General features: G+C 52.4%; 2 protein-coding genes and 1 long non-coding RNA gene across 3 annotated transcripts; 1 reads left to right on the forward strand and 2 right to left on the reverse strand.

Moving 5' to 3' along the window:
* Nucleotides 1-2,229: 2,229 nt before the first annotated feature.
* Nucleotides 2,230-24,830, reverse strand: POLDIP3 (DNA polymerase delta interacting protein 3). The gene is made up of 9 exons (XM_082634498.1): nucleotides 24,678-24,830; nucleotides 14,026-14,416; nucleotides 13,174-13,260; nucleotides 11,706-11,801; nucleotides 9,768-9,947; nucleotides 9,187-9,264; nucleotides 6,696-6,825; nucleotides 5,575-5,641; nucleotides 2,230-4,565 (listed from the first exon to the last, which is right to left on the reverse strand). Exons 1-9 carry the CDS (start codon nucleotides 24,734-24,736, stop codon nucleotides 4,388-4,390), a joined length of 1,266 nt encoding a protein of 421 aa, XP_082490624.1. The 5' UTR covers nucleotides 24,737-24,830; the 3' UTR covers nucleotides 2,230-4,387.
* A 5,156-nt stretch (nucleotides 24,831-29,986) lies between these two features.
* On the reverse strand, nucleotides 29,987-55,403 carry CYB5R3 (cytochrome b5 reductase 3). Its single transcript, XM_082634505.1, has 9 exons — nucleotides 55,293-55,403; nucleotides 45,986-46,117; nucleotides 42,516-42,588; nucleotides 42,051-42,157; nucleotides 39,747-39,876; nucleotides 39,186-39,269; nucleotides 38,879-38,964; nucleotides 35,156-35,255; nucleotides 29,987-31,113 (listed from the first exon to the last, which is right to left on the reverse strand). The coding sequence occupies exons 1-9, from the start codon at nucleotides 55,311-55,313 to the stop codon at nucleotides 30,941-30,943; spliced, it is 906 nt and encodes a 301-aa protein (XP_082490631.1). The 5' UTR covers nucleotides 55,314-55,403; the 3' UTR covers nucleotides 29,987-30,940.
* LOC309811601 lies at nucleotides 33,043-36,852 on the forward strand. Its single transcript, XR_014295217.1, has 2 exons — nucleotides 33,043-35,110; nucleotides 36,712-36,852. It is a non-coding gene; the product is annotated as an uncharacterized lncRNA (long non-coding RNA).
* Nucleotides 55,404-70,122: the final 14,719 nt, after the last annotated feature.

Raw genomic sequence — 70,122 nt, forward strand, 5'->3', positions numbered from 1 at the left:
TGATAAAACCCACAGCCCCAGCAGTGAGAGAGCTAAGTCCTAACCACTGGACCTCCAGGGTATTCCCTGTATTTTTAAAAAATACATTTAAAATTTTTATTTATTTTTGGCTGTGTTGGGTCTTCGTTGCTGCACACGGGGTTTCTCTAGTTGCCGCGAGCAGGGGCTACTCTTCGTTGCGGTGTGCAGGCTTCTCATTGTGGTGGCTTCTCTTGCTGCGGAGCAGACTTTAGGTGCGCAGGCTTCAGTAGTTGTGGCACGTGGGCTCAATAGGGGTGGCTCACGGGCTCTAGGGTGCAGGCTCAGTAGTTGTGATGCACGGGCTTAGTTGCTCCGTGGCATGTGGGATCTTCCCAGACCAGGGCTCGTACCCGTGTCCCCTACATTGGCAGGTGGATTCTTAACCACTGCACCACCAGGGAAGCCCTGTAGTTTTCGACTTTAAACGGTTCTTTACATTTTCTATTTCTTTGATAACTTATTGCAGTGTTAATTGCTCGACACATTTATGATGGCTGCTTTTAAATCCTTGTCAATAATTCTAACATCTCTGTCATCGTGGTGTTGATGTCCATTGTCTTTTCTCCTTCAGGGTGTGATTTTCCTGATCTTTGGTATGAGTGACTTTTGAGTGAAACATGGACATTTTGGGTATTAAGACGACTCTGGATCTTATTTAAATCTTGTTACAGCACACCTCCTCTGACGGGCATGAAAAGGCACTGCTTCATTTCTGCCAGGTGTGGGTGGCAGTGAGCTCCATCATCCCACCACAACTGCTAAAACCCTGGTTGGGAGGGGCCGGGGTGCCCCATTTCTCCTCACGTGGCCTCCACGGACACCAACTTAAAAGTCCCAGCTCCCTATCTGGCCTTCTCTTGACCCCACCCCTGCAGAGATTTGGGGGTGCCCCCAGTACAGCCTAGCAAGGATTGGAAGTCTAGGACCCAACTTGGCATTTACTGGTGAAGGTGGGGCTGCAGTCCCTCCTGTGGTGTTTCACTAGAGTTTTCTTTCCGTCTTGTTAAGCTAACCCCTTTCCAGTCCTCACTTGGGTTTTTTGGTTGTTGGTCTGCTTCTCCAGCACCCAGCTTGGCTTAAAAGAAGCAAAAAGAAAACCCAGGGAACTCAATGCCAGTCATTCACTGGGTCCCAAGGTCCCCGGCCAGTCTTTCTTCTCTCCACCTTCCAGTCTTATGTTTGTTTTATATAAAATATCCAGGGTTGTATTTAGTGGAAAGGATAGGGATAAGTACTTCCATCCCATCTTCCCATATAGGAATGTAAAATGGTGCAGCCACTGTGGAAATCAGAATGGTGATTCTTCAAAATATTAAAAATAGAACTGCCACATGATCCAGCATTCCACTTCTGGGTATATATCCGAAGAATTGAAAGCAGGGTCTTGAAGGTTTTGAAGAGATATTTGTACACCCATGTCCATAGTATTATTCACAACAGCTAAAACATGGAAGCAACCCAAGTGTCCAACAGATGAATGGATAAGCAAAATGTGGTATATACATACAGTGGAATATTACTCAACCTTAAAAAGGAAATTCTGACACGTGCTACAACATGGATGAACCTTAAGGACGTTATGCTAAGTGAAATTAGCCAGTCACAAGGCAACAAATACTGTATGACTCCACTTACATGAGTAGTCAAAATCATTAAGACAGAAAATAGAATAGTAGTTGGCAGGGGCAGGGGAGGATCTCAGGAGAGGAATGAGGAGCTGGTGCTTAAGGGAGAGTTTCAGCTCCTACAAGATGAAAAAGCTCTGGAGGTGGATGGTGGTGTTGGCTGTACAGCAACGTGAATGTATTTAATACACTTAAAAATAGTTAAGATGATAAATTTTGTGTGTATAATTTTTTTCTAATGCACAGTTGATCTAAGAAGTAAATTTCACCCATAAGTGTAACTTCAAGGCAAAGGCTCCCCTGTTCCCTATGAACAGACCTAACTCTATGTTGGAGCTGACCGTGCTTAATACACAGTGAGGCATTTTAGGCCCAGAAGGTACTGAGTTCCTCTGCCAGGTGCTTCCAAGACACTGATGCTCACATTCTCTCAGCTGTGGAGACTGCAGTTCAGCAAGTCCTGGGAACAACTGTCACAAGGTCACAGCTGGTGAGCCGTAAAGCAGAGGCAAATCCTCGTTTCCTTGTGCCAAATTCCATGAGGCCTCTTAGCATAATCTTTTAAGAAATGACAGCTCAAAAGTAGGAATAACAAATGTTTATTCAGAAATGGGTAACACATAGTCTCCTCCATCCCTTAATGCCTCTTCCTCTCCTTTTGAACAAAAGAGACACAGATGGGGAATGCAGGGGAGTGGGAGGCGAAGGACACAAGGATTGGCCTACCACCTTCTCGTTTCCCACGATGACATCCTGTAGAACAGGGGGGCAAACAGGCTCTGCCCTGCAATGTACCGTATGGCCAGCCAGAGGACAGGGCCCAGATGGCCAGGCGGCTGCAGGTGGGCTCACTGAAACCCTGTGATAAGCAGAGCAGCCTGGCATGGTACTGGAGGGGAGACAGGAGGATAAAGCCATGCAGTCGGGATACGTACCGTCCCTACCGAAAGCAGAGTCCACGCAGTGATCTGTCTCCAGTACCTGTGAAACCAGGTCCTAGTGTCTTATGGACATTCTCTGGGGCCAAGGAGGGGAAAGTGTAGGAGGCATGTCTTCCAACTGCTAAAGAGAACTAAGTTTGCACCCATTCAAAGGGGGAGAAGGGAACGAAAGCAGCCTTCTTTAAAGTACTGGAAAGTGGAGCACCATCAGGCAGATTCCTTGGACTTCCCAGGCCTGGGCAACCTCAGACCTGGAGGACTGAGCTCGGTTCAAACCCTGGGTCCCCCCTGCTTGACAGATTTAACTCTGTGGAAACATGAGTTTCCAGCTTTTTCTTCACTGGACTGGCCCCAAGTAGGTTATGAGAGATGCTTAGTGTCTCAGGTCCCCTTTATACTTTCTAGGCTTGTGCCTTTCATACCACCTGCTACTGACTTGTAGCCCTGCCAGAATCCCGCTCCTCAAAACACGCCAGCTCTGCTAGGCTGGCTTCCCTTTACAGTCCCAACAGACAGGCAGGAAACTGAGAATGAATGTCCCTGGAGCAATGCTGTGCTGGTATATTCTGGGGCTGCCCCAGGTTCTACAGTTTTGCCCCAAATGCCTGGAACCACACTGAGGGAACAACTCCCGGCTTGCCTGGAAAGGCTGCTTTGCTCTCTCAACTCCCTCCCCACCACCCACTGCTCCCCTTCCCCGACTGCCAAGGCGGGAAAATACCATCCAGTCAGGGATGGATGGGTCCCTCACAATAGTGAAGCAGTGCCCCCTGGTGGCTGCTGGATATATGCCGCCTCTCAGCATCCCTAACTATTGTCCTGTTCGTGTACCTGAGGCCAGAAGAAAAAAGTCAACAACTCCTATTCAAATAACCCCCCAGACCCACAGAGTCACAGAACGGGAGGCAGACCCTTTGAAACACCCAACTAGCAGAGAGCTGGCATTTGCACCAAAACCAGGGTGTGACAATGCTGTACTGGGTGAGAAATGGGAGGCTAACGATGCAAGCCCCTCCCAGCAGTGACACCCAGAAGGCCAAGAGAGCTGGGGTGGGGCACTCAGCACAACTCAAGGGAAGAGGGGAGTGTGAACTCAAGAATTTACTCTAGGTTGACCGAGACAGTGCGGGTCCCCCAAACCAAGAGCCAGCGGTGCACTCTTCCTAGTGGAGCAAGTCTCACCCTGCCCTTGCCACAGGGTCCTCTCCAGACCACACTGGTCTGGAGCCAACGGCGGTGAGAGGACAAGGGGCCTGTGACCTGATCCCCACCTAGGCCACCTCCACTGACCAGGAGAGTGAGCGGCAGAGGTCTTGAGCTGACCTGGTTCCTATTAGGATGGCAGGGGCTTCAATTCCCCACTTTGAAAAGCTTAAAAAAGAGAAACGGGAGTCAAACCCTCACCCCTGAAGAAAGAGCAGTGTCCTTCAAACAGCCCCTGCCCTGCATTCCATTGGGCCTCAGGAAGGCCACCCAGAGAATTCACGGCACCATTTCCAGATTAAAAAAAAAACAATTTAGGGCTGAGTTTAGGGGGAGACACTCTGAGCAACACAAGCTTACCTTGGTGACGAGGTGGAGAGAGAAGAAACGTACTACAGGAAATGTTAACATAGAGAAGAGCACAGGGTAGAACACAACACAGAAAGGCGGGTACCATCCAGTGAGGAAGCTCTCTACCCCCGGCGACCCTTCCCATGCTCAGGGGCCTCCAGTCCAATGGCCCATAGGTCACAATCTTTGTTTTGGGAACAGAGCCACCCTCCTCTGCCCCCACTTCTGGCTGTCTCGCTCCCCCGCTCAAAGTTTGATTTTGAATTCTGTGGGCTGTGTGGTCACAGAGGCCCCTGAGGACTTGAAAAGTGCCTTCAGGATGGTGTCAGGGTCCACTTCGGCAGGAGGGTTGGATGAGGCGGCAGAATTCACCCTGCGAGGCAGCTCACTCTCCTTTTTCACTGAGGGGCTGTCGCTCAGCCGTCTGTAGAGAGCAAAGTCAAAGTCCTTGTGGGTTTCCCTTAGGTAGAGAGCGGTCCCACCGTTAGCTGAGGACCTCTCAAAAGCTGGGCACCAAACATAATGCTTTCCGTACCCTTTTACTCCATTTCTTATAGCAAACCTATCATTTTTTAAATTTGCTGATGAGAAAAGTGAGATGCAGTCTGCTATGATCTGGGGTTTTAAGTTTAGGAAACACTGCATGTCCCTCAGGGATGGTCAAACACACATCGGCATATTACACATTCTGAGAAGTCTTGTAGATTTAACTGGGTTTAGCCCAGTGGTTCCCAAACTCACTAGGTCATAAAACGCCCATTTTTCAGAATACAACTTAATCCTGGAACACAGTTTAAGAAACTTATGTAAGTCACACAACGCAATATCCAGGGTTCAAAGTGCCGTCGTTCGGTATTTCAGAGTCTATTTCAGGCCTGCCCCACACTACCCCTCCCACCTCAGCAAGGCTAACATTCTCCCTGGGTCTGTGTATCCTTGTCTACAATAGGACTTCCTTCTGAATGTCAGTCTAGACATTTTCTGCATCTCAGGCTTCAAAAAGTTCTCAGTCCTGGAGCAGGCAATGTATGCCTGGATATGTAACAAAACAAGGGGTAGCATCCAGCACTGTCCCCCAGAGTCAATCATGAGGAGGCAGGGTTTTCCGCTCACCTGGACAATGCACACACAGTTGTGCAAAGAGGGACACAACTGGCCTGCTCGTCACTTTCTTCTCAGGTGTTTCTAAATTATAAGGCTGGGAACGAGGTCTTAATGTTAGCCCCTGTGGGGTCAATCCCCTGCAGAAATGATGTGACAAGCCACTTTGTACAAATTTAAGCTTCCTAATTGGCTGCCTGCTATCAGAGCAGAGGAAATGGAACGGAGCTGTGATACAGGCACTTTACCCCTCAGAACAGAGAGATGATCATGCAGAGTAAGCAAGTGGAAAAGCTCCACTTGGTCCCCAGCACCCCACCTTTGGAACTTACAGCAGGATGGGCTGGTCTGAGGTGATAACATTCCCATTCATGTGGAGGTTGCATTTCATTGGCTGCCCTGAAAAACCAAAAAAGAAAAGGCTCTGCCACGGGACTGCAGCTCCTCACACAAAGGACAGGGACTGCCATGTTCATTACCAGGAGTCAAAGCACACACCACTGGCAGCTCTGGCTGCACAGCTAGGGATGGGGCTGTCAGGTTTCGGCAAAGCCCAGAGACTAAGGAAACCCCAGGGTTATGAGGTCCATGAAACCTTGCCAATGATGGCACCAAGAAGCCAAGTGGCAACAGAGCTAGCTCCATGCAGGAGGAGATCAGAATCAAAGTAAGGGAAAAAGTGGACTCAGCATGAAGCCAGCCAAACTTGTTTGTGAAGCAAGTAGTAAGGGAAAATGCTTACGGTATAAAATTAAGTGAAAAAAAGGTTCAAAGTGTAGGTTCAGATTTCTACTTTGTCCATGAAGGATTAACCTTACAAGTACTGGATTCCCACTTTATATAGCATGTGATAAGTGTAAAATAAGGGACAAAAAAAGGGGAGGAGGGAATACAGCCCTATAGGGGTGACATTTCTAAATCTCACTGCAACCGCGTTAATACTGATCCGAAATAGATTCTGATAACCCACAATGTATACCGTAAACCCTTGAGCAACCATTAAGAAAGTGACTCAAAAAATATAGTGGAAAAAAATCACTAAAAGAACTAAAATGCTGCACTAGATTTTCATATAATGCAAAAGAAAGCCACATAAAATGTGAATGGATTAAATAATCCAATAAAAAAGCAGAGGCTGAGATAACCAACAAGGATCTACTGTATAGCACTATACTCAATATTTTGTAATGACCTATATGGGAAAACAATCTGAAAAAGAATGTGTGTGTGTGTGTATGTATCTATCTCTGGATCACTGTGCTGTACATCTGAAACTAACATTGTAAATGAACTATACTTCAATTAAAAACATAACATCTCTGCTTGCTCTTAGTACACAGGTGGCCCTGGAGGGTCTAATGCACCAGGAGGTCCACCCACCCATCTCAGATGAAGGCCTGCTGTGAGCAGTGAGGAGCAGCAAGGTGACGTGGCTGCTTTCTCCCTGACTTACCATCCAGACACCGGTTGTTATACTTCTTATATGCAGTGATGGCATCGTCCTTCTTCACAAAGACCACCTCTGCTACCCCAGGATGGACCAGCCGAGCTCGCTTCAGGGCTCCACAAACACAAAAAAGCTCCTGTGAAGAACAAGAGGGGTTAGTTAGGGTTGGGGGAGAATTTTGGGCAGTCACCCTCCCAGCCTGCCATTCACACACTCCAGACAGGGCTCTGGGTTGACTGGTGGCCACGCTCTGACTGAACACGCCCAGCAGCTAAGATCTCAGGGAGGCTCCATTTGAGGTGGTCCTGGGACATCCACAGGCCTCAACCTGGGGCCAGATGAGGGGAAAAGCTGTTCTGGCAGTGAGAACTGAGCCTGCGCTTACAAGCCTTGGAGTACCTGTGACTCCAAGTCACCCCCAAAGTCCTCCTGCCTCGGTGCCCACTTCCTTAACAAGGATAATAGTTATGGAATACAGAATTTCTGTCAAGAGTGTCTGTAATGAGAATGGACAGACATATAGGCTCATCAAAGACAGTGGCTAATATATCACCTGGGAATCAGTTAGAAACACAAATTCTGGAGTTCTATGCAGGGCGACCAATCATCCTGGTTTGGCTAGATTGAGGGGTTTCAACTGAGATCATTTTCAAGGCAGTGCTTTGTACACCTATGTCATCATCATCATTTATTCCAACTCCAATCCCTCCTCATTTCACAGACTGAGGCCAGAGAGGGAACCCAATATGGATACAGACTGCAAAGGCCGACTAGCACCCAAGCCATTTCTTCACCTGCAACTGCCTTCACAAGGTGGTTATGGGGACAAAAAGAAGATTTACGAAAAGGTCGCTGAATTGATTTGTTTCTAATGATAAAAGGGAAAATGCTACATATCAAAACCAAGATATGGAACTGAATACTAAGTGTGATTCTAACTCTATTAGTTTTTCTTTTAACATTACCTATTTGGGTAGAAAAGAGGTGAGGATGACTATTATTGGCAGCTCACTATGATTATTGGCAGTTTACTATGAGTAGTAATCATTACAGGTAATTCGTTTTTCATTCCTCTGTAATTTCAAAGATCCTGCATACAAAATGCCTGCCACACAGTAAGTATATAAATAATAATAGCTATAATTAACTCAATAAATAAAAGCTATTATCACTTTTATAATCAGGAAAAAATTGCTTTCTAATTTGTCAAGTCTTAATACAAAGTAGGCAACGATTTCCATTCTCATGTGCACTGTTCACAAAGTGATCACCCAGCACTCATGTTTCACAATTAAAACCATTAACAAACGTGGCAGCCAGTGTGGGCTGTTATAGAACCTGGGACTCAGCTGAAGGGAGAGGGTGGAGTCCAGCTGCATTCATTCTGTGATCTAACAGTTGAGTAAAAAGGGCACCTGGATTCTTTAACAGTCTTATTGGTGCCTGAATGAAAATGAGGTTGAAAAGTCCTGGCTAACTCTGGGCCACCCTTCACTAGGTACCTGAATTGGGTTTTGCCCATGACTGCCAAGGGTGGGACAGGATGGACCAGAAGGGCAATCCAGAGGGGCCAACCACCAGGTAACACCACTCCATCTCATTCCTTTTACTTTGGAGCTATCATGAAAACCCCTGAAGGAGGAAGAAATTCCAAAGACTCAGGAAAATATGAACCACTGGATCTTGCACAGTGGGACTAAATGATCCCATTCTAGCACAATTCTGTGGCCCTGAGATTTAGGTTGGGCACCTGGCTCTGTTTTCTTCGTCTTAGTTTTTTTTTGGGGGGGGGCCACACTGCATGGCTTACAGGATCTTAGTTCCCCGACCAGGGATTGAACCCAGGCCCCAGCAGTGAAAGTGCCAAGTCCTAACCACTGAACCGCCAGGGAATTCCCCTGGCTCTGGTTTAGAAGCTGTGAGGAAAAGGGTTCACATACCTGGCCTGACTGCCCTCCTTTGGAAGGTCTGCTTCCAAGGCTGGCCCTTGGCTGCCATCTGGGAACTTGGATTCTGGGAGGGCTCCCGTCACCCTAACCGATAGGAGTGGCGCACAGAGCCTAGACTGTTTGTGCTGACAACGTGGTTTATGCTAAACACTTGCTTTCCTTCTGAGTCTGGAACTTTGGTGTTAGGCAGAGGATGCCTACATGACTCGTCCCTGATAAAATCCCTGGGCACTGAGTCTCTAATGAGCTTCCCTGGTTTCACACATGTCATTACAACCAACTGCTGGGGGAATAAAGTGTATCCTGTGTGACTCCAATGGGAGAGGACTCCAGAAGTTTGAGTCTGCTTTCCTCCAGCCTTTGCCCCACGAACATTTTCCCTCTGTTGATTCTGCTTTGTATCCTGTAATGAATCTTAAGCCCTGATACAACTCTGTGCTAAGTCCTGTGAGTCCTCTTAGAGGATCAGCTAACCGGGGGGTGCTCTTGGGGACCCCTGAAACAGAAGTGGCTTGAGATCTGAAATTCTGGCGGGCCACAGTACTTACAACAATGTCCTCCTCGGTGACTCGAGGGTGCAGATTATTCACGGTCATCTTGGTGCCTTCCAAAGGGCTGAGGACAGGCTGCCACAGACAAAAGAACGTTACCGGAAGTCAGTGAACAGCAGAGCTCACTTCAGGCAAACGACCAGGAAGGCCCAGAGGAAACCCCCATGGAGAGCCTGTCACAACTGGGCCCCTCTAATCATGCCCCCATCACCCTATGCTAGGGAATGGAACCTCTCATCATTTCCCAAATACGCCAGGCCCTTTCAGGCCCGAGCCTCTGCCTGGAATGCCATTCATGTTTCAAGACCCGTCCGGCTCAGAGGGCACTTTCTCTTTAAAGCCTTCCCGTATCTGTCCAGTTGAATTAGATGCTCTTTCCTCAGTGCTCCTGGCAGCCCTCTGTTGTATCACCAGGCACAGTGCTGTCTGCAGCTCTGTTTTCCCTATTTGCCTTTGAGCTCTCTGAGGGCAGGGGCCCAATGAGGACCCAACAGGATGCACGCAGCACACCGCCCCCACCCAGCACAGTCTAACCCTCAACTAGTGCGGTCACTTCCTCTCCTTCACCTTCACCTCACCTCAGCAGGCGGCAGCTCTTTGGGGGGATCCTCCTTGTTCACTAACGTCCGGGACATGCTGGTCAAGGCTTTTGTTCGAACAGAGGAGGGGAGAGCAGGAGCTGTGTATGCATCATTCTGAACCACTTTGGTGAGAGGAAGGGCCTTGGACATGGAAAGCTTGGAACTGCTCACCCCAGCCTAAACAAAGAGGAGGAGAGGAATCTGAAAAGCTAGGGACCCAGACACCTCAGGGGGCTGACAACCCCCAGTATCTCAAGGCCTCCCACCTCCCAGTTCCATTATCGATCTAAAGCCAGAAAGGTGCCAGCTGCCAGGGAAGGGGCAGGAGGAGAGAAAAACGGCCTGCACGTGTGTTCACAGAAGCCACTTTCCAGTGTGGGAAGCCCTTTCCAAGAAGCTTCCACGCAGTCCTGAACAGGAGCCACAGGCTCACCCATACCATTTAGACTTTATAAAAACCCTGCAATTTTGGAGTTAGAGGCCAAAAGCTTGGGGTCAAGTTCACTCCTAGATACGCTTCTATCACGATGGGCTGGCTGGGAATAGGAACTCACTCTTAAGAAGGCCTGGACTCCCAGCTTTTTGGTCCCTGTTCTGCACAGAGGAACCATGGGTAGCCCCGCCCCCTCAGCTCCCAGACTGTCAGGGACGTGCTGGCAGAGTCAGCATGTGCAAACCAGCAGAAACAGCTCCCTCGCTCCCTCCCGTTACCCCTAACTGCACATGTGATCCCTTGGAAATATAAACCAGTGAACTCCCTGGTTTTAATGTGTCTGAGGAAAAAAAATGCATGAGGCAGAAGTGGCAGGTGGTCTTGTCAATTTAGGAAAAAGGAGGAATGCAGCAGCCAGACAGGCAGATGATGGGACAGGGTCAATTCACCAGCTTCTCCCAATCCAGGTGAATCTAGATTCATGCTGCATCCCACATTTCTCAAGCTGTTTTCTGAGTCTCAAGAGCCGGTGAGTGTAGTGGTTAAACACATCGCCTGGGAGCCAGACTGCTCGGGCTTAAGTCCTCGATCCACCACTTACAAGCTGAGCAGATTTCGTTCACCTCTCTGTGCCTGATTCCTCATCCGTGAAATAAGGGTAACAACAGTACCCATCTCACAGGGTGGGGAGGAAATGAAGTCTTAAATAAGTTAATATAAACACAGGGGTTTTTCCAATTAGGGTTAGCCACTAACTGAGTTAGGAAAGGCCCAGCCCCTTTGTAACAAACTGGCATCATTCAGCTTCACACATCACATTAAGAGCTTCAATGGTAACCAGGAAATTAGTCCACATATTCAGTGCAGTGACCAAAACTGAGTCTCTGGGTCTCTGAAGACCAAACAAAGGCACTTAGCTTGGGCACCCACTTGCCTCCCTATGTGTAATTTGGCTGCATGCACTGAGCTGAGCATGATGTTCAGAGGTCCCTGATATTCCGAGAAACTACTCTCTTCCCTTCTCTGCATCAGCATCCTAGTTCATCAAGCTTTCCCCGCATGCACGCTGCACCTGGTGGAGCCTTCAGGCAAGGCTCAGTTTATTCTTGCTAACACACTAACCAAGGGAATCCAGACTCAAGAATGGAGGCAGAGCTGCTGACCATGGAAGGAAGGGGACCAGGCAGAATGTCCTGCCACAAAGGAAATAAAATGTGATTCTGTCCTGTGGGATCACTCATATTTCCCCTGCAGTGACTCAGACACAGCAATTGGGAGCTGCAGCTCTGCACTTCACTATCTGTGGGATCTTGAACAAGTCAGTGGACACGCTGCTGGTCTCAGCATTTATAAAAGCCAGGGGTTGAACTAGTTCTGGTTCTGATAATCTCATGACCCAAATGAAGAAATATTTCTGAATTGAAAGGCCCTACTCTCCACCACCTCTCCTGTGAACCTGATCAGACACACCCAGAGTGTAGGAAGAAAGTAAGATGTCATACCACGTGGTGGAGAAAGCTGCCTGAGGCTGCAAATTTCATCTGTTTACTAGGAATGGGAGCTATAACATCATCATCTTCATCCAGGTCATATAAATTCTGAAAATAAAGAAATATAAGCTAACGTGGTATGCAGGCTCTCAACAGACATCTGGAGTAAGGACAACAGGGAGCTGAGGGCTGGAGTAAGTGAGGTGGGGGGAGAAGTGGGTGCAGGGGGGGTGCCTGGGGAAACTGGTCTGGGAGACTGGGGCTCAAGTCCTGGCAGGCTGCCTCCCTGCCCCCAAGGGCCCAATGAAAGTGCTGCAATTCCAGTTACATCAGAAGTACCTTTCTACAAGTGGGTACCTTGTAGATACCTATCAAAGGCCCCTAAAATGTCTGTTTATATCCTTTGGCTTACAAAGTCTGTGCCAGGCAATCTGGCCTATAGAAATAAACCCAAACTCGAGAAAGAGCTTTTTTCCTCCAAGATGTTCATAGAAGGATTTCTAACAGTGAAAATTACAGGAAAATGGTTGAAATAAACTCGAATGTCAATTCAATGGATTAAGCAGTTATTAAAATGTTTACAGTAAATGTGAAACAGAAAAACGCTTGAGTTATAAAGTGAAAACAAACAACATGAAACTGGATAATAACATAATCACAACTATTACTATGCATTAAATAAATAATAATCACACACACACACACACACAACACAGGAAGGAACCAGGGCAGAATTTCAACAGGGGCTGGCTATAGAGAGCCAGAGCGTGAGGACTTTTCCCCCTCCTTAACCTTTCTCTGTTTTGCAAATTTTCTGTATAAGCACATATTACTTTTATTTAAAAAAAAAAAAAAAAAACCTTTCAATTTGCCTCTCTCTCCCTATGCATTGAAGAAATTTCTTTTTAAAACTCATACACTGCAAAAAGTGTCAAATGTAACCAATCCCTCCTCCAACTCTTCAAATTGGAACCTTGGGCCAGGCCTCAGTTAATCCACTTGGAAGGCCACATCAAAACACACAAGTGGGGCTTCCCTGGTGGCGCAGTTGTTGCGAGTCCGCCTGCCGATGCAGGGGACGCGGGTTCGTGCCCCTGTCCGGGAAGATCCCACATGCCGCAGAGCGGCTGGGCCCGTGAGCCATGGCCGCTGAGCCTGCGCGTCCGGAGCCTGTGCTCCGCAATGGGAGAGGCCCGCGTACCGCAAAACAACAACAACAACAACAACAACAACAAAAACAAAAAAACACACAAGTGTGGGGGACTTCCCTGGCGGTCCAGTGGGTAAGACTCCGTGCTCCCAATGCAGGGGGCCTGGGTTTGATCCCTGGTCAGAAAGCTAGATCCTGCATGCATGCCGCAACTAAGAAGCCCACATGCCGCAACTAAGACCCAGCACAGGCAAAATAAATAAATATTAAAAAATTTAAACAAACAAACAAAACCACACACGTGTGTATACACACACACACACAGTCCACCTGTTTGGCCTGGTGGTTATTGACGACGTTGATCTTCATTCCAGCAGGATGGGCATGAGTTGGTGCCATGGCCTTCTGCTGTGGAACCTAGAAATACCCAGTGGTCACAATTCATCCCACAGGGCCTGCATGTGTTCTCTATATGAGTAGAGGATCACTTAACTTAAAATATGGTGGGCACTCAGTTTTGGTCTGTGGTAAAAGGCCCTACAAGACCGCCTTATGCCCAAAGCAGGAAAGCGACAGGAAGACTCATCATCCCAGAGATCACGTGACAACGCATTTGCAGGGCTCAATGAACCTGGCTTAATAAATGTTCACTGCTGCTGCTGTTCCTTTTACCAAAGTTGCTGAGAAGGTGAAATGATATTGTTTCCATTCCCTTTGGGACAGCGGCTGTGCAGGTGGCCAAGACCTTGCGCTAAGAGCCAGATCTGACTGGGCTTCGATCCTGGTCCGCCCTCCCACTGACCGGCTGTGTAACTGTGCACAATTACTCACATCTCTGAGACTTAGATTCTTCTTTTATAAAACTGGGGTAATAATCCATGGTTGCAGTGAGGAATAAATGTTAAGCGCCTGCCACATAGCACAAGCTCAGCCAATGTTTTGTCCTTTCCTCTCACTTCCCTCTATTACTATCTCACTTAGAAAATCACTTAATTTCTCTGGACTACCTCCACCCTTTTCTTTTACAGAAAAGTGAGATGATATCTTGCCTTCCTCATATGGTTACTATACAAACAGCTGGGGGAACTGTCATTTTGCCTAAACACTCCTGGTCCTTGGTCCCTGCCTGAAACTACAGCTGTTACTGGTTTCCAGGAATTTGTGACAGGAGCCACAACCTACCTGGATGGTTTTAGTGAGCTTCAGAGCAGGGGTCACTGTCCCAATGGGTGGGCTCAAGAAGGAAGCAGGGGAATTCCGCTTCAAGCTGATCTTCTCCCGGGCATCAGCCACCTGGTGGGGCTTCTGGGGCACCGTGCTCTGCTGCTTGCGGGAATTCAGCATCTCTCTGGCATCTTGCACTTTCCCTTTGATCCGGAACCGGGCATCTTTCTGCAAAAGCTTTTCCCGGGCATCCTTGACTCCCAGCTTGAGCCGGGCATCTGAGAGGCCAATCTTCTGCCGAGCATCAAATCTCTGCTGGAAGGTGGCTGTGCGTGCTGGCTGACCGAGAAGGCTCTGTTGGATCCCAACACGAGATCGGACACCTCCAACTCCTGGTCTGGCATTGAGCCTGCAAATAAAAACTGCAACATTAAGAGGATCTGGATATCAACAGCAGGCTGTGGAAGTAGAGCCATGGTAATACCGGAAACAAAGGAAGTCCTGGAGAAACCAGAAAGCTGCTCCCTGTCAGAGGAAACAATTAATAGAGACTTCTTTCGTAGTTTTATGACTTTTAACTCTGCATTGTAAGCAAAGTTAGGAAGGAGGGCCTGCTGGTTTCTATCACTAGGTAAGACTGTTTTTGCTCCCCACACCAGGTGTTTTTAGACACTATGATAGACACCTCCAAACAATACCACATAAAATATCTCCCAGATATCAAAACCCCACACACCTGAAGAGCAACTTCAGTTTCCAAAGTGCTTCCACATCCTTGCTCTCAATCAGCACTCTCAGCGCCCTGTGAAGCGGGCAGTATTACGCCCATTTTACAGTAGAAGAAACAGGCTTAGAGAGCTTAAGTGATTAACAAAGGGTGCCCAGCTGGCCTCTGGCAGCCTCCTGCCTCCAGGGCAGACAGATACCCCCACTGGGCTGGGACCAAGAAAGCCAACACATGGGTCTGGCTTGGAGCCAGAGGACTAACAGACTAAGATATAAAGACTTGGTAGAAAGAAAAATAATCACTCTGAACTGTTTCTATTCACAACACTCTGACTCCAAATGTGTAGGTTTTTTTCCTCGCGCCAACTAATTCTCTAAGTCTCTAGACACCAACTGGGTGTCTGACAGCTCAATTCTGACACTAACTACCTAGAGTTGGCACAGACTCCACAGGTTAAAGGCTCAGTCTCACAAGACTGCCCTCAAGTCAGAGGTCAATTCCAAGTCCCCGGCTTCCTGTTCATCTGATTGATGAGCTATAAATAGAGGGTTCACACGACCCCCCCTCAAGTTACATAATTTGCTAGAATAGCTCATAGGACTGAGGAAAACAGTTTACTTATTATTACCAGTTTATTACAAAGGATACAATTCAAGAACAGCCGAACAGAAGAGATGTGTAAGGCAAAGTACAGGGAAAGGGTATGGCAACACCACCCTCCTGGCACATGGATGTGTTCACCAACCCAAAGTTTCTCCAAACTCAATTGTACAGGGGTTTCTATGGAGGTTCCATTACCGTAATTGATCAAATCACTGGCTACTGATGATAAGCTCAATCTCTAGCCCCTCTTTTCTCCCTGGAGGTCCAGGGTGGGGAGTGGGGTGGAGCTGCAAGCTCCAACAGGCTAATCATGCCTAGATCTTTCTGGTGACCAGCCCCTGTCCTGAAGCTCTCTAGGGGCCCACCAAGAGCTGCCTCATTATAACAAAAGATGCTCCTATCACCCTTATCACTCAGGAAATTCCAAGGGTTTTAGAAACTGTGTGCCAGGACAAAGACCAAATATATACTTATCACAGTCTGCAACAATAAAAATGTCAATCCAGAAACTGTTAAAACTGGAAAGGAATGAAACTCCATAAAACAAGTCCCATTCTCTTCTGGGGCTCCTTCGCTGGCTCTTCTAATGGCTTGCAAGGAAACAGAAGACGCTTCTAGTCCAATCCTGGAAGTCCTCTCTGGGATCTGTGGGCTTCTGCCCACCCCACCATAAGGCTTCCAGCCACACAAAGTCCTGTGGCAGGCGCCCTGCCTGGGGACACCAACTCCTACGCCTCCTCTTTGGGAAACCCGCTCTGATTCTCCCAGGACAGCCCTCCTTTGTGTCTATTATCCTTTGTGCTCTTCCTTTCTCTCCCTACCCTGGACTGGGAGGGAAGTGGCGGATGGGGCTCATTCCTGATTCACTGCCCCGTGCTTTGTAAGTGTTGCTGAGCCCTGGCTCAGTATCAGAAACATCTAAGGAGCTTCTTAAAAATATAGATAGCTCTAAAAAAAAGAAAAGAAAACTAACAAACAAAAAAATACAGCTCTCTCAACCCCACCCCAGAGCTACTGAGTCCAAAATCTGGGTGAAGGCCTGGGCATATGCATTTATCACTCGACAGGTGATCCTGGAGAACAGCAGTGTTGAAAATCTCTGACCTGGAGTTAGAAGGTAAAACTACTGAATAAACAAGTTCCTATACCATGTCCCACATCACTGCGCAGGCCTCCCAGGAGGCATCCTTCATAGTGGGCAAGCCACTGGGTTCTCCTACTGCCTCCTTCTTCCTCAGCCAGCTGGAGTGAGACTGTCCACCAGCTCCTCTGCTAACAGCAGGAGTGCAACCAAAGGTGAGTCCTCCTGGCACCAGTAAAAGAAAACCTGGACCTTCATCTTGTTATTCCAAGCATAGTGGAAAAACACCTGCTGCCACTACTATGCCAGAGCCAGACCTAAGGCAGTGATGCATAATGTCATTTTTCTTTGAAAAATGGCAAATTAGGATTTAAGTACTTTCCGGTGGGTTTATACAAAAAACAGTTGGAAGGGACTTCCCTGGTGGTCCAGTGGTTAAGACTCCGCACTTCCAATGCAGGGGGTCCGGGTTTGATCCCTGGTCAGGGAACTAGATCTCACATGCCACAACTAAAAAAAAGATCCCACAGGCCACAACTAAAGAAGGATCTCACACGCATCAACGAAGATCCCGCACACCACAACTAGGACCTGGAGCAACCAAATAAATAAATAAGTAAATAAATAAATAAATATTTAAAAACAACAACAAAAAAAACAGGTGGAAGAGAGAGTGGAAGGAGTCATTTACAGAATCAATCAGATTAGGTTTAAGGTGGGACTGCTTGTCCATCCCTGATCTATTTTCTCATGCAGAGACTCTGGGAGACTGAGGGGACTTCCCTGGTGGCACAGTGGTTAAGAATCTGCCTGCCAATGCAAGGGACACTGATTCGATCCCTAGTCCGGGAAGATCCCACATGCCATGGAGCAACTAAGCCCGTGCGCCACAACTACTGAGCCTGCACTCTAGAGCCCACGAGCCACAACTACTGAAGCCCGCGTGCCACAACTACTGAAGCTGCGAGCGTAGAACCTGTGCTCCGCAACAAGAGAAGCCACCGCAATGAGAAGCACGCACATTGCAATGAAGAGTAGCCCCAGCTCGCCGCAACTAGAGAAAGCCCGCATGCAGTAACGAAGAACCAATGCAGCCAAAAATAAATAAATTTATATATGTTAAAAAAACCCAAAAACCGAAATTGAGTTATTTGTAGTGAGGTGGATGGACCTAGAGTCTGTCATACAGAGTGAAGTAAGTCAGAAAGAGAAAAACAAATACCGTATGCTAACACATATATATGGAATCTAAAAAAAAAAATGGTACTGATGAACCTAGGGGCAGGACAGGAATAAAGACGCAGATGTAGAGAATGGACTTGAGGACACCAGGAGGGGGAAAGGTAAGCTGGGACAAAGTGAGAGAGTGGCATGGACATATATACACTACCAAATGTAAAATAGATAGTTAGTGGGAGGCAGCCGAAAAGCACAGGGAGATCAGCTCGGTGCTTTGTGACCACCTAGAAGGGTGGGATAGGGAGAGTGGGAGGGAGGGAGACACAAGAGAGAGGGGATATGGGGATAAATGTATATGTATAGTTTTGTTGCACAGCAGAAACAGAACATTGTAAAGCAATAACACTCCAATAAAGATGTTAAAAACAAAACAAAGTCTGTGGGGCCGTGGGAGGGCTTAGAGGTAGCCCAGGGTTTCTGGAAAGAGTAGTGTCAAAAGGCAGACCAAATGTGGATAGCGCCCCCTACAGCCCACAGCTTGTAGCTTCTCAGCTCTTGCAGAGGGGGAGCGGGGAGCTAAGGAGGCGTTTAAGTTTTCCCCATTTCCCCACCCTCAAGAGCATTCCTTCACTTCTCCCATATAACTTCCACAGCTGAAGGCTCTCTCCTTGGAGCCCTCAAAGCACTGAACAAAGCTTCTATTAAAGCACTTACCACGCAGCATCACAATGATTTGTTTACAAGCCTGCATCATCCACAGGATTAAGAGCTTCCCAGGGGGTACATCCTACAGCTCCTCCCCTGTGTCAACACTGCCCCAGGGGAATGACAAAGGCTCAAACAGCTATGTCAGGGACCCTACAGGGCTACGAACTTACATTCTCCTTTTAGGCTCACAATCTCTGAGATTACCTGCCATCACTTCCATTTTACAGAGGAGAAACCAAATCAAAGAGCTAGTGGCATGGCTGGGACTGGACCCCAGACTCCAGACTCCTTCCATTATAACAGATTCCAAGCTTCTCTCTTTCCTACTCCAAGCCCCAGGGGAGGTAAGACGGGAGAAGGGGTGGCTGCCCTGGAAGGGCTTCTCCTAGAGAAGACTGCCCCTGCAAGGCCAGTCCTCCACCCAGCCCTCACCAACTGGTCCAGTGCCCTGCTAGGATCCTGGCCACCAATCGCTCTCCCAGCTGAGAGAGGGGCACCCACACAGCCATGGCACAGGGCCACTCTGGCCCTTACTCCAAAAGTGGGACCCACAAGGACCTTGCCGAGCTGCAGGAGCTTCAGGAAAGGCCTCCTGGAAGAGAAAGCAGCTGGTCTCCGACTGAGTGGACATTACAAAGGGAACCAGGCTGCATACACACTGACAGTGGAATACTTCATTGATGACCAGGTCCACCACACAGTGGAGGTCAGACACATCCTAACCCAAACTTATGCCTGGCCTCCTGAATGAAGATTTCCTATCTTCATCTGTCTTCTCCAAATCCCACCTCCTCCCATCACCGGGGTACCCCTACCAAAGGTTCCTGATATTTTTAACTACAGGAGGTGGGATGATCTCATCGTGTGATACACCATGATCTTACAATACCATAAAATTGGGCAAATCTAGACCCAATGGCATAATTATGCTTTCAAAAAGTCAAGTTACCCAATTTCACCAGTCATTCAAGCAATTAAACATTATTGCCAAGAAAAAAAAAAGAAAAAAAGAAAAAGCTACTGAAAGCAACTATTTTGAACAATTAAAGGAACAATGAGTTTCTTTTTTAAATGGATATAGGATTATCAGCTTATCTTTTTTAAAAAAAATTTGTTTTTGACTGCGTTGGGTCCTTGTTGCTGCGTGCGGGCTTTCTCTAGTTGCAGAGCGTGGGCTTCAGTAGTTGTGGCACGTGGGCTCAGTAGTTGTGGCTCACGGGCTCTAGAGTGCAGGCTCAGTAGTTGTGGTGCACGGGCTTAGTTGCTCCACGGCATGTGGGATCTTCCCGGACCAGGGCTCGAACCCGTGTTCCCTGCATTGGCAGGCGGATTCTTAACCACTGCGCCACCAGGGAAGTCCCAACAATGAGATTCTTGAAAACAAAATTCATATCCTTGAACAGAGAATGAAGAAAGGGGCAGATTCAAAAGTTTTCTGGTTCATTCCAATTGGGTCTGAACAGTAAACCTTTGCAGAAGGAGGGGCGGGGGAGATTAGGCTTCTGCAACCTTAATTTATTCATATTCCTCAACAATTTCCCTTCTCTGATAATTTGTAATGGCTGTTTGAAGTGTTGCATTGAGAATTCACTGAAGTCTATGGTTGATAAGCAATGTCTGCCATGGCCACACAAGGGGCAATTGGCTACTAGGGTTTATGAAAGATTTTACAAAGAAGGCACTCTCAACTAACAGTTTTGAGCACTTACTACAGATCCATAAATTTTGACCCACCTCCTTTAACCCTCACAACTCTGAGAATTAGGTTATTACCCACCTTTTACAGATGAGGAAACTGAGATTCAAGGAGAGTAACTATCCCAAATAACAGAGCTATAACGGTGAAAGCTGGATTTGAACTTCACTATACCTAGTTAAAATACCAATAAATCAAGCATGGGTCAAAAATAAAGAACAGGACTCGAGGAGTTAAGGAAGGGTGAATACTGTCCCCAAGCTATGGAAAAAATTAGGACTCCAGTCACATCCAGGGATATAGCGTACCCTCTAGCGACGAGAGGGTGAGCACACACACTGAGGCTGGCGGACAGTGTACTCACCAGAGACCCACACACCATACTGCTTGTCTAGCAAGGAAGACCACCAAGATGTCCCGTGCTGGTATTTTTATCTATTTGAACAGCACAAAAGGTATATTTTGGGGAGGGAGGTGATACAGCTGTGGACGTAAGAGCACGAGAAAGCTACTTTCCCTCAATTCCATGTATTCAGCTCCCTGGTTACACCAGTTCTTTCAACTCCTTTCATAAGCAGCTTTAGGGGGTTTCAGTGTTCAGGCTTTTTATAATCATTGCTCCTCTCCCTGCATGAAAAGACAGCCATTCATCCCAGCAGGCAGCAGTACTGCTTATATGGCAGGCATTAGTCATCAGGAATGTTTCAAATAAACACTCCTGCTAGAAGCAGGTCTCTAAAACATAGAACCAGTTATGTTACCCTCCTGCTCCAAGAACTGCTAGGAGTTCCCTAACAAAGCCCAACCCCTCAGTGGAACCATTAGTCTGGCCCCCACTGCCTGCAGCCTCACCTCCCACGGCAGACTACCTGATGTTCCCGAAACACATTCTGCACTTCTGGCCTCAGTAAATGTTCGGGAGGGGGAGAGAGGGAGGTTGTGAGCAAATCTCTTAACTGCCTGGCCCCATCACACCTGAAACAGTGCAACTGTACACTGCTTCCAGATGCTCCCCAGGCACGCCACCAAGTCCTAGGAAGAGTGGTGTGGGCGAGAGGTGCCCTCTGGAGCCTGCGCCCCTCCCCCAGTCCCCTGCTGGAGCCTGGCATACACATGACCAGGGAGGGTCTGTCTGAGGCTAGGAATGCCTCACTCTCTTGGACCTACCTGTGGAGAGCAGAGTGGCAGCTGGCTCTGGACAGATGTCCAGTCCAAAGGATTTGGGCCCACAAGGGGGACCCTGGACTATTCTAAAGTGGATTTTAATCCATGGGGGTCTCTGGGTTAGAACGTGTGTTGAGGTCATCTTAGGGAGAAAACACAGTTTAGTTCTAACAATTACTGAGGGTCAATTCTGAACTATGTGCTTTAGAGACACAAGGAAAAACAAGACACGATCCCCTTACCCTCCAAGAGAGTCTTGTGCAGATGTTTCATTTTAAATTTTAATTCTTCCCTTCCAAGCTAATGTAACAACTCATTTCCCTCTTCTTTGTTTTAGATCTAATTTCCCTTATCTTATTTCAATAAGAAAACCAGCAGTGAGTACCAGGACCAGAGCCCTGGCCTGAACTCAAAAGTTCCCTAACCTCCTCTCCCCACGGCTCCAAGGACTCTCACATACGCATCTGGCCCAGAGCTGCTCACCTCCAGCACACTCAAGGCCCAACTTCCCCACTAAGGCTGCCGTGTCACCTTCATCTAACTACATGGAGGGAGTGACAGATAGCTATCCTGTGAGGGGTGAACTGAGCAAACCAAAGACGGGGTGACTTGACTAACCAAATCAGTGATACTCTCACATCTAAAGGAAGAAATGGACAAGAGGGGCAGGCCCATGCTGCAGCTGGTGCCCAGTGCTGCCCTGGAAAGACTCATCTATGGGTCTTGTACAACTGGAGCCACTAGAGATGTGCTGTGCGTGGGGAAGGAGAGCACCTCACCATGGCCTGGATCAAGTACCATAAAACCACTCCCCTCTTTCTCTAATTTCATATTAATCAAGGAACCTTTTGATGATTAACTGGGGGCCAGGTAATAACGATGATAATGACACCTTTCTTGACTTACACGATGCGATGAACACAAAACAGAATGGCTGCTCTGAAGAACAAGCACATTCCACGACCTGTGAAGAACAAGCGCATTCCATGACCTGTGAAAAGGGGTTATCCACACTTCCACGGGCTCAGTCCTTTGCTATTTCCACTAAGAAGAGGAAAGAAGTTTTCTGAGACGGTCATAGGTTCTTTCTTCCTAAATTATTAAGCACAAAGTTCTTCCTGGGACATCCATGCTACATTAAACCAAAGTTTCCAGTAAGGTGATTTCCTCTAGAAAGCATGTAAAATAGCCATTTGTTTACTGTAGGAAATGACATTTGTTCACTGAAATTTGTTCAGACCTTTCAGTTCTTGATGGGGACTCCCTCCCCACCCCATCTAGTTTTTCCCTTTGCTGGCTGTGCAAGCAAACTAAAAATGGAGTTTCCAGCAGGTTTAACCCAAACACAGCATGCAGTCCAGTTTCTTCTACATGGTCTCTTGGTCTGCACTTCCCCCAATCCAATCTTCACATAAAAGCAAAGCAATATTCTCACACTGAAGACTGGATGTTACTTCTGTACTTAAAAGCCTTCATTAACGATGATGATAACTAACATCTATTGGGCACTCAGTACCCATCAGATGCTTTTTGATGTACTTTAGATACACTGATTGACTTAGTCCTGACAACACCTAAGGAAGTGAATATTATCCATGTTTTATAGATAAGGAAAGAGAGGCATGAAGTGGATAAGTAACTTTCATAAGATCATATGGAAAGTGGGAGAAGCAGGGATTGAAACTTGGCAGTCTGACTCTAGGACCCCAATGCTTAGCTATTATGTCCCCTGGGGGAAGGGATTTGGGCTTCTACTCCTTTAAAGTCATTTGCTAAACCCTTACTATCTGGTACAAACTTTAAAATATACATTCTTACATTCTCATTTAATTCTCTCAACGACCTACCAGGAACCATTATTACAAATGAGGAAACTGCCCAGCTCAGAAGTCACCTGGCCAGGGAGGCACAGACCCAACAATGGGCCTTGCCAAGGAACGAGGTCTGCCTGGCTGCACAGTCTTTGCTCTTCCCAGGGGTCCACATATCCTCCCTTCCCTGCATGCCCACCCAATGCCCAACACAAGACTCTGCACACATAAACACCAAAGAAGTACAGACCGCCTGCAGTCAGGAACTGAGAGGAGTGACTGCAGGAAGCGCAGGTCCTGGGAAGCTGGCTCATTCAGCAACTGTCGAGCAAACCTGTGAAACCTGGACGGGCTTAGAAGTGGCCCGAGGACCCAGCACCAATTTCCACACCAGCTACTAGAGGGAAGACCTAGGAGAGAACTACTCACACGTAATGGTAGAGAAAATTAATGCTGGGTGCCTGTCATGAACCAGAAGCCAGATGAAGTGCTGGCTGGTGAATTCCGTGGTGGCGGGCGCAGTGGCAGTGGCTATGTGTGCAGAGGTGAGGCTGGGGGGATACCTTTCAGAGAGTAAAGGAATCCATTTTCTAGGCACAGGCACGCAGGCAGTGTTAATAAATTCACGTCTGCTGAGTGAATGACTATCTGAGAAAACTACATCTACCTTTACAGCCCGGATGTTTACAAGGACATCTGAACTAATTTAACGCGTGCTGGAAAACTACTGGCCGAAGTTCCCACTCTTTCATACAGGTGAACTGGAGCGCATAAAGGCTGGAAATGACTAACAACATTTGAGGGTCCACAGGAAGTCCGGAGCACCTAACTGCGAACCATCCCCGCGACTCCTCACCCAGATACAGAACGGTCTTCTCTGCGAACGATCGAGAAACGGCCGGCCTCCAGCCCCGTCCCACCTGTTTTTCTGCCCAAGCCTGAGGCCAACTCAGCCAGCTCATAAAGTGCACTCGGCACCGATCTCAGCTCTCCGTGGCTTCGGGCAAGTCACTCCGCCTCCAGCTCCTCATCTGGAAAACGGGGAAAACATTAAGAGCGGGCCAACAGGACTGCGAAAAGAGCAAAGACCTCCTGGGCAGCAAAGCGCTTAGAGAACCTGAAATGCCGCACAAAGGAAGTCGAGTGTTAGAGGAGAACCAGGCGCAAAACTTGGAAATTAAAGGTCTGGGTGTAGGTCTCGGCTTCGACACTAACAGACCGGCAGAGTCTGAGCAAGTCACTTGCCCGCGCAACTCCAGTCGTCCTAACTCTGAGGCCGCGCTGAGACCGTGGAGCAGCGCCCGGCTCCTCAGACGAGGGGTTGCGCCGGAGAGACCCTCCGGGCCGCGGACAGCGCGTCCCCTCAACAACCGCAGCTCCGCCCCCCGCGGGGCGCCCCTCGGGCCGCTCCCACAAGCCCCGCAGTCGGGCCGCCCCCACAAGCCCCGCAGTCCGGCCCCTCCGCCGTCAGCGGTCCCACCGGCCTCCCCCCGGCCCGCCGGAGCGACGGCGCCTGCAGCCAGTGGGCAGCCGGGCGGCCGGGCCCGCGGCGGCGGCGGCGGCCGGGCCAATGGGGAGCGCGACTGTGGCAGGGGGCGGGCGCAGACGGCCCTCCGCGTCGCGCCCAGACCGTTCCCTTCTCCGCCCCGAGCCCCGCTAAGACTCGGGCCGTGAACCCCGAAAGGAGAAAAGGCCGCTTACCGCCCCTTCGCCGCAGCCCCTCGCTTCCGGATGAGCTCGTCCAGGGAGATGTCCGCCATCTTGCACCGCCGCGCCAGCCGCGAGCAGCTTATCGTCCCTCAGCCCTCGAGCCCGCCCCTTCGGCCGCTACGGAGGAACTAGCGGCTTCCGGCGTTCGGCTGACGAAGTCTCGCGACAGATCAAACCGAGCAAGGACCGGAAGAGGCGGGGCTCTCCCCGTGAGCCTTTGCGACGTCCGCTGCTTATCTGCATACGGCGGGTCGTAGCCCTACCGTTCCCTCTTTCTCAAGACGAGCAAATAAAATGAAAAAGCAACAGAAAAGAATTAAATGAGTAAGACAATCTTCAAAGGAAAGAGGTTCTCGGTTCGACGGTCAATTTTGACACTCACCGTAGGACTAATGAGAATGGGATTCATTACCTAGGAAGTAAACGTTAAAAACGTTTATGCCTTAAACTTATGAGTAAGGAAAATAACGATTCGGGGTGACGCCCGAATCCTCACTGCAAATGTGAGACGAATTTTTGAGCGGGTAAAGGTTGCCCCTACGGTGACCCGCCTACTTTGCGGGATGCCTGGGAGTTGCGATCTGCCCGTACCCCGTGCATCTAAAAAGCAGAATTCAGTGGTCAACGTAACTGAGAAAAGTTAAAAGAGAATCAAGGAATTGTGTATAGTCGCTATTGTCAATTAACGGGGTGGTCAAAACCTTACGTTCCTGTTCGGGACTGTTAACCCGTAGGACGGTTAAGCTTGGGTTTAAGAAAAAACAGTCAGTTATTTCGGGCTTACTAGTTGCGTTGACTGGGGTTGTTACCAGTTGATGGTTCGGGGAAGACAACGTCCAGTACACAGGAGCCTCGTTATGTAGCTTATACTGCGGTGCTTATGTACCACGGCTCACACTTCTGGGCAGTAGAACGCTTACAACCAAGTGTTTTTGCCAGCCTGACCGTTGTCCTCCTGATCTGCACGATGGGGCACATAAAACCTAGGTCGCAAGTGTTCCGATTGTGGTTTTTTTTTTGTTTGTTTTGTTTTTTAATTTAATCTCAGTCTCCAGTACTGATTCTGGTGGGAGGTTCAGTATGTCGAACCAATGAATGAAAAATACAACAACAGCAGGAAACGGAATTCCCTGGCGGTCCGGTGGTGAGGACGGCGCGGTTCTGCTGCAGCGGGCCCGGGGTTAGATCCTTGATCGCGTAAGTAAGACCTCCGCATGCAGCGCGGTGTGGCCGAAACACCACCAACAGCAGAAAAACAGAAACAGAAAACAAAGACTAAACGTGCAACGCCTTTAGACCAGTGCCGAACAAAGATTAAGTGCCCTATGAATCATTGCTGTAAGTACAACGGTTGAGTGGAGTTATGTGCTCTCGACAGATCACACCGCAGATGAAAATCTGGTACCAGAAGGAAGGTCCGTGGAGAGAAGAGCTGGTGAAGATTGGGCACCAGAGGAGAAAAATCCAGGTCCCCGCCTGCCCAGCCGTGATTGGCTGCTGGCTGGCCCTCCTTTTCTCAGCCGTGAAACAGGACCATTAACTCCTCTCTCCGAGAGGTCCCGGGAAGGAAGGCGGAAACCAGGAACCAAACCTTGGCCGGCTGCACAGCGGAGGAGAGGCAGGTGCGCAGGAATAGGAAAGGAGCAGGGCCGCGAGAGTTAAGGCCCTTTCGCGCCTCCACGCGAAGAAAGCGCACTGTAAAAATAGCGCTTAAATAATTCCTTAAACTACCACAGTAGTGTAGGGTCATTGATGTCATGTAATGCTGTGACTGTTTGCGGGATGGCCCTCCTCCAGAAGCGTTTCGGAACTTCGGGGATCGTCTTTGGGTGTCGGAACGCAGGGATCCGGTCACGTGGAGGCGGGGACGGGATGGGACGTCCCGCCGGATCTCCCAACGCTCGGGACATTCCCGGCGCGGAGGGGCCGGTTACGATTCTTTGATCCTGGGTTTCGCTCCATTTCTTGTATGAACACGCAGGACTTTTTTCCCGGTGTAAACTAAACAAATATGGAATTGCCAGCAACGCACCTGCGCTGTAGCCAAAGGAACTGGGTCCCGCCTTATTTGGAGACTAACCAACAGTTGTGACCCGCCTGGGAAAACCGCACCCCTGTCGGCAGAGCGGGGAAGGCGGGCGGCATTAGGGGGCTGCACCAGTGCAGGGACCCTGCGTCCATGCAGACTCCTGATGCTTCCGTCTACGGGCCTTGGGGCCACCAGCTATTTACATGCTGAAATGTGCATTTTATGTAGTTATTTCCTTTTTTGCTTTTATAATGTAAGTTGGAGTTTTGCGTTTTTGTTTTTAATATTCATTTATTTATTCGGCTGCGTTGGGTCTTAGTTGTGATGTGTAGGCTCTTCGTTGTGGCGCTCAGGGCTTCCTCTCCATTTGTGGAGCGCGGGCTCCAGAGTGCGTGGGGTCAGTAGCACGCAGGCTCTAGAGTACGCAGGGTTAGTTGCCCCGCGGCATGTGCGATTTTAGTTCCCTGACCAGGGATCAAACCTGCGTCCCCTGCATTGGAAGGCAGATTCTTAACCGCTGGACCACCAGGGAAGTCCCCTTTGTGTTGATTTAAAATTCTGTATAGGTAGGTGATATCAGCGGTGACTTCACTTCAGGAGCGTAAAGCGCCTGTTATAAATGTTTTTAAATGGTGTCACGTCTGAGAGGGTGGAGAATCACTGGCCTATTCACTCACCCATTTTACAGGTGGGGAGACAGACTTATAAGAGGGTAGGGACCAGGTCCAATTTATGCCCTTCTTCCCAGCTTCAGCAGACAGCCTCTTGTGGATTCAGGCAGTGTGCAGCAAGTCTCAACCCCCAGGCCTGTTTTCTTATCCTCCAGATGGGGACTGGCACCAGGAGACCTAATGTGTGTCAAGTGCTCACCAGAGTCCTCAGCAGACAGTAGGTGTGGAGAAGAGCCATCAGGGCCTGAGAGGCCCAGGCTGAGTCCTTCCCCTGCCCACTGAGGAGTCCCAGCCCTGCTCCAGGATGTTTGAGGGCCAGAGACAGAATGGAAGGTGAGAGATGAGAGGGGAAAGTGGCTCCCCGGCCCCGAGGCCTCCTGTGAACTCCTCCGTCTTCTCCTCTTCCCCACTCCACTCCAGCCACACTGGCCCTTTGTCCCAGGGCCTCTGCACTTGCTGGTCACTCCCGCTGGAGTACCCCTCTAGTCCTGCCTCCCTCTCCAGTCTGTCTCATCCTCACTGTCCCCTCAGCCACCTGCCTTCCTTGATCTGTTTCTGGAAGTTTCTTCCACAAGCTTGTTCTAGCCACAAGGCCTTCACACTTGCTGTTCTGCCTTGAACACCTACCCCAGCTGGGCCAGCTCCTCCCTTCACATCGCAGCACAAAGGTCACCTCCTCAGAGGGGGTTCCTGCTGCCCAACTCTAAGAACAGCCCTCATTCCCACACTGTCCCGTCTTTTTTTTTTTTTAATTTATATTTTTGGTTGCGTTGGGTCTTTGTTGCTGCACAGGGACTTTCTCTAGTTGCGGTGAGCGGGGGCTGCTCTTCATTGCGGTGTGCAGGCTTCTCATTGCGGTGGCTTCTCTTGTGGAGCACAGGCTCTAGGCACGTGGGCTCAGCAGTTGTGGCTTGCAGACTCTAGAGCGCAGGCTCAGTAGTTGTGGAGCACAGGCTTAGTTGCTCCGAGGCATGTGGGATCTTCCCAGACCAGGCCTTGAACCCGTGTCCCCTGCATTGGCAGGTGGATTTTTTTTTTTTTTTTTGCGGTACAGGGGCCTCTCACTGTTGTGGCCTCTCCCGCTGCGGAACACAGGCTCCGGACGCACAGGCTCAGCAGCCATGGCTCACGGGCCCAGCCGCTCCGTGGCATGTGGTATCTTCCCGGACCGGGGCACGAACCCGCGTCCCCTGCATTGGCAGGCGGACTCTCAACCACTGCGCCACCAGGGAAGCCCTGGCAGGTGGATTCTTAACCAGTGTGCCACCAGGGAAGCCCCACACTGTCCCGTCTTTAACTTCCATCTTGGCATTTCCCATCACCTGTTACTTGTCTAGTATCTTTCTCGAGAACAACCCAAGAGCAGGGAAGGGTGTGTCTGGAGCAGCCTTGGCCCTGGCCCTGGCCCTGGAACAGTGCCTGAATGAATGAAGGCACTCCCTTCCTCACCTGTAGCTTCCCCAGGACAGGGCGACACCTGCCTTGCCTCAGGCCCGACCTCCACCCTGAAAGCCATTCACTGCCCTGAGCCTCAGTCTCTCCATCGGAAATAGGTGCTACTGACTTCTACTTCTCTCAGGGCTCTCCAGAGGACAGAATAAAATGGAAAACACCAGGGACACATGGGGTTGTCCAAAGTTGGGACTGGGGACACCTTTTAACACGGCTGAGATGATGTGAATAAAGCTGGGTGTGAGGGGAGGGTTAAAAGTTGGACCCACTGTCCACACTCCATCTATTCCCAGGAATCTACCCTAAAAAAAGTCATAAGAAAGGAGGGTGAAGGACTGCCCTGCTGGCGCAGTGCTTAAGAATCTGCCTGCCAGTGCAGGGGACACAGGTTCGAGCCCTGGTCTGGGAAGAGCCCACATGCCACGGAGCAACTAAGCCCGTGCGCCACGACTACTGAGCCTGCGCCCTAGAGCCCGCGAGCCACAACTACTGAGCCTGCGTGCCTAGAGCCTGTGCTCCACGACGAGAAGCCACCGCAACAAGAAGCCCGTGCACCATGACAAAGAGTAGCCCCCGCTCGCCACTAGAGAAAACCCGCAAGCAGCAACAAAGACCCAACGCAGCCAAAAATAAATAAATTTAAAATAAATTTAAAAAAAAAAGGAGGGTGAACATGGCCACTGTTATTTATAAAATCCGCAAACTGGAAACAGCCTAACTGTCCAACAACAGGGATTTGCTACATAAAAAAATCATGATCCATCTGGGTCTATGGTGAGTTTCTGACCACAGGGGGAAAGCACATCTGACATTAGGGGGAAAGCAGAGGCCACACAGTGGATGATGTGGTTTCATCCAAGTTCTAAGTGTTGGCCTCTAGATTCCGGCATTTTTTTCCCTGTATATACTCTTCTGAACTCTCCCAAGTTTTTTTTTTTTTTTTGGCTGCACCACATTAGCTTGTGGGATCTTAGTTCCCCGCAGAAGCACGGAGTCCTAACCACTGGACTGCCAGGGAAGTCCCCAAATTTTCTACTACAAACACAAACAAACATCAGAAATAAATGCCAGGCCCTACACAGCCCCTTCCTCTCCCCCTCCCTCCGACAATGACGCAGGTCACAGAGCCTCCAGGAGCTGCAAAAATGTTCAGATTAGCAAAGTTTTACTTCAACGTTATGTTTGCTCATAAATGACTCTGAAAAGCCGATATGCAAGAGGATGACACGCTGTGGTCTAAAGGCAACGTCGAGGCCACTGAGAATGTCCCTCAGACAAGAGGCTCTGCTCAAAATCTCCCCCACCTGGGGTGAGGGCAGCAGGAGGGGGTCTGGGACAGAGGGATAAACACATCATCTTAGCTCTCCCATCAGGACTGGCGGCCCGGGACCCCAAGCTGGTCGATCAGAGGTCAACTGCTTGGAACTCCCAAAGCTGCCTGAACGTTTTGGTGTTTTGGGGAAATGCGAAGGCTCCGGGAGGGCCCGTGTGCCGGATGGAAGGGCCCTTGGCCAGCCCCCTCCTAGTCCAGCCCCAGGGGGAACCCAACTCCCTACTGGCCGGGCCTGCTGAACCCTGGGGTCGGGGCAGCCTCTCACCCCAGCAGCCCCGTCAAGAGGACTTTTTGGTGTTACCTATCATGTAGTGTCAGGTGCCAAGACCTGACTGTGGCCCTGAAGCAGGCAGTGGGTAGGGGCCTGGCACCTGCAGCTATGGGCTGCCCGTATATTTATGTTTATTTCCAGAGTGTGGTATGCTCTGGGGAGGGTGGGCAGCATGGTGCTGGCAGCCTCGGCCCAGTAGTGTGTGTGTTTTGTGGGGCGGGGTTGGGGGGAGAGGGGGACATCTCCAGTGAGGCCCGGACAGAAATCTGCCCTAAAGGTGGCCAACAGTGGCCACCTGTAACAGAGCCCTGCTCCCAAAGGGGCCCCTCGGGGGCCAGCCCAGCGGGGTGACCTCCCAGGCACGGGCAGGCCAGGCTGAACCCGGCTGCAGCAGGAGACGTGGGGGAGAGAGGTGTTAACAAAGGACAGCAGGAGGGGTGGGTACGGACAGGGCGACAGGGTGAGTGCGGGGCGGAGCCAGTGGCCAGGGCCCGCCCATCAGAAGGCGAAGCAGCGCTCCTTGGGGTGGCCCACGCGGTCCAGGTTGGGCAGGCAGGCGTACTGGATCATGGGCGGGGGTCCGCACATCAGCACCAGCGGCTCCTCCTCTGGGGGCGGAAGGTGGTCCCGGATCATCTCCTCGTTCACGAAGCCCTGGCTGTAGTCCCAGGCTGCGGAGTGGGAGACCAGGTGAGCCCGAGGACGGCCGTGTGACCAACTGCCGACTGCCCACCCGCCCAGCACCCTCTCCTCCGTGACAAAGTTCCTGTGCCATGAATTCCTCCCTTCTTTCCGCAAACACTGAAGAATGAAGAGGCTGAGCCAAGTAAACCCTTACCCTGACCCCTGCCCCCAAGCCTGGCTCACCTGTACCACAAAGGAAGCCCATCAACATTCCCCCACCACGCTTCACAGCGTGCAAAGCATTGCACTTCCACTGGCCTTTCATGTGGCCCTCAGAACCGCCCTGTGGGCGGACAGGGCAGGGGTTACTGATCCCGTTTTACAGATGTGGAAACTGAGGCGAAGAGGACCCAGAGTTGCGTTGTCCCAGGTCACACAAAGAGGCATGGACAGAGCTGGGACGTTAGCCCCAGGTCCCAGAGGTCCCCCAGCCAGCGCCAGGCTGGCCAGGGTGACATTTCCTACCCCACCACCCTCCATGCTACCTACCGGCCCTGTGCCCACTGTCTGACTCTTCCCTCTACTGCATGTCGGTCCACGAGGAGCTGTGTCTGGTCCACAGCTGTGGTCCCAGTGCCCAGACAGCCCCACACACAGTAGTTACTCAATAAATAATGAGTAAAGGAATGCGTCCCAAATAAGCAATCGGTGAGCCTGAAAACAGCAAGGCCAGGACCCAGGCTGAAGCTCCAGATGCAGGACGCTCGTGGCAGCAACAGCTCCTCTACGTCCTGCTGGCCTCCCTGTCTTGCACACGCACATGGGCAGTGTGTCTCCAGGTTTCACCTGAGATCCAGAGCCACCTTTCATTCCTACAAGTCACTGCTGGTGCCCGCGGCGAGAACCTGGTGCCCCGAGGCTGGCAGGGCTCTAGTCCCACCCGGGCCCTCAGGACTGACCTGCCAGCAGGGGCTGCTCAGGGAGGGGAACCAGCCAGTTCCAGGCGCATGGCGGGCCCACGGGGACGGCAGGCTGGCAGGGCTCTGCCAGGAGAATGGGGCTCTGATGACTGGGGCCCGAGGAGAAGGGGAGGAGGCGGCACCCAGCCCGGCTCCGCTCTGGCTCCGATCTATGCCTTGGCTTCCACATCTGCGCTCAGGGCCGTCCTCCCCCATCACGGCAGACAATGCTCTCTGCGTCACATCATGTACACTCCATGGGGGGGTCCCTTGCGAGGGGCCAAGCCAGTCCCAGCTGGTCTTGGGATGAGGAAGAGTCTGCTGTGCTGAGCAATGGGGTATTCTTAACCTCATGGACACTGAGCTGAGTAACCGACCCCATCTCCCTTTTCACTTTGGCTGCTGGAAAGCTCAGAGTGATATATACATGGCCACCCACAGCAAGTGTGCACCACAGTCCATGCTTCTGTACAAACCTCATTCCCAACTCCATTTTATGGCCCTGCCCTTGTTTTTCTTTCACTCCCACTTTCCATTTATACCACTCTGACTCACTCTATGAGTCTTTGTAAGGTGCCTAAAATCCCTCTGGAACAAGGCGGGACATAGGTAGGTAGATATTTTATTAACAGATCTAAAATTACTTTGAAAAAAACTGCATGGGACTAAACCATATTTGCTAGTGTAATGAATGTACAGGTATGTAAGACACATCTCAATTTCACAAGGATGTTTTTAGACAGTGTATTTTTCTTTACATGTATACTGAAGGTGACTGTAGGGGAAAGAGAGTCAGCTGGCCCCTCTCCCCTGTTCTTTTGCTTAGCTCCACAACTGCCTGCTGGCCTGGTACCATTTTCCTTCTCAGCGTCTACCCTTTTCAGCTTATACCTAATGTTATCGCAATACCCTAACTACTCTCGAACTGTGGTCAGGGTAATAATAAACGTAAGTGTAAAATACCGGGAGACTACCCAACTGTATTTCTCCTTGGCCAGTAACTGGTTACTCTTTTTTTTTTTTTTTTTTTGCGGTACGTGGGCCCCTCACCGCTGCGGCCTCCCCCGCTGCGGAGCACAGGCTCCGGACACGCAGGCCCAGCGGCCATGGCCCACAGGCCCGGCCGCTCCGCGGCATATGGGATCCTCCCGGACCGGGGCACGAACCCGCATCCCCTGAATTGGCAGGCGGACTCTCAACCACTGCGCCACCAGGGAGGCCCAACTGGTTACTCTTAAAACTGTCCCCAGGAGGCACTTCGGTATAGGCGTTGCCAGGTGTCACCACCAGAGGGCAGTGTCCACCCCTCCTACGGCCAGGCCCTGTGCAGGCAACAGGGGTAGAGGCCCCTGCAAGGACACGCCCATCGTGGCCAATGAGCCTACCTGACCACACTCTAGAACATGCAACCAGAAGGGAGCTAAACCAGCTTTCATTTCCCCCTTTTGAATGAGACGTGGGTACAAGATAAATATTCCTTTCTTGGGCTTCCCGGATGGCACAGTGGTTGAGAGTCCGCCTGCCGATGCAGGGGACGCGGGTTCATGCCCCAGTCCGGGAAGATCCCACATGCCACAGAGCGGCTGGGCCCGTGAGCCATGGCCACTGAGCCTGTGCGTCCGGAGCCTGTGCTCCGCAACAGGAGAGGCCACAGCAGTGAGAGGCCCGCGTACCACAAAAAAAAAAAAAAAAAAAAAAAAAAAAATCCTTTCTTTACTGGAAGCTCAGACTCCCAGAACCATTGCCTCCTGTCCAATCTCCACTCTCTATGACTCTACTTTGTCTTTCCTGGGTCGCACTAATCACCTGCCACTGTACTTTATAATTTACTAATAAACCTGTTTCCTGTTCATCCTCCCCTACTAGAACATCAGCTTGGGCCAGGTTGGTTTCAGGAACACACAGAGTGAGGGGTCCGACCAGGAGGAGACCCGCTGAGACACGGGTGGGCCCAGGACGGCTGGTCCAGCCAGAGGCCCCAGAACAAGACTGTCGGGTCCATGGATCCACCAGGGGGCCCAGGATCTGATTCAGTCAACCCAGGAGGGTGGCTCCTCTCTCAGGGATGGACCCTCTTGAGATGGGTACCCCCAGAGCCTACCTGCTCACTTCTGGGGGAAGCAGAGGGTGGCCTGTTCCCCACACTGTGGTGGTTAAGTCTCAGGGAACCGGGTGGCTGTGTGAGGAGCAGGAGGCAAAGCAAGGGCAGTGTGGCAGCAAGCTGGTGCCCACGTGGGTGCTTTGAAAATGTCCAGTTTCCAATATTTAAAAATTTCCCATGGAAGTGCAGGGCCCCAGCTTCCCCTGAAAAATGGAAAGGCTGGCCTCCAGGGTGGTACTCCTGCACAGCAGGCATGCCCGCAGCTGGGAGGGGGCTGCCCCTCTGCACAGGCAGATGCTCTCCAATTCACCACAGTCCCCACCACTCCCTATAGTCTCCTAACCCTGAAGCCAAACATCACTGGTGTTATCTACCAAGAAGCCTCAGCTGCTGCTCTTCTTACAACAGAGAAGAAGTTAAGATATTTTTTGTAACCACATCTACCTAAGGCAGGAGAATGGAGTACAGTTTAGTTCCCAGAGGGCAACCTTGTTTCAGGTTTTAGGGGCAGCCCTCATTCACCGCCTCCTATGTGACCTTGGCAAACAGCTTAAACACCTGGATAAGTAGAATGAAGGTAACTGTACATCAGCCCAGCCCACACTCCAGGGCTGATGACTAGAGAGAAAATGGGTGTAAAGTGCCTTACAGGGTAGACACTGCAACGTGGGAACACTCACCCTCACCCCCAGCACTGGCCCTGGAGACCCGCCCCACAGTGAGCCCCAGCCCAAGGGGAGAACGCCAGCCTTCTTTGTCCAGCTGAGAGCAGGGCAGGCAGAGGAAGATGTGGGGCTCTGGAGGCGGCGGGTGTGGATTCAAGCCCTAGCTCTGGGGTTTTCTCACTGTGTGCTGTGGGGCACTCACGTTGCCTCTCTAATCCCTCTTTCCTCATCACCTTCCTCTCACAGGGCCACAGTGAGCACCAAAGGAGACCATGCAAGCAGAAGCCTCCACAATGGCAGAGGGCTCCGCCAGGCGAGGGTGGGCCGGCACCTCCACCCAGCCCACCCACCTGGGCACTCTCACCTTCAGGGGCTTTGTCCACCGTGTACCAGAGCTTGAAGCGCGCAGAATGTTCGTTCCTCAGTTCCTCCAGCTCGGGCCGCAGCAGGATGTCCTTCTCCGTCTGCGGGGGCACCAGACCCAGCGGTCAGGAGGGACAGTGACAGGGACTGCCTTTGGAGACCCTCGTCATCCTGCCCACCCATGGGCCGCACACTTGGCAAAGCTTCCAGGGAAAGTCCAAGTCTTTCTATGTTCTGGCGTCTCAGCTTGTACATCCACAGCCTAGGAAATACAGATACTACTTCCCCAGATCACACCTGTCCCTCCGCAGCCTTGCCCATGCCAGTCCCTCTGCTTGGCCTGCAGCTCCCCACTTTCCATCCCCACTGATTTCATTTAGCCAGCCCCACGTGGCCCTGTAGAGTTCAGCTTGTCACCTCCTCCAGGAAGCCTTCTCAGACCCCCAGGGAGCATCAGCAATCTGCTCCCGAAACAGCCCCTCTTTCCATTCCTAACCACAGACTTTGCCCTGTATGTTTGCAGGTCACTCACAGACAGACAGGGCTCCTCAGGCCAGTGGGTGGCGTGACTGATCTCATAAGACTGTTGTGAAACTGGGAGCCAAAGAGCTCTGTCGATCAGAAAAGGTCACTGGCTCACAAACTTCTACTGAGCCCCAGGCTGGGTGAGGCAGACGACGGGAAAGGCGTGGAGATCGTTCTGAGCATCCTCTTTTCCTCTTTTTTTTTTTTTTTAACATCTTTATTGGAGTATAATTGCTTTACAATGGTGTGTTAGTTTCTGCTGTATAACAAAGTGAATCAGTTATACATATACATATGTTCCCATATCTCTTCCCTCTTGCGTCTCTGAGCTTCCTCTTTATGAACAATGCCTCTCTGACCACCCTCACTGCCCTGTTCCTGAGGATAAACTTGAGGGAGTGGAGTTCAGGGTAGAAAATTCCACATGGTTAGGGCGTTCAACACAAGCAGCTGCTTTACAATCCCCAGGCACGTTACACCGAGGTGCACACCAGCAGTGTGCCCAGGAGAATCCATCTCCCTATGCCTCTACCAGCACTGGGTAATGATCCTTTAAGCTTTGGCAATCAGATTAATGGAAAGTAAAGCTTATGTTTTATTTTTTATTATTAATAAGTAAGTTTGTCACTGGTCTAGTAATATCTTTTATTAGTTTGTAAAAACTTTTTATATGAAGGATATTAATTTTCATTGGTGATGCATTATACGTCTCATCCCCAGTTACTTATCTTTCTACCTTATTTATAGTTTGTGTTTTTCCCCAGGGGAGCTTTTCATTTTTAAGCAGATGGTTCCATCAATCTTCTCCTTGATGGGCTCTCCCTGGTGTCTTGCTTAGACTGACCATCCTTGTTCACTCATTCATCAATACTTCCTGTAAAAATGCTCACCTTCTACTTTTAAAGCTTCAGTTTTTTACATGTATATTTTTAACCTAAACTTCATTTTTGTATAAGGTAAGGTAGGGATCTACTTCATTTTTTCCAAGTGCATAGCAACTAACTCAACACTCCTTTTCCTTTCTCTTTTCAGGTTTGGTATGCCACCTGCATCAGATACAAAGTCTCACCTACACTTGGGTCTGTTTCTAGACCAGGGCTGTTCAACAGAGTTTTCTACAATGATGGGAATGTTCTACAATAGATCTGTGTTATCCAGCAGGGTAACCACTGGCCACATGTGGCTATGGAACCAATGAAATGTGGCTATTGAGACTGGGAAAGCAAGTTTTTAATTTTGTTCAATCTTAATTAATTTAAGTGTAACTAGCCACATGTTCCAGCATGTCCCAGCACAGTCTAGATTTCCTGTTGTGCTATCCAGAAATGCAGTTATGTCCAGTAAGCCCAGGTCTCACGTGTGGCTCCAGAACCATGCTGTTTCTATCACTGACACTTTTCAGTATGTTTTAATATCCAGTGCGCTAAGTTCTTCCTTGTCACTCTTCTTTTTCAAAACTTTCTTGGCTGTGCATGTGTACTTTGTCTTCCAGGCCATATTGCATAATTTTGTCATATTAAAGGGGAGAAAATATCCCAACTGGGACTTCGAGTATTACTTTATGAAGAACCAACACCGTCAGAATATCAGTCTCCCTGTCCAAGAACCAGGTCGCCCCGCTGTTTATTAACACTCCCTAATGCCCTTCTGAGAAGTCGTACTTCCCTTAGGCTGAGGCTGGGGGCAGAGCCCCGGCCTCCCCTGGACTCAGGATGCCGTCCTCAACCTGCCTCCCCACCAGCCTCCACCCCCATCACTCGGTCACTCCAGGAAGAATGCACATGTCTGCAACGTTAAACACTCCTATCCAAGGCCATCTCAGCCCTCACAACCGTCCCAAGAGGTGGGCCCCCCATTACCCTACATTACGGATGGGGAAATGGAGGGGCTGTGGCCCCCGTCCAAGCCGAGCACGGAGGTCACTGAGGATGGGGGAGGGAGGGGCAACGACTCAACTGGAGCAAAGCAGCAGTTCCCACAGTGTGGCCTGTGGACCCATGGGGTCCCCGAGACCCTTCAGAGGGACCCTGAAGTCAGAACGATTTTCATATGATACTTAGTTGCATTCTTCACTCTCCTCCCTCACCGGTGAGGAGTGGAACTTCAGAGGCTACATGACTTGTGACATTGCACTGACTAAAATGCAGAGAGAGATACAGAATCCACTGCCCCTGCTAACGGGCAGAAAGATGCCCGTCCAGGCGACAGAGGGCTGACGGTCTCCACAGAGACTGCCCCAGCACTACCAAGCTGGACGCCGCCCACCCTCTCAACCCCACCAGCCAGCTTGGAATTTCTGGCTGTTTCCACCCACCCCTAGTCAAGGCCACCTCAGTTGGCCTCAGAGCAGTTTTCTGCAGCTGTGTGAGACCTCAGCCCGGGGACCTCAGCCCGGCACCCCCGCCTCCAGGCTCGGTGTCCTCACAGATGACACGGGGCAGAGCCTGGGCCAGATGGACCCAGGGGCAAACTGACCTGAACCACATCTGAGAGGCGCAGGGGGCCTGGGCATAGCCCCCACACAGGCGGGGGGTGCCTCGTCTTAGCTTCCCCCAAAAGGGGCATCACTATAAGGTCCAAATATTCAGTCATGAAACACTGAACCTAGAAAGACCCTTGTGATGACCTGGCTTCATCAGCTCATTCCACAGTGAGGGAGCAAAGCCCAGAAAGGGAGAGTGACTTGTCCAAGGCCACAGAGCAGGCCGGGGCGGGCAGGCAGCAGGTGTGGGGAGGAAGACATGCATTCAGGAGCCAGGGAGCCCAGGTCCAAACCCTGTCTCAACTCCCCCAGCTCAGCGACCTCGCGCAGAGGGGACCTTGGCACATCATCTGTGAAAACGGCCCTTCAGGCTCCTCCCACTTCACTGGTGGGTTCCAAACTCTGTGTGCAGTGAAGGGAACCCTGAGGTTCCCAGGAAGCAGCCAGAGGAGTGAATCTCGGGGTGTGGGCGCTCAAGGTGCCTCACCCCTCCACCAAAGCAGCCCCACTTGGGTCGGACGCTCTGAGCTCCGCACTGAAAAGCCTGACCCCACCAGCCCCCGCAAGGGCTGCTGTGCAGAGTGTTCAGAGCACCCCTCCCATTTCAGCCTCCCTGAGCATCTCCACAAAGCCACGCAGACCCCTGAGCAGTGCCTGCTGGGCCTCGCCCCCTCTCAGCAGGAGTCGGGTTTGCAGACCTCAGGACCACCCACTGACCTGGTTGGCAAAGAGCAGGTGGCACACGGTCTGATCATCCGGGTCCTTCATGATGGCACGGATCACCTGCAGCATTGGGGTGATGCCTGCAACACAGCCACCCCCCACACACCGCATGAGTGCCTGCTGCATATGCACAGGCCCAGTGCCAGGCAGATGCCCAGAGAGCTGTCAGGACAACTGGGTCCGGGTCCCTGACCTTGGGAAGCTTCCAGTCACTTGTAATCTGTGCCACGTCCCACACCCTGGCCCTGAACCATGACATCCGCCCGCTAGGGACTCAGTGAGGGGCTCCAGGTCCACATACCCGTTCCTCCTGCAATCATGCCCACAGACTTCACCGTTGTGATGACAGGGTTGGATTTCTTGTCCGGACGGATGGCAAACTTTCCTGGGGAGAGGAGAAGGGGTGAGGCCCAGCTCTCAGACATGCTGCGCTTGGGGGTCGGAAGGGCTGGAGAAGCTGCCCCCGCCTCAGGGGTTCAGGTGCGGTGGCCACCATAGCCCCCAGCCAGTCAGGGTGAGGGGGATGGGAAGGCGGGATCAGGACCAGCTCAAATGCAAAGAGGGGCACGAGGATGGCTGGGGAGCAGGGAGACTGGAGAATCAGGGGCGTTCCAGCTCAACCCTCCCCTTTGTTTGTTTTCAGCCAAACAAAGCTGGTCTGTGGGCCGCATGTGGCCCCCAGAGGCAGCTGGTCTGCAACCCCTGTGCTGGCCACCTTAATTCCTAACAGCCAGGAAAACGGAGGCCCCAGAGAGGAGATGGCTTGCCCTGCGAGAGTCACCCATCCAGACAGCAGCAGTCGGGACCTGCACCCAGCATCCACCGCCCCCACTGGGTCCTCAGGGAGTCCAACCCGGATCACCTTTGCCCTGGTAGACCAGCAGCCCATTTGGGCCTCGGAACTCAATGGTGTCTCCAATCTTCATGCTTTCCAGGTACTGGGACATCTTCCCTCCAGCGGGAAACTTGGGGTGGGTGTCTTTGAAGTAAATCTGCAAGACACCCACAGTCCTCAGCTCCCCGTTCCCAGGGCTGCCGGGGTGAGCTCTGGGCCACAGCGGAAAGACACTCTTCTGGGGTCTTCTGCGGCTGTGTGTGGCCTTCTCACACAACGCCCCTTCCGCCCATCAAAACTCACCCGTCTGTGTCCTGTCCCCCGTAGTGGTCTGCCCTCCCCATAACATCCCCTTGGAGGGCAAAGCATCAGCCTGGCGTCCAAGGCAGTGACCCGAGGGCCTGCTGCATAATGTTCTGCCAGGAAGCATCTCTGTGACCCCCACCCCCCAACCCTGGCAGGAGATCCCCATGGCTGTCAGCTCAGCAAAGGCTCTGGGAAGCCGGCTCACCAGGCCCTCCTGGTGAATGTTCAATTCTTTCCACTTCGTGCTGCCATAAAAACATCACTCTTGGAACAATTTCCTTCCCTGTGCCCTTTGGGATTTCAGCTTTGGAAAAAGGGATGTGCTACAACCCTCAGAGAGATAGGCAGACAGAGGAGGAGCTCCAGGGCCGGGATGGCTGCACCAGGGGGCATTTCTGCTGGGCCTTGAAGGGCAAGCAGGAGTGAAGAGCAGAGAAGGGGGAGAGGCAGTGGGGGAGGGACAGCGTGGGCAAAGGCCAGGGGGTCTAATAGGGCTTGGGGCCTCAGGGGTGGGGTGGGGAGAAGAGCTTGCGGCTACAGCACACGGGATGTGTCTGTGTGTCTGGGGTGCGGGGCAGGGAGAGTGGAGGGAGCGTGGGCAGAGCCCACTGCGTGCCAGGCTGGGGTCCTGACCTTCAGCCAGGGCCAAGGGGGCCAGTGAGGTCTCCAAGCCAGGAAGGGCCTGGTCCTGGTGAGTATTCCATCTCTACTTGAATCCCCCCAACACCTTCTCCACATCTGGCTCGAGTGACTTCAGCAAGAACAGATGCTTGAACTCTCACCACCTTCCCTTTCCTTCCAGACAAAGCCCCAGACTACCAGGGCCTCCAAGGATCTGCCTGGCCCTGCTGACCTCTCCCTTTTCGGTCCCTCAAGTCCTCAAGCCTCCTCCTGACCTCAGGGCTTATGCACCTGGAAGGTCCTTTTCCTCCGTCTCCACCTGGTTGCCGCCTCCCCAGCCGCCAGATCCTGCCCCACTGTTGCCTGCTCAGGGGGGCAGCTCTCATCACCCCACCCCTGCCCCAGCTCTGGTGCCCATTCTAGGTGCTCAGTCTCTTGTGCTTGTCCCCTCAACAAACACTGACCTCTGTGTGACCACCTGTTCAGTGTCCACTCTCCAGCCAAAGACAAGATACCGAGGCCGGGTGGGCCTGGGCACCCAGCACGGGGTCTAAATGACACCAAGCGAAGAGGAGATCCAGGCCGGAGCCAGGACTGACAGGCCCAGCTCCTCTCCTGCCCTCACAGACACAGCGCCCAGCCCAGGACCCTGTAAGAGCCAGGGCTGAAGCTGAGGCCCAGCGGGGGTCTCTGCTCCTGTCCCCTTGCCCAAGGGCCCAGTGAGGGGGCCCTGGGGCCTGCACAGTGGAGTTGAGAGAGCGAGCCTGGTCCCCGGCGGGTGCTGAGCCAGGGCGGCCGTGGAGGTTTGGGCCTTGACTAGGGAGGGTCTCTAACACCCAGCCCACCAGCCTGGGCTGGTTCACACTTTTGGGTGTGTCATCAGAGAACATGCATCACTGCTGGAAAGTCTGTGTTTCTAATTTTCATAAAAATGTACCGGGCTCTAGTTGTCCTTTCTCCTTCTGTTCAGCATCTTGTTTTTTAAGATCCTTGCTGGTTGTTCTCCGTCTCTCTGGTCTGTTGCTTCTAATGGCTACACCTTCCCACAGCGCACACCCAGCCCCCAACCAGTGACGGACCCCAGAAAGCCCCTCACCCCGGCTCCCGGACACGGTCCCGTGAGCTCCTCGTACTGCACCCTTGGCGGGCCCGTGGGACGCTTCCCAGGGGATGAGCAGGCGCCCAGCTCACCGGGGTTTGCCAGTCTGAGCGCAGGAGGGTGAGCCCTCCACAGGCCCCTGCCCTCTGCCGAGACCCCAAAGCTTGGCTTGTGCTAAGAACTATGATCTGCTATTCACTCGGAAACCAGGCACAGCGCGCACAGGGCCCTCAGAGATCAGACTGTGGGGCCTTGGCTGTGAGGTGGTCACCCCGCCCCAAGCAGCTGTGGCCCTAAGACCTCACCTTGATGACCAGGTCCACAAAGCCCTTGTCGTCATCGCTGGAGACGGGCGTGTAGGGCCGAATGACTAGGTTGCCATCGATCCGAGCCGAGAGGTAGATGTGCTGGCCTGCAGGACAGCAGGGGTGAGTGTGGGCTGACGACCCCTGCAGGGCCCCCTGGGTCTTGCCAGCCCACTTCACTGCACCCCGTCCAGCATTCAAAGCCTAGCCTGACCTCGGCTCCCACTGCTCCCTTCACCACCCCCAGGGACTCCCATCATGTCCCATCTCTTTGCCTTTGCTCGTGCTCGTGTCACTGCCAGGGACATTGAGGCAACTGGCCTCTTATTCTGACACTCACCCTTGAAGGCCCAGGGTGGCTGTCACCTCCTCCCTGAAGCCTTCCCTGCACTAACTGAAATGCAAAGTCCCCACCTCTCTGTCCCAGCACCAGCTCCACGTGCGCTGGGTTGGGGCCACACTCACCGACGGGGAGGCCCAGGATGTGCTGGGGCGACGGCAGAGCAAAGCGGAACCGGCGGGTATCATGGCTGATGACCTGCAACGAGGCATGAGCTGCTGGACGGCACCCAGGGCAGAGGCGCCTCCGGACACAGAGTGCCCACCCCTCCCCAGCACCGGAGTGTCATTGAGAGAAGTGACACTGACATGTGGACATACAACCTGCACACGCGTGTGCAAGGGCACAGAGGTCAGGCACACACTGGGTGCACCTCTGCTCTCACTGGCCCAGAGAAGGGCAGTGACCCACCCAGGGCCACAGGGCAAGGTGGTCAGAGCAGGGAGTGAGCTCAAGATCCCAAAGGGATGGACTTTCCTGGTGGTGCAGTGGTTAAGAATCCGCCTGCCAATGCAGGGGACACAGGTTCGAGCTCTGGTCCGGGAAGATCCCACATGCCGTGGAGCAACTAAGCCTGTGCACCACAACTACTGAGCCTGCGTTCTAGAAACCATGAGCCACAACTACTGAGCCCTCGTGCCACAACTACTGAAGCCTGCGCGCCTAGAGCCTGTGCTTAAAAAAAAAAGATCCCAAAGGGAGGCTGCCAGACAGCCCAGGAAATTCCAGGGACAGTAGGAAAGTATCCACCTCCGCCACAGCTTGAGAAATGTCCTGGGGTGGCAGAAACAGCTCAGGGACTGGGCCAGCAAAGTGGGGCAGAGCTGAGACAAGGCCCCACGTGCCCAGGCCTGGGACTCAAGAGAGGGGCTCTAGGGCTTCCCTGGTGGCGCAATGGTTGAGAGTCCGCCTGCCGATGCAGGGGACACGGGTTCGTGCCCCGGTCCAGGAGGATCCCACATGCCACAGAGCGGCTGGGCCCGTGAGCCATGGCCACTGAGCCTGCGCGTCCGGAGCCTGTGCTCCGCAACGGGAGAGGCCACAACAGTGAGAGGCCCGCGTACCGCAAAAAAAAAAAAAAAAAAAAAAGAGAGGGGCTCTGGAAGCCACTACACTAAAAGCCCCCTCCCAGCCCCCCGCCGAGAAGCGGGACAGCATGATCGTGGCTGGGCTGCAGAGGGCAGGAGGCATGGCAGCCTTGCTGCCCAGGAGGTCACTGGGGCTGGCCATGGCCAAGACAGGGTGTGCACCCAGGGTGTGGTCAATGGGTGAAGGCCATTCCCCCTCCAGGGTGGGGCAGAGGCTGCTTAAGAGCGAGGCTGGGCTGAGGAAGGAGCCCAGTCTTGACTGGGGCCAGGGAGGCGAGCATCCCACAGTGAGCTGTGTCAGAGCTGGGAACCGAACCCAGTGCCCGGACTCTGACCTGGGCTCCGGAAGGCCCCTGTGAGGTCTCCCCTGCACCAAGTGCAGCAGGATGGTGGGTGTCGAGGGGCCGTTCGGAAGGCAGGCAGCTACCTGTCCAGCACATGTTCATGCCCACACGAGGCAAGGTCCAGTGATGGACAGTATTACCACCTGGAGGGGAGACGCCAGACCTCTCCAAAGGGACAGAGCGTCACTCTAAGCATCACTGAAGCGTGTGAGCCAAGGCAGGTGGCCTGGATCTCAGGAGAGACGGTGCCCAGCCACCACTTAGGATGCAGTGCTTGTTGGCGGCCAGTGGGCCTCTCTGCCCCACAGTCCAGGCCTGAAGCTGCAAACGGAGCCCCAGGGCCTCCTGCAAGTGGATCCCAGGATTATCAACTGGTCCTGGGGCTCAAGGTCAGAAACCCACATGCCAGATGTTTTTGGAGGCAGAACAGAAATGAGAGAAAGACACTGATGATTACTAGCCCAGCACAGCAAAAGTCATGAGGCTAACGTGTGTGAGGGCTCGGCACGGTGCTGGCCGTGATGACCCAAGCAGTAGACTCTCAGAGCTGCGGGCAACCTTGCTGATCACCTGGTCCAGTCCCGTTCAGAGAGGGGAAGGGCCGACAGCCAGGACCCCTCCCTGGGCCACGGCAAAAGTATCAAGAGCAGGCCCACCTGCTGACCCACCACTAGGCTACAATGGGGGAGGGTAACTGCTAGCACGTGTGTCTCCTGCTCAATCAAAGGGGCCTGGAGGGTCCACTGTGTGACATCCTTGTGATAAAATACCAGACAGTTGTCAAAAATAATGAATCAACTTTGGGTTAGACGTGTAAAGGTGTCCATATTGTACAGCTGGGTAAAAACTCAGGTTATTAAAAAAGAGAAACTAAGTATACACACACCTGAACCTCCACACATCATGTACACAGGAATGTACTACCAGAAAGGCTCACGGTGACCCGTGAAGGGGACCCTCTGCAAAGGGGTTATGGGGGAGGGGAACATTCACACCTCACGAACAGAGCACATATAAACATGTGCTTTTATTTTATAAAAGTAAAATTTTTATCGCGAGCACATATAAATCATACATTACTTTGGGAATTAAAAAACAACAAAGAAAAAGAACTTTATAAAAGAAAAAGCTTCTAAAACATTGTTATTTCATTTTAGTAAGAAAAAATTGTGTATAAGATATATTGAGAGGATTAAGTGTGGTCTCATCTGGGAAGCAGTAATTTTTTTTTTTCTTTTCGTTTTGCCTCTCTCATAGAAGTTTTCAACTTCTATGATATCCTGGTACAAGTACAGTCACAGGAGCCCCAGCTCTCATGTGGAGCCCGGGTGCAGACTAGAGCCCAGGACTCAGGCTTCCGGCAAGTGACTGACTTTCTCTGCCCCATGACTCAGTTTTCCCTGTCACACCCCTCCTGAGGCAGCTGCGGTGGCCAGAAATAGCACATGGGAGGGGCTCTGATGAGAGAGAGCAAGGAGGGAAACAGCTTTACAGGGTGGGCGGCTTGGAAAGGAGGGAGAGGATGGTTTTAAATGACAATCAGAGGTTTGAAAAGGAAAAGCATCAAGTGGGGAGTGCAGGAGCAAGCCTGTGGGAGGAGCAGATGGAGCCGCCCCGCCCATGAGATCACGAGATCACGAAGGGAATCTGACAGATGCAAAAGACTCTAGGGGCCCTGAGTGGGTGACCCTGCGGGCGGGGAAGGAGGAGGGGAGGAAACCTTATCTTTAAGGAAGGGGCACTGGGATGGGAGGCAGCTGGGATGACTACGAGGCCTGGGCCTGAGTCCTGGTCCTGCCCCTAACTCACAGTGTGACCTCAGTTACTCCCCTCTTGTCCTCTGTTTTCACAGCCATTAAATGGTTACTTGGACCCAAGAGTCCTTACGGGGTCCCTCCCACTCTGACCTTCTGGGGAACAGTGAGTGTGGTTCAAAGAACCAGCTCTGTGGGCAAAGACCTGAGTTCAAACCCCTCTGTCGCTTACTGGTAGCCTTAGAAAGGGACCACCTTGCTTTCCCCATCTGTAAAACGGGCAGATAATGGGACCTACTTCACAAGGGGCCGCGCCCTGAGCACATAGTAGATGCCTGTGAAATGCTGTGATGCTGACAAGGACAGAGAGGTGCCCATGCCCCACGATCCCCTGAGGCCCCACACTGACCTCCTTGTCAATCAGCCGCAGCGGGTACTTGATGTCCGGGTTCTCGAGGGTGATGGCTGGGGTGGAGCGCTGGAACAGCTTCATGAGCAGGCTATACAGGAACCAGACTGGGGACAGGACCACGTGGCCCAACTGAAACGACAGGACACACCCATGAGGTCAGCCTGCCCCCTGCCCTTCCTCCAAACACACCTCCGGGCCTCTCCCCTACCAGGAACACCCTCTCCCCATCGTGTTCATCCAGGGAACCCCAGCTCCATTTTGGTGCCAGCTGGGAGAAGTTACAAAAATCAGACTCATGAAACCTATCACTGTGTTACTGAGTGGTTGGGAAAGCTCCATTTTCCCTGAGGAATGGGGACAAAGAAAGCTACATAACTGAGCATGTAGCCCTTTTCACTTTGGCTGCCAGGAAGCTCAGCATAAAGTTCCCAAGTACCTGCGCTTCATCTTGAGCACTGTGTATCTGTGCTCCCTCCCTCCCTCCCTCCCTTTAGTCAATTTCCCTGGCCCTATTAAGTGATGTCAAGTGCTAGCTCTATTTAGACAAACAGACAAACCCCTGAGCTCTGGGGTTCTGCCTTCAGGTGCGAGGGGCAGCCGAGGCACTGAGCCAGACACTAGGAAACTCTGCTCCTTGCTGGCTGTGTGACTCTGGACAAGTCCCTTCCCCTCTCTGAAATGAACTGGACCAGGTGATCTGCAAGGTCCCCGGAAGCTCTGAGAGTCTACTGCTCAGCATCATGCAGAGCCCTGCACAGGGGTTAACCGCATGACAACCCTATGAAGTAGGCACTGTCATCACCACCATTTTACAGATGAGGAAACAGCTCAGAGAGGTGAAGCAACTCACCCACAGTCACACAGCAGGCAGGTGGGGAGCTGCAACTCAAACCTGAGTCCACCTGCCTCCCCAGTCACACTCTTAAACATCAGGCCTCACCCTCATCATCACTCACCCTCTTGCGCGGCTCTGAGAACCTCTTCCTTGCCAGCCCCCTGCCCCCCATATCGCAGCCTCACAAAGACCCTAGAGGCAGTTTGGATTTTTTAAAAACAGAGAAAACCCAAATCCCATGGCCAAATAAAACTGCTTAGGTTTACCTGGAGAGGACACCCTTGCAAAGAAAGACAACCAGCCTGCTGCTCTTTCTAGCTATTTTTGTCCCTGGGAAAAGCACTTAGCCTCTCTGCCCTGTTTCTCCATCTGTGAAATGGGGGTCATAAGCTACACTCTCTGGCTGTGAAGATGGAGATCAGCCATGGAAAATGGCTAACCCAGGCCGTCCCCCAGCAGGCACTTGACCTCACTGGGTACCTGTGTGCAGCAGCTACCCTTGGCCATCCGGAAGTCAAGTCCTGGGCAGCCTCCACTATCTGGACCACAAGTGAGACTCAGGAAGAAAACAACAACGGCCTCAAGACCCCTCAGACCAACCCTACAGTGGAGAACCTGGCAGACCCCACCCTAACCAGGGAGCAGCACAGGAAAGGGGCCAGCTGACACCGTGCACCTCCTGACACGAAGCAAGAAGGGCCCAGCATGGCTCTGTGCCTTCCTTCAGGAGCACACAACCTGCCTCTAACACAAGGAAACACCAAGGGCCTTTCTCCGCGATAACTGGCACCACTCTTCAAAAATGTCAAAGCCAGGGCTTCCCTGGTGGCGCAGTGGTTGAGAGTCCGCCTGCCGATGCAGGGGACATGGGTTCGAGCCCCAGTCCGGGAAGGTCGCACATGCCGCGGAGAGGCTGGGCCCGTGAGCCATGGCCGCTGAGCCTGCGCGTCCGGAGCCTGTGCTCCGCAACGGGAGAGGCCACAACGGTGAGAGGCCCGCGTACAGCAAAAAAAAAAAAAAAAAAAAAAAAAAAAAAAAGGTCAAAGCCATGAAAAAAGAAGGCCGAGGAACAGGTCCAGATTAAAGGAGGCTCTGGTGGGTTGGAGGGTGCTCCCCTAAAACGCATGTCCACCCAGATCCTGGGGATAGAAAAGGGTTTTTGCACGTGTAATTAAACTAAGGATCTTGAGATGAGATCCTCTTGGATCCCCCCGGTGGGCCCCAGATCCCATGACAAGTGTCCTTCTAAGACAGAGGAGAAGACTCAGAGGAGAAGGTTGTGTGAAGACAGAGACTGGAGTGATGTGGTGACACGCCAAGGAGGCCAAGGACTGCTGGAAGCCACCAGAAGCAGGACGAGGAGGAAGAACCCTCCCCTAGGCCTCCAGAGAGCATGCCCTGCCACTACCTTGATTTCAGACTTCTGGCCTCCAGACTATGCAAGAATGAATTTCCACTGTTTTATGCTACCTAGTTTGTGGTAATTTATATGCAGCCGTAGGAAACAAATACAGTAAGTCCCCTACATGTGAACAAGTTCTGTTCTGAGAGCACGTTCGTTAAGTCCAATTTGTTTGTTAAGTCCAACAAAGTTAGCCTAGGGACCCGACTAACACAATCAGCTGTACTGTAATAGGTTTATAATAATTTTCACACAAATAATACACAAAAAACAAACAAAAAATAAAGAAAACATTTTAATTCTTGCAGTACAGTACCTTGAAAAGTTCAGTAGTACAGTACAACAGCTGGCATACAGGGGCTAGCATCGAGTGAACAGGCAAGAAGAGCTACTGACTGGAGGAGGGAGATGGTAGAGCTGAGGGATCGCCAGCAATAGGAGACGGAGGGCAAGTTGCAATCTCACTCACACCTCACGTTGACGTCTTTCACTCACACGTTCACACCTTTGAAAGTTTGCAACTTGTAGGGGACTTACTGTACAGAGGCCAAAGAGACAGAACAACTGAATACAATGTGTGGTTCTGAATTTGATTCTGGGCCACGGGGGGGGGGGGGGGGGGGAAACAGTTGTAAAACACAATCCTGAGACAAAAGGTAGCATATGCATGAAGGCCCATAGATTAGACAACAGCACTGTATCAGTGTTACATTCCTGATTTGATCATCGTCCTGTGATTACGCAAAAGAATGTCCTCGTTCTTAGGAGATAGATGCTGAAGTATTTAGGGGCAAAGAACCATCATATCTGTTGTTTACTCTCAAATAGTTTAAAATACACACACACACAATAAAGTAAATATAGCAAATGTTAATATCTGGTATATCTTAGTGAAGAGTATATAAGGGCTCTTTATACATTCTTTCAACTTTACTGTAAGTCTGAAATTATTTCAAAATAAAAAGTGAAGAAGGGAGTCCACACTAGTGGTTCACATAGTGGGGTCAACAACCGAAAGTTCTCCCAAAATACTGGTTCTCAAGAAAATTGTTTCACAGCTTGTTCACTCACCCTCCCTAGTGTACCTCCCTGACTTTAGTTCTCACACCAGATGACCGTGTATTCTTCTTATCATAACACTACAAATTCCCCTTTTTGCCTTGGCTGCCAGGAAGCTCAGAGTCAAATTCCTTGCTTGCATGGAGGCCTCTCTGCTTCCTTTGCAGGCCTCTTGAGGTAGCATGTTCTGCAGAGAACAGACCTGGAATGGGCCCCTGCCCTATGGAGGGTCAGGTGAGAAGATTCTCACCTCTCAAGGCCCAGCCTCACTGCTCCCTCCCTTCCCGGAAGCCCTGCCAGAACCCCCTACTCTATCAACTGGGGAGGACACTCTGGCCGAGTACTTGAGGCCTCTCTGAGTCTCGGTATTCTTGGCTATAGAAGGAAGGTGAGGGCCACCGCCTGGCCAACAGCCCAGGGGAGCTGGGATATGAGATGAGATGGGGGGCTGAGGTCACCGAAGGGTCTATAACCTGGGGAATGTGGGCACGCACACAGGTTTTTCTACCACCCTCATGGGGACACCATCACCCAGGAGATGGAATACCCAAATGAAGGAAGGGCAGAGGCACCAAGATCCCACACGGGGCCTGGCCCTGCTCCCCAAACCGGGCCAGCTGCTTCAAGATGCCCAGCTGCAGCTTTGGTTACAGGCCTTTTGTTGGGCTCAGAACACCGTGCCTCTCCCGCAGGCAGAGCCTCCAGGCTGGCTGCAGCCACGGTCTCGCCCCACGGGGCCCCTGGTCTGTAACCAATGGGTCTAAACAGAAGGCCTGAGGGAGCTGGCCCCAGCGCACCCCTCCGGCCGGCACAGGGCCACACAAAGGGTCTCTGGCCACCTGCCCACTTAACCAGTACCTACCATGTCCTGGCCACCAAGTGGTATTTCACCCACCCTGGGTTGCATTTAAGGCCCGTTGGCAGCCCTGGACTCTGGGGTCAGGAGACTTGGGTTTGAGACCCAGCTCAGGACTCCAGGAAAGAATCTTCACCTCTCCATGCTCCATCTTCCTCAAGTTCATGAGGACAGTCCCACCTAGGGCTGGGGAGGAATCGAGGCTGCAAAAGGCCATGCATGGAGCAAACTGGCCAGTGTCCCCGAGCTGGCACTGCTCCAAGAATGGGACGCGAATTCTCTGGCATAATCCTCACTTCAATCCTAGGCTACAGGTACTGTGATTGTCATCAAGTTACAGATAAGGAAAGCCAATCCTCAGAGGACTCACACCCATTTCTCAGAGAGGTTAAGTGACTCGCCCATGGCCACGCAACCCAGGCCTGTCTAGCCCCAAGTGTGGCTCTTCCCAAGCCATCTCCCAGGACAGATGCCCTGGAGCCCACAGCCCAAATCCCCCTGCTCCAGCAGTCCAATCTCCTGGCTCCCACAGTGAGGCCCCAGCTGCCCAGACTAACAGGCTGCTCTGCCACCCCCAAACACCCACCACGGCTCCCCACTGCCAACACCCAAGGTCCCCACTATCCAGTCACAAGCCTTTCTTGCCTTAGGCCTTTGCACACTCTCCCTTCTGCCCTGAATGCCCTTTCTCTTCCCTCATCCAACCACTCCTATTCCACTTCCAGAGCCCAGCTCAAACGTCAACTCTTACCCTCTAGCTAAGCAAGCCCTCAGCAGACTTCCGGAGCCCCCGCCCAACCTCTGCAAATTCCACGGGGATGAGGGCGACTCTGATGGTCCCTCTGCTCCAGGCCTCTCCCACATCAATCAGGGAAGCCATATCCATGGAGAACGTTGTTTAGGGAAAAAGTTGAGTGAAGTTACATTTGCAGGAAATCACCATTGTTGGGAGTCCTGGAAATAAACTTAAACGACATTAAGAGCCCAGGTGGAGTTATGTTTGGTTATTATGTTCTCTGGAGTTTTATTTCCCCTCCAGCACAGCCGTTTAAGTGCTCAGCCAAGTTTAATAACTAAGACCCCCGGGCCTGTAGCTCGCTTCACAGCCTGCAAAGCACCTTCCCTTCCATTTCCTCACCGACCCTCAGCACTGGGAGACAGGCCAACTGCATTCTTCATTTGACAAACGAGGAAACTGTGGCTCAGGGAAGCCCAGGGTGGAGTCTGGGCTTCGGTTCCCAGTGTTCTGTCGCTCACCCCAAATCTCTCACCTGCCCCAAATGCCAGCCCATGGTTACGTGCTCAGCCATGAAAAAGACTCATTTGTCAACAGTTCTGAAGATGAGTCCTCAACACTGGCCTTGGCCCTTACACAGAACTTGCAGATCCCAGGCGCCAGCTTCGTGTTCCCTGGATGCCAGCCCTGGGCTCAAAGGGCTGGGCCAGGTCCCCACATGAGGTCACAGACAATGCACGACGGCAGACCCAGGGAGGCGGGGGACCTGGTGTCTCACCTCTAGCACTCAGAGCAGAGACACTCAGTAAATATTCGTGGATAAATTCTCGAAGGGACAAGAACAAGCCCCTGCACTGCAGTCTCTCTCTGACTTTTCTTACTTTGTCTGAAAGTTTCAGCAACCAGGACAAGAGACCAGATGCCTCCAGGGGGAGGGTTGGGCTCGGCCCTCCATGGAGCACAGGGCTGAGGGGTTGGATCCTGAATTCCTGGCTGTTTCCACACCTGCTGGGCACACCTACCTCCCAGAGGTGTGGTGGGACTGGAGCCGCTGCTGGAAGGAGCTGTGCCAGTGAGCGGTGGATAATGTGAGCGGCCTTCCTTCCAGTCCCCGTGCCCAGATGCGACACTCTCGTATCTCACACAGTCCTTGAGCCCGGGACGCGGGCGCTATGTCCACTCCACTTCAGTGAGGACACTGAGGCAGGGTGAGAGCTGGCATCCAGCTCGGTCCGTGCACTGAGCCCCAGCCCTGCACGGTCCCTCTGCATCTGCAGACAGTCTGGCCACTGAGAGAGCAAGGGTGCACTTTGTACAAATTCCTCTCTGGGAGGCAGCTGTGAGCCGACCCTCACTGTCAGTCAGTCCTTCAGGTCACAAACCCCAGTGGGCACAGCTGCCAGGGCCCGTGTGGGATGCGGCGGACACAGGTCAGGGGACCCCGTCCCTGGGGAGCTCAAGCCAGTGTGGGAGATGGATGTGGGCAGAGAAAAGGGTGCCATGGAAAGGCGAAGCTTCGGCTCTGGAAAACTGGAGGCTTTACCAGACTCACAAGGGGTTGCGATGCCCTGTTTCCCGTCCAAGGTACCACTCCCACTCCTGCAAGCAGTGGGCAGAGTAAACAGGAGGCAGGCGGCCAAAGCCAAGGTCCCACCCAGCTCCTCCTCAGCTGTGCTGCTCACACACACACACACACACACACACACACACACACACACAGAGCACGTCACCCCAGCTCCCCAGGGGAGCTAGGGGACAGCTGCTTCTCCAGGCCTTGACCTGGTGCCACACTGTGCCCACCAGGGAACCCACCACCTGCCTTTCCCCACCTCTGATAACACAGGAAGGGGAGAGGGAAACAGGGTGCCAGAGTCCCAGGATGTCTCCAGGGAGCCCCCAGCTCAACCACCACAGCCGAGGGGCTGGGTAGCCCTACTACCCCCGTGTGGCACCCAGCCAGCTGCTCACCCCCTGGAACTCCCCACCGGGACCCTGCCATCCACTCTACCCAGGTCAGGTCTGGGTGGGCAAAGGGACCTGCCAGGACCCCCCAGCTGGCAGGCCCGTTCCTCCCCAGGTGCCAGGCCCCTGTGCTGAGGCTTACCTGCCCGCTGCCTGCCCTCCAGCTGTCCGGCTGGGATCTGCGTGTCCACCTCCCTCATGGCCCCCTTCTCGGGAAGTAGGAGCAAGTGGGAGGGAGTGCAGGAAGCTCTGCAGCGAGGGGCTCCTGGCTCAGCGCTTCTGGGAAAGGGAACCCAGGAGGAGGGGCAGGTGGCCAGTGGAGCTGCCCTCCACAGGGGAGACCCAGCCCTGCTTCCCAGGGGCTGGGGGTCTGGACCACGGACTAGGCACAGAGCTGCCAGGGGCAGGGGAAAAGCCTTGGACTCTACCTGTGGTGGCGGCCTGTCAGGGTCCACTGAGCACTCACAACTGTGCTGGGGGAAGGGGAGCCAGAGTCGGGGATGGCAGGCTAAGCCCCCAACATACCCCCCAGGTGGCTGGCAGGTTCAAGTGCCAACCCCTCGACGTCCCCCCTTCCGGTGTGTGGGAGGAGGCCTCTCTCAGGGCCTGCACGTCTCAGATAAGACGCCTGGTGCCCAGAGCCCGGGCTGGCCTCCCGCAGACGGTGTGGAGCCGCTGTGCCAGGAGGGCCTGCCTGGGGTCTGCTCCAGGTATTTGGGCTCAAGTGGGGACCCCGGCAGGGCCCACGAGCAAAGGGCAATCCTGCCACCCTTTGGATAGAGGCGGCTTAGGAGTTGGTGAAGGTCTCCTGACGCTCAGACGGGGCTCTGCCCCTCATAGAGGGGCTACAAGGAGTCCTTGGCTACTCGGCAAAAACACTGAGCAGCCATATCCTGGGGACACAGAGACAAACCTAACCAACAGGGCTAGAAGGTGAGAAGCACTGTGGGAAAACAGCAGGGGCGGGGGTCTGGGTTCCAGTCTGGAGGCTGAGCAGTGAGGGAGGAAGGGGATTTCTGGGAACACAGTCAGGACGTACGCTGAGCTGGGGTGATGCCCCCAGGCTTGCCCTGGGCAAAGCTGCCCCCTGGGCTGAACGTCACCCAGAGTCCTGGGCTGGGCCACACATTCACAAGCCAACACCCAGGCCAAGAGGCCTTCTGCCGAGTCCCCAAGGGGGAGCCCCACAGAGCCAGAGGGAGGAGGTGGAGGAGGACGCCAGGCAAGAGGCTCTGGGCCAAATCCTCCCAGTGGCAGCCCTCCCCAAGTGCCCCCAGCCAGCGCCCAGGCACCCACGTGTGTGGGTGGGGACCGCCCTCTGGCCACAGCCTCAACGTGGAGCGCAAGCCACGCACCACCACTGTGGCTTCTGAGAAATCCGAAAGGCCCGAGGGTGAGGGAGGGCGGCCCTGGGCCGAACCAAAGTGACAGCATGACAATGGACTTTGCAGCTCCACAAGTTCAGACTACCCCGCCAGCCCGGCCCGTGGCCAAGTCTGAGTGGCATTTCTTCATCTGTAAAATGGGGCCAACGGCTGGGGCCTCTCAAGTTTGCTGGGTTAAGAGAGACCAGAGCCTAGCTTGCAGCCCACAAGAGGGTTCAGGGGCTGTTGTCGGTAAATACTCTGCGATCCAGCAACACTGCACGTGCGCGCGCACACACACTCACACACTCATTCCCCACATACACACCCACGCGCACGCACACACACTCACTCCAGATGCACACTCACTCCACGCGCTCACACTCCACGCGCACACACACAACTCACACACACTCCACACGCACACACACACAACTCACACCCACTCCACACGCACACACCCACTCCACACGCACACACTCGCAGATACTCACGGTCACACTCCCGCACACCTGCTCACTCTTTCACTGTCACTCACCCCCATACACACTCCTGCACACGCACACGTCACACCCACACACCCGGTCACACACACGCCCTCACAAACTCACACTCACACATACGCGCTCCCTCCTTCACACTTCACACGTGTTCAGTCGCACTCACACTAACTCACACGCGGGGGCACCGGCCACGTTCACGCCCGCACTCGCTCAGCACTCGCGCACACATCCGCACTCCTCGGCCGGCCGGGCTGAGGGGGGCGGCGGCGGTGGCGGCGGCGGCGGCGGCGGGCGGGGCGCCCCGAACGCGTGGCCGCCCGCCTCCGGGTGACGCCCCTCGGCCGGGAGGGCTGGGCCCGGGGGCAGAGGCCCGGGCGTGAATCACGGCCGCACGGGGACCACCGGGGCGCGGCGGGCGGGCGGGGTGGGGCGGGGCCGGGTGGGGTCCTGCGCCCCGCGTCCGAGCCCGGCCCCCCCCGCCCCTAGCGGCCGGGCGCAGTCGGCGCTGCCCGAGACGGGGGTTCGGCGCCCGCCGGTCCGCAGCGACGCCCCGGGCCCGCGGCAGCCGGCGTCCCCTCCCCGCCTACCGTGCTCAGCTGGGCCCCCATGGTGGCGCCGCTCTGCGCTCGCTCCGCCGCCGCCGCCGAGACCGCCGCGCCCGGAGCCAGCCCCCCGGCCGCGTCACCGAGAAGGAGGGGCGGACCCGAGCGCGGCCCAGTCGGGCCGCGGGGGCGGGAGGCCGAGCTCGAGGCCCGGCTCCGCCCCGCCCCGCCCGCTTCCGTCCGCGGGGAGAGGGTTGAAGGGAGAGGAGCCGTTAGAACGCGAGGCCGGCCGCCGGCGCAGTCGCCCCGGTAGCCTGCGGCGGGGCTCTGACCCGCTGTGTGGCCTCGGGTGGGACGCTGGCGGTCTCTGGCCCTCGTTTGCCATCCTAAAGGGGAGAAGATGGCGCCCCCCGTTGATGGGATCTAAAATAAAATCCGGAAACTCCATCGCGGCCTCCAAGGCCTGCAGGAGGAAGCCCCGCTTGGCCTGACCTCAGCCTGCGCCCCTGAGCACGTTGCTGGGCCTCACAGGCCTTCTTGTTCCTCAAACTGCTCGGCTTGGTCCCACCTCCAGGTCTTTCCCTCTCTCTGGAACACCATCCCCAAATGCCTCAGGGTCAGCCTTGGCTTCTTGCTTGGGCATCAGGAGAGATGTTCCGTCCTCAGCAAGGCCTGCCCTGACTCCCTCTCCAGGCAACCTCTTGTGGTCTTCCTGGCACTTAGTATTGAGCTAAAGTCACCCTTTGTGTTTCTTCAGGGATGGTCTGCCCCCAGCCCCACCCCATCACAGTGGACTGTGGGCTTCCTGAGAGCAGGACTCTGCTTTGAAGTCCCCTGCCTGCCTGGAACCTAGCACAGAACATAGAGTAGCATATAGTAGTTGCTCAATAGATACTTGTTGAATTAGTGAATTCAACAGACAGTGGGCAGGTGCCTGCTCTGTGTAGGCCCATGCTGGCCCGCCAGGGCTCTCTGGCCTTGATTGCAAAGGAAGTAATCAAATAGGAAAGCTTAACTTCAGCATGTGCAACCAGTAAGTTCTCATTGCTAGGTGCTTCCTAGGCCACCCACGGCACAGGTGCCCTCTCCAGAGACACCTTCCACAGAAGCCAGGGGAGCCACAGACCACCCCGAACCTCAGCATTTCCCCCAGTCACTTCTGATTTTCTCCGTGTTCTTTGTTACACCTGGATTGATGATGATTATCACGAATGTGGATGTCTGATGTTGGATTTTCTTCTTGTGAAATTTGGAGGTGACGAAGTTGGCTTTCTCCTTTTAATCATCACCTAAATGGCCTTAAATAAACAAAACTTAAATACTATTTAGACTAAGGCTATAAATGCTAGTCGAACAAACAGTCCTAAAAAATCACAATTAGGATGGAATCTATTTTTTCGTCCTGTCATTTAAATTATTACGTGCACTTGTAGACTCAAAAAGGAACTAGCTTTCCTCCTAAAGTTATCATGCTGTTGTTGCCTCTCTTAAGATCATATTAACTGTCCATTTTTTTTCTTATTTATCTGTCTGAACCTTTTCATAATTGTTGCAGTATATAAGATTAACATTATAACAATATAAATTATTGAAGCATTTTGCTCTCACTACAGTAAAAGCTGTTGTGTTTACACCTCACCCCACTGAAACACTCCAGTGTGTAAAGCACAAAAGGAGATTTCACTCCTGGTTACATCTGGAAGCATCCCTAGAAAGTATCCCGCCTGCCAGGCTTGGCCTCGCATGAAGGAGTTGTGGTCCAGTTTCTTTGGAGAGGGGCAGGGTGGAGTTCTCCCCAGACTCCGGGAGCTGCTCACCTCCCGTATGACTGCAGGGTGGCCCCAGGGGCAGAGTGTTGGCGGGTGAGGGAGAGTGGGGAGAACCAGAGGTGACATTGGTTAGGTGGCCCATTCCTGCTCTTGGGACTCAGACCAAGTGGGGAGGGTTCAGCTGCCATTCACTGTGTGACCACAGGCCAAGACCATCCCCTCTCTGGGAAAGGGTCAGGGAACAAGGTCTTTAAGACCCCTTCTACTTCTGATATTTTATTCTGGGTGGGTGTTCCTTCAGACTTTTTATTTGGAAAAATGTCCAATGTACAGAGAAGTTGCAAGAACAATACAATGAACTACCGGATTCACCAGCTGTTATCCTTTGACCTCTTTCTCCCTTCCTCCCTATCTATCTGTTTACTTTGGCTGCACCATGGAGAGTTAGCTGCAGATATGTAGCCCTTCACCTCTACACACTTCACCACACATCTCCCAAGAACAAGGCCATTCTCCTACATACCACTGTGCAAGTATCAAATTCAGGGAATTTAACATTGAAACAAGACAGTTGTCTAATCCCCAGTCCACATTCCACTTGTCCCAGTTGTCCCATAATGTCCTTTCTAGCCATTATTTTTTACGGTCCAGGCTCTAATCCCAGGTCAGGCATGGCCTTTACCTGGCCAGATGTCTTTAGTCTCCTTTAGTCTGGAGACAGATTGGATCAAAGGGCAGGTGATGGGTCACCTGCCTGTTGGCGCCTGCCTGGTCTCCCTATTGTAAAGGTAACTTTTACTTTGATACCCTGTGAATGTCCTAATTCCCAACAAACTTTCATCCAATGCTTTTAGTTGATGATCATGTCTGAATCAATTATCATTGAGGTAGTTTAACTGGTTTACGAGGTACTTTGGGAAAAAACAAGCAAAAAAGGACCTTTGTCTTAATTATTCCTCAAGGCCCTTTGGTGAGCCAAAGAACAGAAACTCTCACAAGCCTGTTTGCCTTCTGGGTGCATCCGGTCAGCTGAGAATCCCCTACTCTACTCAGGTATTTGATCCTTGGGAGAGGCTGGGACACGGGACAGAGAAACCATGAGTTTCATTTTATAGAGAAGGAAACTAGGCCCAGAGAGAGGAGAGAAGTGGGCAGCAGTGGAATAATTCCTCCCAAGGAGTCTCTGGGCTCCCGCCCCTTCCAGGTACCAGGGCAGAGGTTTGGAAAGGAGGCTTTCAGGCTGACTGCAGGGCAGAGTTTTCAGGGTCCAGGTTGGGGCTGTCCGACCCTTGCCAGTACCCCTGGTCCCTATTACCTATGTAGAACCTAGGTTGCCAGATTTAGCAAATAAAAATTCAGGATGCCCAATTAGATTTGAATTTCAGATAAACAATGAATCAGTTTTTTGGTACAAGTATGTCTAAGATATTGCACTTAAATGTAGCTATACTAAAAAATTAAAATGGGACTTCCCTGGAGGTCCAGTGGTTAAGACTCTGTGCTTCCAATGCTGGGGGCGCAGGTTCGATTTCTGGTGCAGGAGCTAAGATCCCACATGCCACATGGCGCAGCTGAAAAAAAAAAAAAATTAAGCTAAAAAAAACCTCATGATGTTGTCCAGGGTGTTTGGACTGACATTAGGGTTGCCAGGTAAAATATAGAACACCCAGTTCAATTTTAATTTCAGGGAAACAATGAGTAATTTTTTCTCCCGGATGTGGGGAATTAAAAAATGCATGGCACGGGGCTTCCCTGGTGGCGCAGTGGTTGAGAGTCCGCCTGCCGATGCAGGGCACACGGGTTCGTGCCCCGGACCGGGAAGATCCCACATGCCGCGGAGCAGCTAGGCCCGTGAGCCATGGCCACTGAGCCTGCGCGTCCGGAGCCTGTGCTCCGCAACGGGAGAGGCCACAACAGTGAGAAGCCCGCATGGCACATGTTATCAGATATAGGAAATAAGGCAGGTAAAGTCAGTGGGGCCTTGAATGCTGGGATGAGCTGTCCTTCTGAGAGTAGCTGACAGCCTTGAAAGAAGGGACTTAAGTTTGGAGGCCCTCTGCCAGACAGTTCTAGAAAGTTCTCTTTGGCTATGGAGCATGGGCAGAGGGGAGCAAGACTAAAGGCCAGGGACCAGTCGGGGGAGACTGCAGTGGCTGGTGACATGCCGTGAGGCTCAGGCCAGTGGTCAGGGGATGAAAAGAGCATTCAGGAAGCAGGACTGATGGGGCCTGAGGCCCACCAGCTGGTGTGAGTGGGCGGGAGGCTTCTGGCTTGGCATGGGAGAGGGCGGGGAAAGCCTGAGCAGCAGTGGAGTCCAGTGTCTAGAGTTCAGCAGGGGCTGGGGCCGAGGAGGAGAGAGTGGCCCTGAGTCAGGGAAGGAGGGACACAGAGGTAGGGCAGTGTGATGGGCGGTGGAGTGACCTCCTAGGAGGCATTTCTGCCGTAGGAGGAGCTGGCTGGACCTCTGGGCCCTGGGAGGGGAGGGCTGGGTCTCCCCACTCCTGGAGGTGGAGGGGGGTGAGGGGCCCAACCAGCCAGGCCACCTGCCCAACCCCTCTCATAGCTGAGGGTCAGGAGAGGCCAGTGAAATGACTTGTTGCAAGCTAATGTATTAACCCCCTCGGGCATTTACAATTTGAAGAGAGAGCTTGTTTAAAAAAAAAAAAAAGAACAAGAAGCAGCAGGGACTGGAATAGCTTTTTAGCCGGTGACTGAGGCATTACTGGTAGAATCAGGCACCTGCTCAGGCTGTGAACGGGCTTCAGCAGGGAGGGGGTGCTGGGACCGGAGGTCGGCTCTGCTGTCACCAAGCCTGTCCTGCGGAGGCCTTTCTGGAAGCCACAGTCTGCTCTGGTGCAACCTCTGTGCCAGCAGAGCTGGGAGGTTGATGAAACAGGAATGGGTGCCGCGCGTGCGCTGTGGCAGCCGCATCAGAGTTCTCCAGAAGTATTCACAGCACAGTCCCAGCCTGCAGGATCCAAAACCCATGGAGCCAGTGGAGTCTGGCACGCACCCCTGGACCAGCTGAGCCTGAGAGTGAGTCATCGCTTACCCAGGGCATCCTGTCTCCATCTCATGGCTCAGAAAGGGAAGGGCCTGGCCCAAGGTCACACAGCTGGTGAGGGTTGCGGCTGGAGTTTGAACCCAGTCCTACTTGCTTCTGAAACTCAGCTCTCCCCATGGCCACTTGCCCCCGGAATTAGGCGTCTGTTTTCCTTTTCCTTGTTGGCCTGAGCCACCTTACAGAGAATGTCAGGGACTGACTCGGGGGTGAGGGGGTCTGTGTTACTGCCCCCCTATCTTGCCTTCTCCAGACCAGAGATTTTCAAATCTTGGCTCTTGCTGTGTGACCTTGGGCAAATTACTCCCCTTTCTGGGTCTCAGTTTTCTTGGCTGTAAAATGGAGGATCACCTAGAACCTAGTAGAATCCAATAGAGCAAAGGTTGCAAACTGTTGGCCAAAGGTCAGCATCCAGCCCTCGGAAGAGTCTGTTCTGGGTTTTGGCTTCATTTGAATCAGTTGCCAAGTTACTATTTCTGGCTTCTTGTGACAAATCTGAGACTCTTGCTGTACCAGCTCCCAAAGACAGGCCCTGCAGGTGCTGGGTTTGCAGCCTCTGGTGGAGCTGATTCTACGATCTTCCCAAGGTGCCCCCATAGAGTGTAATTTTCACACTCTGCTCCCTGGGAAGCAGGAGACGGGTTCTAGGTGTGGCTCTGCCCCCAACCAGCTGTCTGACCTTGGACCAGCCATCATTCCTCTCCAGGTCACATCTATAAACAGGGGCGACACACCCATCTCAGAAGGCTGTGGTGAGGATGAATCGAGATTTCAGGTGTAAACCTGCTTTACAAAGCTGGATGTGTGGACAGGTGGATATTAGACCTAGCAGCACCATTACCTGAGTGTCTATGGTAGGCTGAGGGCTAGGCTGGGGAATCACAAATGAACGCGGCTCAGTCCCCAGAGACACACAGAAGCACCAAGCTGAAAACAGTGGGTCCAGGCCATTCGCTTGTGAGTGAAATCAAGGGAGACCTCATCAAGGTGACATCTGAGTTGCTACCACCCGATTCATTCATTCATTCCTCATATGTTTACTGAGCCCCTACTTTGTTCCAGGCACTATTCTAGATGCTGGGGGTATAGCAGTGAGAAAGACAGACAAAAATGTCTTTGAAAAGCTGACATTCTAGTGGGGGTGGAGGTGTGGAGAATAAACAAGAATGATTTTTTAAAAACAGACATGTAACTTCGCTGAGAAAAGGAAAGGCAGAGCAGAGTCAGAGGGTACAGGTAGTAGTGGGAGTTGCTGTTTTATGTAAGGGGCAGGGAGGCCTTCCTGAGGTGATGCTAGCAGAGACCTAAAGAAAGTCAATGAGCAAGTCCTGTGGATAACTGGGGAAAGAGTTTTCCAGGAAGTAAGAGCAGCAAGTGCAAAGACTCTGAAGCAGGAGTATGCTTGGCTTCTTTTTTATTTATTTATTTATTTATTTATTTATTATTTTTTTGGCTGCATTGGGTCTTCACTGCTGCGCATGGGCTTTCTCTAGTTGCGGCGAGCAGGGGCTACTCTTTGTTGTGGTGCATGGACTTCTCACTGCAGTGGCTTCTCTTGTTGCGGAGCACAGGCTCTAGGCCCGTGGGCTTCAGTAGTTGTGGCATGCGGGCTTCAGTAGTTGTGGCTCGCAGGCTCTAGAGCGCAGGCTCAGTAGTTGTGGTGATCGGGCTTAGTTGCTCCGTGGCATGTGGGATCTTCCCACATTAATATGTTTTGTGCAGATATACTGTTTTGAAACTTTTTTTTCACATGTGACTACGTAATGTCTTTTGATGTTAAACACATAATGCTGTTTGACAGTTGCCCGATGTTCTGTTACATGGGATGCTATCATTTATTTGACCAAGCTCCATTGATAGGTATTTAGTTCTTTCCTAACTTTTCACTGCGTTGAACAACACTGTGGGGAACACCTTGCACATATATCTCTGCATTGTTCCAATTATTTCATAAAAATAAGTGCTCAGACATGGAATTGCTTGGGCAAAGAGTGAGCAAAGTTTTAAAGCTTCCTAGTAGTATAGCCACTCTGCCAGTGGGTACATTATGTAAGTGGGTATGGGTTTTCTGAGGCTGTCATAACAGATTACAACAAACTTACTGGCTTCAATAAACAGAAATTTATTCTCTCACAGTTCAGGAGCTCAGAAGTCTGAAATCAAGGTTGGTTCTCTCTAGAGGCCCTGAGGGAGAAACCTTTCTGTGCCTCTCTCCTAGATTCTGGTGGTTGCCAGAATCTTAGTGTTCCTTGGCTTGTAGCAGCATAACTCCAATCTCTGCCTCTGTTTTTCTTTTTTTTGTGGTATGCGGGCCTCTCACTGCTGTGGCCTCTCCCGTTGCGGAGCACAGGCTCCGGACGCGCAGGCTCAGCGGCCATGGCTCACAGGCCCAGCCGCTCCGTGGCCTGTGGGATCTTCCCAAACTGGGGCACGAACCCGTGTCCCCTGCATTGGCAGGCGGACTCTCAACCGCTGCGCCACCAGGGAAGCCCTCTGCCTCTGTTTTCATATGGCCTTCTTCTCTCTGTGTCTGTGTCCTCTCCTCTTCTTCTTTATATTTATTTATTTATTTATTTATTTATTTGGCTGTGTCGGGTCTTAGTTGTGGCACTTGGGATCTTTGTTGGGGTGTGTGGGCTTCTCTAGTTGCAGCGTGTGGGCTTCTCTCTCTAGCTGTGGTGCACAGGCTCTCTAGTTGTGGTATGTAGGCTCCAGAGTGTGTGGGCTCAGTAGTTGTGGGGCGCAGGCTTAGTTGCCCCATGGCATGTGGGATCTTAGTTCCCTGACCAGGGATGGAACCCATATCCCCTGCATTGGAAGGCGGATTCTTAACCACTAGACCACCAGGGAAGTTCCTCTCCTCTTCTTTTAAGGACACCAGCCACTGGATTTAGGGCCCCCTAAATCCAGGATGATTTAATCTTGAAATCTTTATATAATTGCATCTGCGAAGACCTTTTTCCCAATAAGGTCACAGTCTGAGGTTCCATGTGGAACCCACTACAAACCTGGTCTTTCTTTGTTCCTTGGTTAGAAAGGTTGTTGGAGGTAGAAAGGATATCCCCAGGGCTTCCCTGGTGGTGCAGTGGTTAAGAATCCGCCTGCCAATGCAGGGGACACAGGTTCGAGCCCTGGTCTGGGAAGATCCCACATGTTGCTAAGCAACTAATGCCGTGCGCCACAAATACTGAGCCTGTGCTCTAGAGCCCATGAGTCACAACTACTGAGCCCGCGTGCTACAACTACTGAGCCCACACCACTAGAGCCCGTGCTCCGCAACAAGAGAAGCCACTGCAACAAGAAGCCCGCGCACCGCAACGAAGAGTAGCCCCCGCTCGCTACAACTAGAGAAAGCCTGGGCAGCAATGAATACCCAATGTAGCCAAAAATAAATATAAATAAATAAATAAATTTAAAAAAAGAAAGAAAAAAAGGAAAGGATATCCCCAACTTGAGCTCAAGCGCTAGGGCTCAGACAGATCTGAGCAGATCTGGGCAGGTCTGGATGGAAGTCCCTGATGGTGATGGGGCAAGCCTGGCTGATAGCTGTTTGTGTGAGGGGCTGAGCAGCCCGCTGGGAGGGCAGCTATCCTTGGGAGCAGGGAGCTGGGCGCCTCGTACGACAGTACCTGCACTTCCTGACAGTGCACCTCCCAGCACTGTCCAGGCACTTCCTCGGGTGCCATGTGAGGTGAGCTGGACCCCAAAACAAAGTTAACCACCAAGGGAAGGGGCAATTCTGAGTCTCTCTCATGGTGTCCATCACTGGCATTGGTCTCTGAGCCATCCCTGGGGCTGGGCTGCCTGCCATCTACCCATGTGAAAACAAGAGCCCGAGCAGGCCAGTGAAGGAAGGGCTGCCCACTGCAGCCTGATCCTTAAGGAAAGTCAGTGTGCAGCCTTCAGCAAGAAGGAAGCAAACCATACCCAGGTATTCTGATGGACAGACTGAACGACTATGGGTACCACATGGGAGGGGTCAAGGGCCCGAGAAGGCGTAGGACCCAGAGTGCTGCTGGTTGAAGAGCTGGTGTTACTGAGGGCTTCCTGTTGTAACTCATTCAATCCCCCAATAAGCTGAGGAAACTGAAGCACCGAGCTATTCAGTAACATGCCAAAGGCGACACACTAGTGAGTGCTGGAAGGGACTCCTAGCCAAGGCTGGCTTGCTCCAAGGTCCATGTTCTTAACGTGACCGCAACTGCCTGGGACGGAAACCTGATTCAAACCACCTGCGCAGGAAGGGGTTTACTGAAGGCCCCTGCCAGGGCTCCCTGCCCCACTTCTTTGCCTCTTTTTGCCAACAATAGGTGTCTTCCCAGGGGGTGGACCTCCTGCCCCACAGCTGGGTCTGAGTAGAGAAATCCTAGAGAAGGACCTTGATTGGTCTGTTTTGCCACGTGCCCATCTTTGGACCAATGAGTGATGCCAAAGGGCTGGCACTCTCCAATTGGCCCAGTTTGAGTCAGGTGCCTACCCCTTAGCCAATCACTCTGGTGAGGGAGGCAGAGTCAAGTGGGGAGTTGGTAACTCCCCTTGGGACGGAAGGGGTGGTGCAAGGTGGGCGCGGGGAGGGTTCCCAGGATAAAGGGCAAGCAGGCCTGTGACTACGGTGGGGTGGTGCTGGTGGTTAAAGTGAGCTGTGAGCTGGGTGCCACCCAGTGGGAGTCACCACTGGATCCTAGAGCTAGAAAAGGCTCCATCCCTGACTTGGCTTGGGCAAGGGGAGGATTGGAAGGTGCTCTGAGAACCTCAAAACACTGTGTGATTTTGTCCAAGGAGGAAGGGAGCCAGCCCCACACGAGCTGCACTGTGCATGTGGCAGGGGCCAGGCGCTTTTCCTGTGTGGAGAGATCGGATCAGAGATGTTGATCTGGGCTCTGCTTTCTCTTGTTTTCCCCTGTATTTTCCTCCTTCCCTTTCCCTGTGCTCACTGCCCCAGGGGAAGGGTGAGGCAGAACAGAAAGCCAGCAGCCTGCCTGGGGCAGGGGGAGGACTCCCAGCATGGACAGAGCTCCTTGAGGACACACGGAGGAGGAAAGTCTCCCAGCCCTGACTGGAGAGGTGGACCCAGGGCTGGAGCAAGTGGGGAGCAGCTAAGGGAGAGTGTAGATCCTGGAGCCAAGGCATCTGCCCCCAGCACTACTGCTGGCTAATAGGATGGCTTGTGTGAGTTAGAGGAAGGTGCCCCTCTGGTAGATGCCCCCACCTCTGCCCCATGCTGGGATCCAGGGCTTGGTGAGTGACCATACTGTGTGTCAAGCTGGGTTTCCACTCCCACCTCTGCTGGGTTCTTGCACAACAGGACAAGATGGTTCTAACTGCACCTGCTTCCTGGGTGGGCTACACTGCCAGAGAGCAGGGGCCTTCCTAGTGTATCTGGGCCACTGGGACCCAGGCAGTCTCCCCAGAGAAGCCTCTTGAACCCCACAGGGATGAAGAGGAAGCAGGGAGCTGCTCAGTTTCAGCCATCCTATGCTGATTTGTGAAGATGGGTGACCAGCAGAAACCTGTGAGGACGGGTGACCAAGGACCAGCCCCACCCAGACCCTCCTCTGAAACTCCCTCCCTTCCTTCTTCCCTCCTTCCCTCTCCTTCCCCTCCCTCCCTCCATCCCTCCCTTCCTTCTTTCCTCCCTCCCTTCCTTCCTCCCTTCTTTCCTCCCTTCCTTCCTTCTTTCCTTCCTCCCTCCCTTCCTTCCTTCCTTCCTCTCTTTCAGATTGTTCAATCTTTGCCTATTGGGAACTCTTTCAGTTGGCCTGTGTCCCCTCAACGTAGTGTGTGTGTGTATGTGTGTGTGTTTGAGCCCTTCCTTAATTTCTGGCACTGCAAGGTGCTCCAGGCTCATTTTGTATAATCCCTGCCCTAGTTCTAGAATCAGGCATTTCTCCAAGGAGACTGGGTTCCTTTTATTGGAGAATGGAATTAGAAACCAAGATCTGGCTGCATAATATTCCATTGGATGGATATATACTTATCCATTCATCTATTTATGGATGTTTAGGCTGTTTCCATCCACTTTTTGGCTATTATGAATAATGCTGCTGTGAACAGCACTTGTGTACAAATTTTCTACAAATTTGTGTACAAATTTTTGTGGGGGCATATGTCTTCTTTTCTCCTGGTGATATACCTAGAAGTGGAGGTCATACAACTCTGTGTTTACCTTGTTGAGGAACCACCAGTTTTCCAAAGTGGCTGCATTATTTTATATAACCACCAGCAGCGCATGAGCTTTCAGCGTCTCCACATTCAAACCAGTGCTTGTTATTGTCTGTCTTTTTGATTATAGCCATGCTAGTGGATGAGAAATGGTATTGACTTGTATTTCCCTAATAGCTAGTAGTGTCAAGAGCATCTTTTCACTTGTTTGGCCATTTGTATATCTTCTTCAGAGAAATGTCCGTTCAGACCCTATGCCCACTGTTAATTGGGTTGTCTTGATTACTGCTTTTTGGTGCCCCTTCAATTTGGGCCTGAGGAGATAGCCTCTCTGGCTTCTTCCAGTCCCGACCTTGATTTTAAAGAAATGAATGGGGCGCAGTGGGCCTTGGTAGGGGGCCACCTCATCAATTCCCAGAGGTTTTGGTGACCAGGTGTGTGATGAGACTGTGGCAGCCACAAGGATGAGGAGCCCTAACTCTGTGAAGCGGGGAGGGGGCTGGAGGGCACGCTTCGTCCCTAGAACTGTAGGAGTGGGGACCGTTGGGGCATCTGTCTTTGAATAGCTGACACAAAACAGAGGCAGAACTTGCTCCCTTCTCTGGCACCCCATCCCTCCATGCCCGTAGGAGCCCTACTGGGCTCCTCCCCAGGCCACCCGCACCTGAATGAGATCCAGGACGTTTGTCCCCAAACTGGTTTGTGCCTGTTGAGTCTTTGCTATTGTAACCCCTGAAGTAATTCAATGTTATGTAAGCTGCTGAAACTTGAGGGCAAACAGAAAATTGTGGAGGTTTCTGTGAAAATAAGCTTGAATCCCATGGAAAATTTTGATATAGGTAAGTTGCTTAACAATATTCTGCAGAATGGGGAAATTCCCTGGCGATCCAGTGGTTAGGACCCTCGCTGCCACTGCAGGGGGCACGGGTTCCATCCCTGGCCGGGGAACTAAAATCCCATGTGCTGCTCAGCGCAGCCAAAAAAAAAAAAAAAAAAATCTGCAATTTAGGTGAGTGAAATGTTTAACATTGAGAAGAAATCATCAAAATCTAGACGGGCTCTGTACTTGGATGGCTTCTCAAGCCTCTGAAGGTTTGACCTCTACCTGGGAGCCAAGCCTGGAAGTCCCAGATGCTGCCTGATGGGGGTGGGTTAGGCCAAAAGCATGATCCTGTCTCCAGGCAGCAGCCCCAGCCTCTAGAAAGGTCTGGGGTCCTCATCGACAGATTCCAAGGGGACGTCCACTTAACACCAGTTAAAGCAAACTGTTTAAGGCATGTGTGTGCCGGGACTTCCCTGGTGATCCAGTGGGTAAGACTCTGCGCTCCCAATGCAGGGGGCCTGGGTTCAATCCCTGGTCGGGGAACCAGATCCCACATGCATGCCGCACTAAGAGTCTGCATGCCGCAACTAAGAAGTCCGCATGCCACAACTAAGGGTCCACATGCTTCAACAAAGAAGTCCACATACCTGCAACTAAAAGATCCTGCATGCCACAACTAAAGATCCTGCGTGCTGCAACTGAGACCTGGAGCAGCCAAAATAAATAAATAAATATAGTTAGATAAATAAATAAATATTAAGGCACAAGTGTGCCTCTAAGTCCATGGGCTTCTTCACTAACTGACCATCCATGTCCCAGCTGGGGAGGACGAGACAGCTTGACTACATGACAGTACCCTGTGTGGGGAGATGGATGAGAGGGACCCAGTGTCAGGGAGAGGAGGGAAGCGCGGTGAGGGCCGGGTTTCAGTTTCAGCTTGCCTACCACCTCCCTGGTCCCACACTGCAGCTCTGTGTGGGATACGGGCAGAGATTTCCCAGAGGCCGTGACTGAGGCCCACAGCAGCGCGGGAGCTGCCCATGACTGGTTGGTGGACTGGCAGTGCAGGGCTCTTTCATGCTTCTGGCTCTGGCCCCAATAAGAAGCATCATGGGAACAAACAGGCAAAAAGAGCTCAGTCCAGAGAGAGCCCTGGGGTGGGTCCCTGAGGAGTCGGTGGTGCAGTGCAGCTGGTTGGGCACAGGAAAGAACACAGGTCTGGTGTCCAACAGACCCGGGTTCAAGGCCCAGCCCCTCCATCCACTGGCTGTGTGACTTGCGCACGTGGCTAGGCTGGAGTCTGTTTCCCCATCTGCAGCGTGGAGATGACGACACACGCATCCTCTGTGTGACATACACCCCTTCTGTGGGTCTGTGCCCTCTCCTCCACAAGGGGGTACTTCTCAGGAACACGAGGGCCAGTGGCAAGTGCTTTGGAGACAGAACTGCTGCTCAGGCCCCTGACACTCCAGGGCTTTGCCATCCCAGCCCCCAAACCCAGCTGCCAGCCAAGGTGTGGGCTCCTGGCCCTGTGAGAAGGGGTCCAGGCTCTGAGACACCAGGTGTGGGTATGGGAGTGGGGGGAGGCAGATTCCCACTCAGTCAAGAGGCTTTCACTGTCATGGTCACTTCCCCGCTCAGGGCCTCAGTTTCCTCATCTGCGCAAAGGGATGGCACCACCTACCAGGTGTCTGGGAGGCTCAGAAGAGCACACGCTCCATTTCCCAAACTCCAGCCATCCAGGGCCTGCAAGAGGTTTGTTCCACTGAGCCCCACCTCTTTTGTTAAGTGGATTCACTTTTTAAATGGATTCACTTTTTTAAATGGATTCACTTTTTCCTTAAAAAAGAAACTATGTCAGGGACTTCCCTGGTGGCGCAGTGGTTAAGAATCCGCCTGCCAATGCAGTGGACACAGGTTCGAGCCCTGGTCTGGGAGGATCCCACATGCCCTGGAGCAGCTAAGCCCCTGCACCACAACTACTGAACCTGTGCTCTAGAGTCCACGAGCCACAACTTCTGAGCCCGCACACCTAGAGCCCATGCTCCACAACAAGAGAAGCCACCACAATGAGAAAGAAGCCCGCGCACTGCAACGAAGAGAAGCCCCCCTCGCCCCAACTAGGGAAAGCCTGTGTGCAGCAATGAAGACCCAACACAGCCAAAAAAAAAAAAAAAAAAAAAAAAGAAAGAAAGAAACTATGTCATCACAAGCAGAGAACAAGTATCACTTGCCAGAAAGAGAAAGTAACCATAAAGATAAGCCCAGTGGAAATAATGTGACTACATTTTAACTGCCTGCTGTGGTTGGCCAGAGGCCTGGGCAGGGCCTGCTCTCCTCTGGGTATAAAGCGTGCTCAGCCTGAGTCACAGAGGTGGACAGGTGTCCTCACACTGAACCAAGCTTTCTCCTCTACCCAGACAGAAGGCTGGAAGGAGACTTGGAAAGGTAGGAGCTTTCTCTCCATGGAAGTCCACGTTAGTTAATGTCACATCCATGTAGCACTAAATGACCTAAGGACCTCCTGGCCCCAGCGGGACGTGCCCACACTCAGGGGAGCTGGGCAGGTCACCCCACAGGTGTGTCCTTCTGTGTAAACTAGGACCTGGCCGCTCTGGGTTCTTGGTCAGTTTCTTAGGGTCTGGTAAACAGAAAGTCAAGTCCCACAGTCCATTCCTGCTGGGAATGCCAGGGGCAGACGACCCCACGGCAGCGCCCCTGAGGTCCTGTCCCGCAGAGCCCCTGTCCTGTCTGGACACACCTCTCTACCCACAAGGGGATCTTGTGATGTTGGTGCACTCAGCACATTGCATGGGGGCCTGCCTTCAGGAGCTGCAGGCATGGGGGCTCAGGCCCAGAAACAGGTGGTGACAGAGAGGTAGATGGGGGTGGGCATGAAGAGGAAGGAAGGCCAGACTTCTCCCGCGAGCCTGTGAGCAGCCCCGCGAGGTCACGGCCACCTGTCTGGGCCCTCGGCTTTAGGGCAAAGATGGAGAAGGAAAAGGAGGAGTCCTGGTGATGGAAGAGGCGAGGGGGCAGGGCCCAAGGCCTGGCTGGCCA

Source organism: Mesoplodon mirus (genome assembly GCF_964341445.2).
Source record: "Mesoplodon mirus genome assembly, chromosome: 11".
NCBI classification, from domain to species: Eukaryota; Metazoa; Chordata; class Mammalia; order Artiodactyla; family Ziphiidae; genus Mesoplodon; species Mesoplodon mirus.

What these genes read in the sequence shown, in the direction of transcription:
- POLDIP3 (XM_082634498.1), bottom strand. Translation starts at nt 24,736, where the DNA reads ATGGCGGACATCTCCCTGGACGAGCTCATCCGGAAGCGAGGGGCTGCG. An exon ending in AGCTCACTAAAACCATCCAG is followed by an intron (nt 13,261 to 14,025) that starts GTAGGTTGTGGC and finishes GGGTATTTCTAG; the next exon opens with GTTCCACAGCAGAAGGCCAT. An exon ending in TAACAACCGGTGTCTGGATG is followed by an intron (nt 5,642 to 6,695) that starts GTAAGTCAGGGA and finishes TTGGTTTTTCAG; the next exon opens with GGCAGCCAATGAAATGCAAC.
- CYB5R3 (XM_082634505.1), bottom strand. Translation starts at nt 55,313, where the DNA reads ATGGGGGCCCAGCTGAGCACG. An exon ending in GCTGGTCTACCAGGGCAAAG is followed by an intron (nt 39,270 to 39,746) that starts GTGATCCGGGTT and finishes TCCTCTCCCCAG; the next exon opens with GAAAGTTTGCCATCCGTCCG. An exon ending in CATGATTGCAGGAGGAACGG is followed by an intron (nt 38,965 to 39,185) that starts GTATGTGGACCT and finishes GCTGTGTTGCAG; the next exon opens with GCATCACCCCAATGCTGCAG.